Raw genomic sequence first — 72,089 nt, 5'->3', positions numbered from 1 at the left:
GTTTCAAATAATTTTCAAATCTTAGCCAAAATGACTTTAAAGTAATAACAAGTTCCTAAAACACAAATTAAGTTATTAATCCTTTAGGAGAGTAATTTCAGGGTAAAAATGGCATCTAATCACCGTCTTCCATTACCCTTGTGTGCTTGCTTCAACGCTGGTGGAATGTAACTGCCGACTAGATGAGCAGTTGGATCCAGTGAAACAGGGCTGGTGAAAATCTACTGCTTTTGCCGCTGTGTCTGCACTGAGGCGTGGAAATAATGAAAGTACCTCACACCCATGTGCTCTTCCATGTATACTCAGATCCCTGTGGATCTCTCCGGCAGCACAACAGCAATTGTGTTGTGTTCACCTGAGAATAAAATTCTGAAGGGATTGTTCTTCATTTAAATACGAGCAGCGAGGCGTGCAGCATAAATATTAATTGAACAATTTATTCAGGCACTGTTTGATAGGAGGAAGGAGAAATGAAAGTCTCACTCATGGGTTTCAAACAGCTTGGCTGTAAACTGAATTTTGTTTATTATATCACACCATTTTGCCAAGACTTTTGAAGGTGGTTGAATGTATACATACATGAGTCAAAGATGATGAAATATAAAGTTAAAAAGAAAAGTAATGAGCATCAACCCATTTTGGGGACACAGCTCCAGTAATTCTGAAGAGGACAAATAAGCACAGGTAGATGAGCTGAATAGCCAAGATGGTAAAGTCTATATACTGCTAAAGGTCTACTGGAGGCATGTTGAAATTTAATGGCATTTGGTAATAAATGAAAATTTTCTCTACCTAAAGTTGGGATCATTGGTTTGTTAATCAATAAGAGGAACAAGACTTTTATCAAAATCTCTTAAGGTTTTTGTTTTTTGTTGTTTTGTTGTTATTCATGGGGCTTGAACTCAGGGTGTGGGCCCTGCCCCTGGGTTCTTTTGCTCAATGTGAGTACCTTACTACTTTGAGCCACAGTGCTACTTTTGGTTTTCTGGTGGTTAATTGGAGAGAAGAGTCTCATGGACTTTCCTACCTGGGCTGGCTTTGAACCGTGATCCTCAAATCTCAGCTTCCTGAGTAGGGAGGATTACAGGTGTGAGCCACCAGCATCTGGCTGTTCTTGTTTCTTAAGCAACAAATGCTATGGCTAATTTAATGACAACAGGGTTTTCAGGGCCTATAAATTTCTACCAGACTGTTGACACCAGCCTTGCCCACTTTTTCTTCCTAATTATGTTGGAATCTTTGGTTCTGCAGTAATAAATTTCCAAGACAGAGTTCACAAGTCATAGTCTAGCCTTATAAAGAAACTAGTATCTCTGCCACAATCTGTAATCTACAGTGTGGCTGTGCAAATACACTCAGCCTCAAATTCAATCTGCGGTCCCAACGTTAGCCCTTCCATCTTTGTTCTGCTTCTTAAAGTCCCATCAGTTTCCACCTGTCTCCTGACACTTACTCTGTAACCAGCTCCATGATGTGATCTTTAAGTAGCCATTAAAATCTCTGACTTTAGAGCATTGATCTCCCATTGAAAGATGCCTGTAATCCTAGATACTCAGGAGCCAGAGGTCTGAGGATTGCAGTTCGAAGCCAGCCTGGACAGGAAAGTCTGTGAAACTCATCTCTAATTACTCACCAGAAAACCAGAAATGGTGCCATGGCTCAAAGTGGTAGAGTGCTAGCTAGCCTTGAGCAAGAGAGCTCAGGGACAGAGCCCAGGCCTTGAGTTCAAACCCCACAACAACCAAAAAACAAAAACATACTTTTTTCTAACAAAGAGAAATCAGTAACTGATGATTGCATTGATGAATTCCACGTTCACTGAACACAAGTAGAAGAGAGGAATATCTCCTAAGCCATTTATTGATGTTTCTAGTTGTGTAGGCCACAGAAAAGACAATTTTTTAGAGAAACATAAAGCTATAAATAAATATCCCTCATGAATACAGAAGCAAAATTTCTCTGTTAAACATTACCAAATACAGTCCATAGACAAAAAATAATATGTAATAACCAATTATGAGTTTATTTCAGGAATGCAGAGCTGGTTCAGCATATAAGACAAATGAATGTAATTTGCCACATGAAAAGACTATATCAAAACCAGAATTAGACCCCTAAAGATGCAGAAAAAGAATTATAAAAAAAATCTATGTCTATTCAGCTACAATTAGAAGAAACTCCGTCAATCCCACCAACAGCCCCACAGAAGCCTACAGATCATTGTACACAGGGAGGCCATGCAGACTCCATCCACCACGCTATTGAAAGCAAGGCAAACATGGCCTCCTCCTCAGCCTTCTTAACCGCCGTACTGGAAGTGGGACCAGCAAAATAAGCAAAAGAAAGTTAAGTGGTGGCAAGATGGACAGCAAAGGGAACAATTTTCTCTATTCACAAAATCCTACAAGATAAACTATAGATTACAGGTTTAAGACCTAACAAGTGATTTATCATTATAAAGTTTAACTTCACAAATATGCTCAAAGCACTTTATTTCTAATATAGGTACATACCACAAATTAATATATTTTTATATGCATAAATAATACATATGCACATGCATTATATACATATAAATTATAATGTATGGATAAAATATATTGTATATTATATACCTTATATGTATTATATACATATATAAAACATATATATAACATGTATATATACATGCATATACACAGAAATATATTTCTTACATATATACACTAGAAATAATACACACACACACACACACAAAAAAAAACAAAGATTGCTAATTTAAAAGGGAAAATAACACCAAAATGTAAAACAGTCCCCTAAACTACTTGGATTAAAAAGCTAGAGACAGATATATAGATTTCTATGCTAGAATCTACATAGGCATCTTGGAAAAAAGCACAAGAGTTTAAGTAAATGGAAGTGTATACAGTCTTCATGCTTTAAATACTGTAGGATGTAAATACATTTTTTTCAACTTAATGAATTCTTCTAGAAACTGACATGAGATGCAGAGGTAAGGGGATGATGCAGGAAAAGTGCTGTATGCTCTGATAAGTGATGATCAAGTTTGAAGGCTGCTGTGGAGCTCGGTGGTGGGATGATCACAGCAACCCCAATGGAACCCCCCAGAAACAAGTTGGGAAGATCTGACCCACTAAAATCCAAGACAATATAAAGCTACAGTCATCCAGGCAGTAGGTAGGTATTGAGTAAAGGACAGAAACATGAAAGAAGGAACACCATATAATTAAACAGCGATGTAGACAGACAATATATACTTGATTTTCAACATGGCACAAAGACAAAGTGTGGAATTCGGCAGGTCAGTTCCAACAACGACCTGGGCGGGCCATTTAGGACTGAATGACAAGTGTACCAGATGCTGTTTAAGTACAGGAAGATAATTACATAATTTAAGTTTTGAGAAAAATAAGGCAGTCCTAAGGTTAAGGATAGATACTGGACCAGGCCAATATCTAAACAATGAATAGAGAAAGAGAAGACAAGGAAATTAGGAAGAAATTAAAGGAGAATATTTGAAATTGTCTATAATTCCAGGAAATAGCATGCCTGGCTCTTCTCAAGCATAATTATGTACACTAAATTTTTAAAATATAAATTACCATGTAGAGGCCTTTGAAAGAGCTTCAGTGGGTTTAATTTGGACTTATGGAACAAGACCAGCTTGGAAAATTATACACGACCAAAAACATTTAAAATTCTGCCTAATTTCCTTGAAATTAAAAGGCAAAAAATATACCTTATTTAACTTTAGGCATCAGCCATGTTCTCCAGAGCTCTGTGTGTGAGGCAGAAATGGACCATTCTCCTTGGAAGGAAAATAACTACAGGAGCTGACAGAAATTTTAATTGGCATTATTACAGTGATCATTTTAACTCACACACACATCTATACTGAGACAGAGACTCAGCATGTTGTTTATTTTATATATGTCCCATTTTATTTTATAAACTACTTTGATAAACTTCATAACAGAAAAAGAAACCACAACACGAAAGATGATCTACCATGCTCATTTAGGACTCTTCAAAATATCTATCGAGAGCTGACAGTATTTCTGAAAGATAGTTATCCTAGTACCAAAGATGTGTTCCTGTGAAATGGCCTTGCTTGTCTGCTCCTCTGCTCACTTGCTGGAGGAGGGCACCCAATATAAATTTCCAGTAGGGATTAAATAAGGCAGTGCCATGTAAAATTCTTTCTAATGTCAAGCATTTACCAAAGAGGAGATTTTAGCATTGTTTGTGCTTCTGTGTTTATACAATGGAATATGTACCATACCTCAAAGGTTTGGAAAGTTCTACCTTATGATCTCTTGTGATCTTGGTATAATTATAATAGCAAGATGATTTTGTAGCTGTGCTGGCTGGCATTTATCCAACCATGAGTGTGAAAGTCAACTCTCATTCTTACTGAAGACTCTTAACCCTTCCTTAGTTACCTCCACTGGTCTCAGTGGAAACACAGTAAGCAGAGTTAATAAATGACACAGCTAGCCTTGAAGACAGAGAGACACTCCCCCCCCCAAAGAAAAAAGAAAAAAAGAAAGAGAGAAAGGAAAACACATCTTTTGAGTATTTCTTCCATGGCCCCTGACAAACCCTACGTTATCACATCATAAAATATTCCAGCAAGAGCTTTTATTGGAATTGGAGCTTGCAGATGAAGAACAAAGAAATACTGCTCTTAACTGTTAAAGTGACACTCAGAACACTGTTTTCCACTGTCTGTGATATCCACAAAGTTAAAATCAATAGCTTTGTGATACTATGCTCTCATGTAAACAATGTTGCAATTCGTGCAGCTCCTACTGTTCATTTTCAACAAAGGCAGTATATTAATCTTTCCACAGGCAGTAGTTTTCTCTAAACAAAGTAAGAATTAGGATTATAGATCCACATCACTCATCTTTTCCGTTTTCTCAGTTGTGCTGGTGTGTGATTAGCTCTATAAAAAAAGACTGGGGAGGGAGGAAACATTCTTCTAAGACATGTAGTCATAATACAGCTACCTGAATTCTCAATTCACAGATGTGTGTGTGTTTAAGAGTCTCTTGGATCTCTGCACGTTGACTGCCATATTCTTGGTGGAAATGTCCAGCTACCTGGTCGAAAAAAAGAGTATAACTGAGGAATGCCAGTGGCTCACACCTGTGATCAGGTGACTTAGGAGGCTGAAATCTGAGCACTGCAGTTCCAAGCCAGCCTGGGCCAGAAAAGTCCAGGAGACTCTTATCTCCAATTAACCATCAAAAAGCAGAGTAGAGCTTTGGTTTAAGTGGTAGAGCATTAGCTTTGAGCACAAAATCTCAGGACATTACCAGGACCTTGAGTTCAAGTCCCAGGACCAACCAGGACACAAATACACACACACACACACACACACACACACACACAAATACACACACACACACACACACACACAGCGTAACTTGTGTGTTTTGACAGCATCTTCAGAAGTATTCCTTGGCAATCAATTCTCAACTAAATAAATAAATACTCTGAATTTTATTTTCCAAGGTCTAAGGCTGTGTGGCTACTGCAATACAGAAATCCATAGATCATTGCTACTATTATAATCTAGCCTAGTTTCTTTGTTCTTCCTTAGAAGCAGCACTGGGAACATGGTAAACATTGTGCTAACTTGTGACCAAAATGATACCACACTAAAGGTATGTAAGCTAATGACATGATCAAGGGGAGGGCATTCATCAGCCCTATGTAGTATAAAGGAAATTTGGAAAACATGCTTTTAATGGCTACAGCTAGTTTTGCCAAAAGACTACAATAAAATATTTAAATCTGTTTCATTTTATGTCAGAAAATGACGCGCAATGTTATTCTTCAGGATAGTAAGTTTGTCTTTTGCTGGAAGGGCATATGAACCATTCAAGGTAAGTGTGAAAAAATTATGCAAAATTCTACAATGTAAGTATTTCCCATTCAGAAATTCAGAACTCATGACAGTATTCAACTACTTTAAACAACTCCCACTTTCTTCTGTTAAGTTATTTCTAGTAATGCACAACTAACATCCCCTAAGGGTACAGTATATGAGTCTTTGTGCCTTTTTTGGAAATAATGTATGTTAATTGAATAAATGGTATTTATCAGTTGAGGCCATTTTAAGTACTACAAGATTAATAACTGAAGAGATATGATTTGAAGGTCTTCTTTATTTTTACCTATTTCTTACGAGTACTGAAGCTTGAACTCCAGATGCGGTGCCCTCACGTGGCTGTCTTTGCTCAAGAGTTAGTGCTCTAGCACTTGAGCCAAACATTCACCTCTGGCTTTTTGCTGATTAATTGGAGAGAAATGTCTTTTGGACTTTTCTGTTTGTACTGGATTGTAACCTTGAACCTCAGATTTAACCTTCTGAGTAGCTAGGATTACAAGCATGGGCTACCAGTTCCTGGATGAAACTTGTATTTTAAACTATTTTTATTTCCATATGAATAACTGGTCTTCATGAATCTATGACTAAAATAACATAAATTGAGGGAATCTTTTGCACACGTCTCACTATCTTCTAGAGACACTAAATTCAATTTAAAATAGATAAACAAGATGTAATAATTTTGTATCAACTGTTTTTTTTATTTTTTTAAGTAGGGAATTAGCTGGGCACTGGTGGCTTATTTCTATTCATTAAAATGGGATCTGAGGATTGAGGTTTGAAGCCTGTTATCTTCAATTAACGACCAAAGAAGCAGGAAATAAAGGTGTGGCTCAACTGGTAGAAGGCTAGCCTTGAGCAAAGAAGCTCAGAGACTCAAACACCAAGAAGGGTACATAAGCATGCACACAAATGTGGGGAAATAGATCATGAATTTATGTTCTTGCTATTCAGTTGATTTTGAAAAGTTAAAATAAACATCTCAATATTGGGGATTATATATATATGCATACATATACACATACACTGAAATTTATGTGCATACATATCCATATATACACACACATATATATATATATATACACACCTAAGGATATATACACATATATGTCTATATCTAAGGATAAATATATATGTATATACTTATATATACATATATAAAATATATGTATATTTTTATACATATATATGCATGTATATACACATATATGTATATACTTATATATACATATATTAAAATATATGTATATAAATATATATACATACATATATAAAATATGTATATATAAATATATCTATATATGTATACATATATACATATTTGTATATATGTATAAATATGTACAAATAGATACATATAAATATATGTATATATACATATAAACACACACATATAAATTTATCCTTAGGTATATATTCTAACTTGTATTGTAGAAATAGAAGGTTCTCTTATAACCTCAATATTATTGGATGAAATAACTAACCTGAATAATAATAATTCCTGAGTAATTTATTAGTATAGGACACTTTATAAAAGGATGCATTTCTTAATGTATAAACTTTAAACATAAATTTAAAATAATATAAACGACTACAACATTGAAAATTTAAATTTTATATAGCATTATCATTAGACATGTGCAAGAGTAACTTTTCACTAAATTAGGTACCTAAGAAACATTGACTTATGTTTGCTATTTCTTTGAAGCATAAAAACAAAGTATGAAAATATATCATCAATGATTAGAACCTTGTTGATGGCTTTTTCATCAGTGTGATTTATTGTTATGCTTCTCAAAAAAATTTTTTACTTTAAATATACATTTTATAGTCAGTGGGACTTTGTGTCCTCACAGTATATTCACTGGAACCACAGGAGCTGGAGGTGGAGCGGTCGGCCAGCATGCCAGAGGACCCATCTTTTCTGCAATCATCTTTTCAAGTAAAATCTTTCTAGGAACCAAAGTGAGTAACCATGCAACAGGCCGTGTCTCTGGCCCTGCTGCTCTGTGTGAGGAACAGTTGGTGCTCACATTCCTGGGAAGCAACTCTGAATTCTGTGAAAACCATTGAGCTTGCTTTGTCTCTGCGCAACACCTTTGCTGGGTCAGGAACTCCTCAAAGCTAATCAGAATAAGAAGACCTCACACCCTCAGTTCAGGTAAAGAGAAGCTTTGCTCTGTATGGATGATAGAGGTAGGTACATTAAATCAAAGGTCACGGGACAAAGGTGAGAGCTGAGGAAATTAAGGAAATTAATTAATGAGAAATTAAGGAAAGAGCACTAACAGACTTTGCCTTCCCAAGGTCACATCTCTACTCACAGTGGCTAAGAGCCAAATGGATTCTGATACCATTTACATGACATATGAGTTACCTGGAAAATCTGCAACAGAAATCTGCAATACGTACATTCACTTACTGCCTATTTGAGAAGGCACCCAATTTGGAAATGATGAGATCTGGTTTCAGTTGAATAGAAAATCTAACATGGTGTTTCAAATTATCAAAAGTATTTCATGGTTTTACTCATTTACATTCATCTCAAAATATTTCATTAAATGAAAAATAACTATTTTTAAATAGTATCCCTTTCCCCTCCTTTGTGTGCTGTTTTAATGGCATAGGATAGAAACAGATCCAAGATTTGGGCAAGTGTCCAGAATAATCTGGATGCAATTTCTCATTTTTCCATTTTACAGCATGGTGACAGTCCGTGCATGTTCAGTAGAAATTCCGCATTGTGAATTTTTTTCTACAGATGGAGCCAGGCAGGACTGCAGTCCTGTCTTGCAGTGGTTCATTTGTATGGAGTGCCCACTCTCCGTCAGTAGTGAGCTCAGAACAGTGAAAAGGAAATTCTACAGTACAGTCTGGATCTGGTGTTGGTAGGTGATGTGTATTTAATGAATGTTCACTTTATGACAGATAAGACGAATCTGGATAGAGATTTTCATAGTTTTAGTCTTTGAGCTCAAGACATTGTTGTTTTTGTTTTTATAAAAGAGATTGTACTAAATGGTTCACCTCTTTCCATTGTTTTCTTTTACCTTGTCATTAAAGTTTAATTCTTGACAACAGAAAAACTATAATAACAATTAAACTCATTTGACATTTGATTCTTGCTGGGTGTCAGTGGCTCACACCTGTAATCCTAGCTACTTAGCACTCTGAGATCTAAGGACCGTAGTTAGAAGCCAGCCTGGGAAGGAAAAGCCCATGAGACTCTATTAAACTATTCAAAAAGTCAGAGTGGAGATGTGGCTCAAATGGTAGAGTGCCAGCTTTGAGCAAAAGAAACTCAGGGACTGCACCCAGGCCCTGAGTTCAAGCCTCAGGACTGGTACACACAAAAAATATTCTGACACAATCTCCGAAACTAACTATGGACAAGTTAGCATGTCCTCTGAGTATTTATCTATGTGACACAGTAGCTATTAATGAATACTGGGTATACCAACCTTGTGTAGAGCTATATTTGTGTAGAGGTAGGCTTTCTAGAACTTTTTATCATAAAATTGAGGCTTCAAAATCATTCCTCCCAAAGTATATTTGGGAACACATATACAAACAGGCAATTAAGGAAACAAACAAACAAAAAAACCTGCCACTTCCTAAGAAAAATGAGCTTACAGAAATAGTAAAATATCTTCTTGAGATATGTCAAAATTCACAGGACCAAAACTACAAAAGTCAAGAGAAAAATCACAGCGGCACTTTCACCAACCAATAAGGATATAATGGAGAACAATCTACAAGTGTATGTTTAACCTGCAGTCAATCAGAGACAAAATTGAAGCCTTGAGTAGAATAAAGTGGTGATGGCTGTAGAGCTAGGGACAGGGCAATTTCTGGGATCATCAGAAGAAAATGAAAGGTCTGCCCGCAGTATTGTGCTGGCCTACTTCTCAGAAAGGAGAAAACTCCTCGGACAGTCTCACTGGCAGTTTCTGGAAAACCTAATAGCTCTCATGCCCCAATCACCATTCTTGTTTCTCAGGGAGAGGCATGGCTTTTGTTGTGTGGTTGGGGTAAACACTGGTGAGCCTTAGGGACGAAAAGAAACTTCTACCAGAACTGCCTTTGGCGTAAAGATACTCAACTCTTGAAGTACTATAGAACCAACAAACACGTGCACACACTACGTGCCAGACCCTTGAGGTTTATTCATTTAACTTAGCATGTAATTCTCACTGTAACTTTTCTGCATTCCCATACTACATGTCAAGAACTGATCTGCCGTGGTGAGTGCGTGCTGGAGACACTGGCCATGGTAGCACGCCATCTTTTCGTGGGCTACATCAACCCATGAGGTCTCAAACAATGAATGGAAGGCAGAAGAGATGAGTGTTTAGAATTTGGATCAGAGGAAAATTAGGAAATGTAAGAAAAAGTATACTATTAAGTATCATAATATAAGTTTGGAACATTTATCAAAATATACAAAAAAGAAGTAAAAAAGTGAAATAATATATTGTTTTCCTTAGAATTTAAGGCATACATTTTCTGTAGTTATAATTGTCTAGATTCCTGTACTTTGGCGATGAAAACAAATAAACAGGTCTTAATGGAGTTCCTGAGGGAAATGGTCAACCATGAACATGTCTGAGTGCTCATAGTTCACAATTACCACTTGGTACTGTTGTTGAAATTTATATTATACTATATCATATATAAATTGTTTATATGTTGTTTGTGCTAAGCATTATGAAATGTATACACATGTTGTTCCTTGAATTTATAAAACCTATTTCTCAATGAATTATTTTAATTATGAAGAAAAGCCACTGCTTTTCATATGCACATGGTAACGTGTAAAAATGTCTTTAAAAGTAAGTGTAATGGGGTAGTACATGTCTGCAATACCAGCACTTGGGTAGCTGAGGCAGAAGGATCGTAAGTTTGAAGTCAGCCAAGGCCACACAGTGAGACCCTGTGCCAAAAATAAGAAAGGGAAGGAAGGGGAGGAAGAGAAGGAAGTAACTGAGCAAGAGGAAGATGACAAGAAAAACTAAGAGAAGAAAGGAGAGAAGAAGGATAAAGAATAAAGGAAGACAATTTCAAAGCTATAGAAAACTGTTTTGCTTTTTAGAAGAGTTCACTGTAATTCACAATCAACAGTTAGAGGCAAACTTATAATGTATTTTATTATAATAAGACACTTCTCTGAAACCAACATCTCAATACAAAAAATCCAGTTTTTTTTCTAAAAAATTATCCCCAAATTAATACTTATAAAGCAAATGTCATTATTTCCAATTTCATAGAACCTAAATAGTGTTTCCAATTTTTTTTGTTATATAGGGGTAATATTTGGAATACAAAGCATTACAATTTTGCAACATTTATCTTTTAGTACAGTTAAGCTTTTTGAAAAACGTTTATTAGCATGCAGAGAAGTTTCTTTGTGGTAGTTCCACAGATGCTCAGAGTACACACAGAAGAATTCCATTCCATCTTGTACATTGCTGAGCCTTCCTCCCTTCTCCTTCTCTTTTACTTAGACATATCTGGTGGTTCTCACTATGGAACACAGCATTTATAAAACAGGTTGCAGGAGACTCTCTCCAAACATCTTCATGATCTCAATGAATTTCTTTCCTTTCCTGTCTATCCTATCTGCACACCTCCTACTCAAGGATCAAGAAAATACACTATAGACTGGAATAAGTCATTTATTCACTGGGTTTTTAAGAGGTATGAATTACGCACTTTTTTAAACCTTCATTTCTTGAGTCATTCTTACTGCATGGTAAACTCTTCATTGATTTTTTTTTTTGCACAGTTTAATTTTTCTTAATCCAACAGCATTTCTAACAAATATTCGAATTCCTGAATTTAATTATGAAGATCAAATGAGGAAAAGATATGTATAGCAGGCTATGGTAAAGTGATTGGGGGAATTCTGCTTGAGTGCTTTCCAGATTCGAGGGGTATAGGTTGCATGAGGAGGTGTTAGAACACTTCCAGGAGATACAGTGACCGAAGCAAAGAATCTGTGTCAGTGCCAAACAAAAACGACAGTGACATTCAAGCCACAGGAAAAAAGAAAGTGTGCAAAGTTCAAGCTCAGAAATTAAGGTTGAACCAGAAACAAAAATGAACGAATTTAAGCAATGCCACAATCCATGTCACTCAGGAGAGGAGCACTGATGGGAGCTGAGAACATGCAGTCCCTAACCCGGCCTCACCTCCACCGCGTTCTGAATCCCTGCCTTCCCTTCCCCCTGCCCTCTCCTCTCTCTGAACGAGAAACATTTGGCCTTTTGGCAAAGGACTATCTCTCTGGATCTTCCTTACCTGTCCTGCACCTCCCTTTTCTTTTTCCTTTCATTGTTTTCAGTCTGGAAATAACATAACTAGATGTGTCACTGCTTGTCAAATAAAAATATCCTGATTCCGTGTTGCCTTCAAATGAACAAATCTCAGTACTCTATCTTTGAAAAACACTTCTAGCTGAGTGCTTCCATTGACTCACTATTAACTCTGTCTTTGGCTCACTCCAGTGGCCATATTTTGACCTTTCTACTACACAGGATGCGGTGACAGCAGGGGTCCCAAGCTCCACATTCCTTCCTGTGAGACTTCTTACAGTCTCGCAGATAATGGCACTAAAATGTGGTAGTTGGGAGTGCCTATGAATGAAGCAATTTAAGTTGTGTAGTATATAAGAGAAAATATCATCCTTTATGGCACAGATTGAGCAAAGTATAGGCTTATATTTAACCATCAATAATTGAGAAATTTGAAAAAAAAAACATGAAATACGTTGACCTCATTTCCAGTTACATCCATCTTTGGTGCTTGTATCTATATGCTGCCTAAACATAATTGCCAAGCTTCAGATACAGCCAAACACCTTCCTAGTATATTAAAAATATTTTTAAGGAATGAATAATAACTTTGTCTTTTCTTGTGTATCACCCGAAAGCAGGAATGAAGTGCCACAGCCAAAGGAGAATGGATGGTAAGAACTGATTACATATTTAGCATTTATTTGAAGCACGGTAGCTCATCATCAGTCATGGAAAGAGGACTGGTATTCTGTCTCACTTCACCCTGATCCCTACACAAAGCCCAGATTCGTAGCCTTTGGCTATTAACACAATGCAAATATTCCGCCCCCCCCCCTTATGCTGATGAGAATATACAACACTGTGGAAATGTTTGGTTTCCAACTCTCCTTGCCTCTGCCCATCACCTGTGGTTCTCAGGGCACTCACTGATGGGATTTCAGTATCAGGATTGCTTTAGTTTTTACACACCTAGTCCGTCGGTGAGCCGAAATGGAGTTAAATGGAGTTAATGGACCTTCTGTATTTGGATTGGCTGTTTTCTTTTGGAGCCTGGGATGTTTCCTAGAAGAGATATTTAAAAATTGGACCCATCACTATATTACTATTTGAGCTAATCAGTGTGGTGTGGGCACTGGCCTCAGCCAAGACACAAAGGGGACTGTGATTACAGATAGACTGGTCCAATGGACTTGTAGCCCTCTACGGAGTATCTTTCAACACTGTCTCCTGAGTAGCCTGCAACTTACTCAGTAAATCAATATGTGTGTATACATCTTAAATATCCGTATAGACCTTGTGTTCCACCTTGTGTTTCCTGTGAGAAAGTACCCTACAGAAACAACCTAACAAGAGAAAAGACGTACTTTGGCTCACTGTTTCAGAAGTTTAAGTCCATAGCCAGCCTGCTCCCCTGCTCTGGAGATAACATGAAGAGATAGCATGGCTGGTGAGCCGTGGAGGAGGCTGCCTACCTCCTGGCAGTCTGGAGACAGGGAGCAAGGAAGGAGCCAGAAGAAGAGACAGCTCTCAAGGACATGGCCACCATGACTCCAAATGTCCTCCAACTCGTCCCCACCTTCACAAGTCTCCACCACTTCCCAATAAGGCCATCCAATGATTAATCCACCAGGCTGGCGACCCATTGATGATCCAGCCACTTCTCAAAAGCCTACATCTCCCTCCCCCTGACACTGTTGCACAGGGAACCAACTATGTGGCAGATGAGCCTCGTGGGGTGACCCTTTCTATTAAATACAGATTCTACCAGTAAGAGCTGTCAGGAGAATCCCAGACCCATTTCTCTAGACTTGTTTTCCCATAGGTCAGGGAGCAGCAAGATGAGCTGAAGTCATTCAGGCGGAAGTGGCAACAGCATTGAGTGACACTTTCCTTAATAATGCATGTGACTCACAAGGAATACTGAGCTTTCCACACTGGGGCCTAAATGAGTTGGTGTTGGAGTGGAGATGAAGAGGCATTGATGACAGGCAGTAGCCCCCAGAGAGAAAGGAAAGTGTATTATTATGCATTGAAAGTATAACCTCAAGATTTGACAGTATTAGAAGGTTATGAGGGCTAGATGAAGTCCTGCAGGTGGAGTTTTCCTGAGAGCTGCTACCCATGACAAGGGCAGAGCACTGGGAATGAACTCTACCTGGCCACCGCCTTCATCTCAGATACCTGGCCCCTTAGGGTGGAAGATAAACTTTCACTGCGTGAGACACTCAGTGGTGTTCTGCTATGGTAACTTGAGCAAATTAGGACACTGCATGATTGTGCACTGAGGGAGTTTGGAGGCCCCAGAAAACACAGAGCAGGCCAGGAACAGAGGGAGTTTTTGGAGAAAGCATTTAGGGAATTGCTTCCAGCTGCTGGAACAGCCATCAAGAAACAGCTCCATAGGCAGCCAAAGGCAGGACCACCGAGGTAGACTAAAGCAATGCCCTGAGCAGAGACTAAGGACACGAATGAAACTGATTTGTAAATTCCACACATGGACATGAGCCCTGAAACCCTAAGAGATCTTCACAGCAGACAGGGTTCACATCACCCACCCTGGAACCGGCTGCCTTCCTGGCCCAAGGACTTCCAGCTAGATCCCAATAAGCACCTTTGGGTTGGCCCTTTCCTGAGCAACATGTACATGTCTTTTTTGAAATACTTCTGCAAATACCTATAGGAAACAATCCTCAGAAGAGCGAACCTCTAAAAATCAATGTGAAAAGTTTAAGAGAATGATTTTTGATATGATCATATTAGAAAAAAGAATGAGAGAACATCTACTAACATCATACTACAAACACACAGTAAAACAGAGCATGGGCAGGTTGGATACCCGTAACCTCGTGCAGTGCTGTGGAATTACAGATACCAGTGACATTCTTTGCAGCCATTGGTCCCAGTAGGTTTGTAAGACACCAAAAGGTATGGAGGGACAAAGGATGGACAAATGCAGCTGTGGTACTCACTAGACACTATGTTGGAAATGAACCATATAACTTAAAGGTGGGGATGGGAGGGAAAAACTAGGAGAGAATTAGGGAAGAAATGTAATCTTGACCTGACTCCTTCATGCATCACCTTTATAATAACAATTAAAAAGATATCAAAAGGTAACATATAGATACCTTGAAAATTGAGAAAAATAACTGCATAGGCAAACATACACATCTGTGCCACGGTTAACTAAAATCACTGTATTTTTAATCAAAGCTAGCACATAGTTTGCATTATGATGGCATTGGAAGGGAGTTTAAAGTTTGGTATTGTTATTCCTCCAATAATGTTCTTTCTGCTAAGGATTGTTGTTGCTACTCAGGACCTTTTGTTATTCCATATGAAGTTTTGGATTGAATTCTCTATCTCACTGAAAAATGTTGTTGGGATTTTGATGTATTTGTAAATTGCTTTGGGTAGTACTGGCATTTTCATACTGCTAATTCTTCCAATTAATAAGCATGGAAGGTTTTTCCATTTCCTTAAACCTTCTTCAATTTCTTTTTTCAGATTTTCTAAAGTTTTTAATATAGAGGTCCTTCACATCTCCGGTTAATTCCTAGATACTTTTTAAGGCTATTATAAATGCGGTTGCTTTCCTGATTTCAGTCTCTATCTTCTTGTTGGCTGTTGCTTTATATAGGCTTATTTTACACCTTGCTTCTTTGCCAAAGTTTTCAATCCACTCTAGTAGGTTGGGGGAGGAGTCTACAGGGTCCTTTAAGTACAAGATCATGTCATCTGCAAAAAGGGAAAGCTTCTGCATGGCAAAAGGCATAGCTGAAGACTAAACAGAAAGCCCACAGAATGGGAAAAGGCTTTGCAAGCAATACACCAGACAAGGGCCTAATATCCAAAATATATTTAGAGCTTGAAAAATTAAACCCTCCAAGAAACAACAGCCTGTGGGTTAGATATTTCAAGAGTGGTTCCTATTTAAAGGATGGGATCTGAGGATCATGGTTCAAAGCCAGCCCGGGCAGAAAAGTCTGTGAGACTCTCATCTCCAATAAGCCACTAGAAAACTGGAAGTGTGGCACTGTGGCTCAAGAGATAGAGCTGAAGAGCTGAGGGACAGCGCCCAGACCCAGAGTTCAAGCCCCAGGACGGATTTAAAGAAAAAAAAAGATGAGTGGTTTCTATGTTCCTCTTTCGCTCTCATCACATGACACCTCTGTGTTATAAGAGTGCCTTCACCAGATATGCCACCTCAGTCTTGAATGTCCCAGTGTCCAGAACCAGAAATAGATTCAATATATATCATATGTAATTATTTTATATATAAAATATATGACATTATGTACATACATTATGTAATCTGCATAACTACATCATATAATTACATAATATACATAATTATATAATTATATTATATATCATATATATGATACGTAATGTATATTATATATTTTATCTACTCCACATCATTCCAACAACAAACAAGTGAAATAAGACATTGTGTTCCTCTTAAGAATTTCAAGTTTCCATGTTACAAAGGCTGCTGCAGTAGACCGACTATCCTACCCCACACACGTGCTTCTCCACCACGGGATACTGCCCGCTGGCATTAACAGGAGAGCTCCATTCCATCCCTGGGCTTGGCAGCCAACAGTCTAGATTGGAATAAAGTGATCTCATTCCTGATGGGGCACTGAACTGGACTAATAATAAATAGCTTCTACCTCTTGGGCTCTGGAGAGCCGATGGGAAGCATGGGGAAAACAGGAGGATAACGAGAAAGGCAAGCTGTGGCAGCAAGGAGAGAGAGCTGTCCCAGGAGACAGGGACAGGGTCAAGACGCAGAAAGTCAACATGTGGGAAGAGATGCGCTGGCTGGCACTTGCAGAGCCGGGCCCATAAATCCAGCAGAACATTTACATTTTTGTGTTATGCACTTTTTCATTTAAAAAAAATGTATCTTTAGGTACTGTTACAAAGTTGCCATTTAACAAAGCAGTTTATGAACATAGTGCATCTCGGCCAATGTCACCCATCAGCATTCTCCCCACCCTCAGCGGCCACCCTTCCCTCCCCGTCCTAATCTTGTAGGACATACTTCGAATTCTTCACTGCATCTCCCAGCTTCTCCTCTTTATGCATCTACCCTTTCCCCTTGACTTCACTCCGCCCAGTTCAAGCACAGCTTTCTGGTGTTTTAGCTGGTGGAGCTTTGGCTTTCTTTCTTTCTGTCTCTGTCTTTCTTTCTAAATTTTTTTCAATCTAGATAAAAAGGTGCTTAGTGCCTGTTCTCTTATGCAATGGTTTTAGCTTATTTTAGGATAACACAATTTTCAAAAGCTTGATTTATCCAGCATGAAATTCTCATAAATAATAGTATAGTATATATGAATGTTTCAATGCACACAAATTGTTTTTCTACCTCTCTTCTAGTTGCCATAAAGACTATCCCTAAGCATAAGAGATCTGGTTAGGAAAAAAATATACCAACAAAACTGCAAATTATCTAACACAAGGAAGAAAAAAACAGAAAGTTTACAAATTTGACTCTCTACCTGATTTCCAAAATTATTCATTTATCTCCATAAATTCAATAGTGATATTAGTAGATGTTTAGTTGCCTTCTAAACATTTTTGTGCTTGACTACTTTAAATTCATATTGAGAAAATAAGAGAATACTAATACCACCAAAAATAAAACTATTTTCTTAAAGATCAACATTTTAATTTACTTTGCCCCACATATTGAACTTTGTTTCACTGTTAAATGATAAATAATAGGCATAAATATACTTCAGAAGAGAAATAAATGTCAAAGGCTCAAAAAAATGCACACTAATTTCTGCTACTGATTTAGACTTCACTGTCAAGTATTTACATAGTTTAAGTGAAAGTAAAAATTATGCATTTGGTATGACTGGAATGGCATGTTTCCAAATGGTAATTCAATTCAAAAGCGTGCTTGAAATCTATTATGAATGCCTTAATAAGATTTCATTATTCGAACTCTTTCTTATCCATGTTGTGTTGCTGTAAGGCATTTTTAGCTCTTGACAGATTTTTCTGCCTAAGACTTTATAAATTTATGATTCCTATATTTACTATCTGTATTTACCATTCTTCTATTTATCATTAGACTCCTATGTGGTAAAAATTTACAAATTACACATTTACTATAATAATAGTATGTATGAAATAATTAAATTATAAATTTATACTTTCTATGATGTTGAGTTCATAAAAAGCCAGTTGCATGTAAACACATAAAATTAAAAATGAACAAGTTTACTTTGTCTAGAATTCGATGATTAAAGAGTAGCATCACCAAATATGATGTAATTTTTCTTGTTATGAAGCAGATGTTTGTTCAGCCCTTATTTTTATATTTTTGCCGCCTGTTCTAATATGAATGGCAAATGTTTTGGTAATATACATATAATGCAGTGATTCCTACAGCCAGGCGGACGGGCCATCACTCCACACACTCTACCTGTGCAGACAGGAACCAACAACTACTTTCTTGGCAATGTTTTCAGCATAAAATATGTTGTAATTAACCATACTCCTCATGCTGTCAACTAGATTTGTAGACTTGTTCATTCTACATGGTAAGGTATTATCACTTGTGAATACATTAATAAGAGCTTTCCAAGTACATGTAATATATATCCTCATGTATGTGCATATGGATATGTATATACACATGTGATTAAGACCTTTGAGCTTTCCAAGTAGGAACACACACACACACACACACACACACACACACACACACACACACACACACACGGATTGGCAATGCTCGACTGCAGAGAATTGCCTCACACATGTGGGAGGTCCTGAGTTCAATCCTCAGTCTGCCAAAATAATAATAATAGTAATTTTAACAACATGTTTATGTAGATGTTTATGGTAAACATACCATTCAAAACCCACCATCCTAGGTCAATTAGGAGTGCTGTCACAGTCAATGCATCTCGTGGTATGCACAAGGATTCAAACAAAAGTCACAGTGAAAAGATAAATCACCCACATATACCTGCTGTCTGCATGCAGGTTACATGGGCACCCAAAGACTTAGTTATTAGTTGCAAACACTCTCAGACTGTAGGCAGGTGTTCAATCTCAGCACCTCCAATCTTCTGTAATGCATGGTGTCTTCAGCCTCCGGTCTACTCTGCATGTTTCCTGGTCCCTCTTATGAAGGAGGGGTCAATCCATGACTAGTCTGTAGGAGCAGATTGTGTCTCCTCTGCTCAGGCCCAGGGTCCATCCTCGGTCGCTTCACCTGGGCGATGGCATCTAGAAAGCCTGTGCTCTCTACACTGTGGCCTTTCCCTCTCTGGTCCCAAGGAGCCCTGCAGAGAAAAGCCCTCTTTAACCTGGTGTCACATGTTTGCTTCAAATACACAGACACGAGATTTCCACTACCTGCATTCTTCCATTCTTGAATGACAGTGTGACAACGATGGATTACCAGTCATCCCCCTGTAGAACTTTTCAGGATGAGAGTACCCTAATCATTTATGTGAATTATTTATCCCTTCCTGGACTAAATTCTCTAACTTCAAACAGATAGACATGACCCCAATGATAGTGCTCCAGCCTAGTAATGTAAGGCCCTGAGTTCACACCCTAGAACTACCAGGGAAGAAAGGAAAGAGGGAAAGGAGGGAGAGACAGAGGGAAGGAGGAAGGGAAGGGAAGGGAAGGGAAGAGAAGGGAAGAGAGAGGAAGGAAGGTAGGAAGGAAGGAAGGAAGGAAGGAAGGAAGGAAGGAAGGAAGGAAGGAAGGAAGGAAGGAAGGAAGGAAGAAGGAAGATGTGGTATTAATGGAAGCTGAATGCACTTCAAGAAAACTGGTTCCATGCCAAGAGTTATCTGATTTTGTTTTACTCATTAGAAAATATACAAGTATTAAGTAAACACTAAAGAGAAAAATCTAAAATAATATAGATGATATCTAGATAGAAAAGGTGGATAGAGGAATAATATGTAGATAGGTAGGTAACTGTATATACAGGTGGATATTATATATAATAACTATAATCTTTGATATAAAATAATTGTTTTAGTGATGCTGGTGTTTGCACTCAGGGTGTTATATTTGCTAGGCAGGTGCTCTTGAGCCATGCTCCGCCTCTTTAGTTTTTGGTTTTTCTTTGCTTTAGGTTGTTTGTAAGATTGGGTCTTGGTTGTGGTATTCTTACTTATGCCTTTGTACAGTTAAGATTACAAAAACTCCCAGACATTAAAATGATTTTTTTCTATGCACAAAGTAGCTGTGGAGCCTATTCAACGAATTCTCTCAATAAGCAGATAGAAAACAATTCCTGTAACACTGAAGGTCACCATTAGATATTTGCTGTAAATCAGTGAGTAACAATACTTGTGTGGCCATCCAGGGCTTTCCATTTTCTAATTACTTCGTGTGAGACAGGACAGAGATTTCACTGAAGTATCTTGAAAAATTTATGTTACTAAAATTAGTTTTCTTCAGAGGCAGAGAAGACAAAGAGGAAAAATATAATAGGCCTCTTCCTAACTAGGTCTGAGACAAGACATGTAATGTATTTTTGTTGAAAACTTCAGTGGAATCAGAGAACGTTCTATCTGGTCACTTAAACCCATCCAGAAATGTATTTTCATTCCTAGAGGATCAGCAGCTCCAGCTTCCTAAGAAAGATAAAGAGGATGAAGCCGTAGTCAACCAGTTCTCCCTTCACTCCTCAGAAGGGACTGCATACAAAAGAAGCAAAAGAGTTAAGCCCATCTCAGGCAGACTGAAGAGGAGCCATTAAGCCCTGCTGGGCACGAGGAGGTGTGAAGAAACCCATCCAGTTAAGTGGACCCTGAATCAATAACGCTAACTGGCCAGGGTAAAGAACTGGGGTTTTCTTTTACTGATTGCCTGTGTTAACAAACATCAAAATGGATTTCTATAAGAAAAAAACAAAATACATACATGGTAGAAATAGATTCAAATCTGAAACTGCTGTATCCAAGGGGCACGGAGGCTCCGAGCTCATTCTCACCATGTGCCCCGTGGGCTGGGTTGGAGCAGCACCATCAGGACAGAGTCCCAAGTCACAGCCTCCGGAGGGACAAAGGATGCAGCGGGGAATGCAGGGGCTCCCTCTTACCTGGGGATTCTCCACTTGTCAATCTGCGTCCTCACTGGAGAATACCTGCAGCCCCACACCACGGTTCATCACTGCATTTCCTTTGTGAGTATGCACAGCCCTAGAACTTGAGTCACCCAACCTTCTCTTCCCTGCTGAGGTCCAATGGGCCAGGAGGCTGCCTATCTGTTCCCACTCTGTTATTGTCATCAATTGCTCTTTTCCTAGTTGTGTGATTTCTTGGTTTGAAATGAGCCCAGTCAGACTATGAGAGAGAGTGCTCTCTCTATGAAGTTCGCAGGCCAGCGAAGAGTGTGATGTGGAGGATATATACACCAGGTAGCTCTTATCCTAGCATGCCTGCGAGTTCAAGGCTGATGAACTATTTCTGTCAGGTATCTTTCAACAGGAAGAGACTCAACACAAGTTATGCATTGATCTGTTAATGACAATGTCAACAGGAGCCTGCGGGCAATGCATTCCTCCCAGGAATGACGATGCACACATCTTAAAGCCTTCCTGAACTTCCTGAAACTGCTCTTTCTTCCACTGAACACACAACACACAAAAACTGAGACTACCCAGGAATAGTCTGCTGTATTGTAAAAAAGAAATAGCTCTACAATGTAGGCTTTGTTTCCATAACCAAAATAATAAATCAACTCTACATATACATGCTTACAAAATGACATTGATTTAGATTCCTTTTACAATACAAAATGAACATTTCAATTATGGGCAATGGAAAGTGATGGATCTTTAAAAAGGCTAATCAAAGCTTTTAATGAATAATATTTCAGCCACTCGTGGATTTCAAAGACCTAGCAAAAAGATTTGCCTCTCCTTTTGAGGTAGGGCCTTTAGCTTTAAAAATTGGGGTCACAGAAAACCAGCCAGAGCGGGATGTCTCAGCCTGCTCGTTTCAGATAAAGTAGATAAAGGAAACATTAGGCTTCATTAAGTAGTGAAACATCCTTATTAATTTAAAAACTAAAGTCTTAGATATTGAAATGAGTCACATGAACACTACACTCAATTTGGCATGTAGATTAACAGGCAGAAAAATTATTTTATTCATTAAAGGAAAGTGATTAACTTTTAAAAATGATACTTCTTCTACCACAAGGAGGACTAAAGCCTGAAAACCAGGGTCTCTCTAGTGCCTTTCCTTTCTAAATTACATTAATGCAAGTATGAATAGAGCTGACAGATGAGAAGGAATTATTTTAATTATTATGCAAGTCTCCTCTACCCGACTTACTGTGATAGGAATGGAAGCATTTCCTGTATTCCTCACGGCCGTCACAGTAGCTGAGGAAAGGCTTCTTGGTGTTGAAAGGGCTGGGAATAACAGCACTACAAGTTGCAAAGGCGGAAAGTCCTACAGGAAGTGGCTACTCTAGGTTGCTCAGACTCTATGGTAGGAAGAATGCCCATTAGTATCTGAGAAAGAGCTCTTCCATGAATGTTCTAAGACACAGACACACACACAGGGGGTGGAGGGGGAGTACTGAATCATTAAAGAAGAGCAAACCAGTAGGAAGAGAGAGAAATGTCTGCTTATTCACAATTGGTATTTGGTTTCAATTTTCATAGAGTTCCTTACCTACTAGAATAAAATTAAAAAGCAGAAAGGTTCTAGCTAGCAAAGACATACATATGCTAAGCAACCCAAAACTTGTAAAATAGACTCCATGTTCCTATGAAATAATAAGCTTTTCGGTCACTTTCAATTTAGCCAGTATATTCCTATAGGCAGTTTAGCACCAAGAATGAAGTAACTTTCTCGTCTAATCTGAAAAGAATAGTTAGCTAGCTAGCTAGCGATCCATCCATCCCTATCTACTTTCTATTTATTTGCGTTTCAAATAGAACACCTAGGTTTGAACTCAGGCTGTTGCTCTTCGTTGGCAGGCAGTCTATCAATTGAGCCTCATTCCAGCCCTTTTCTTTCTTTAGTTATTTTTAGAATAGGGACTTGTGCTTTTGTCGAGGGCCAGCATCAGATTGCAGCGTTCCTGCTTACGTAGCTGGGATTGCAGGTATACACTGCTATGCCGAGCTGTAAAACGAATGTCTTTAACGTTCTAAATTGAATGGCACATAAACATAAATTTATTTTTGCTGCAATTCTTTCCATCCACTGTGCCCTATTGAAAGTATCATGTCACATTCTATTTATAACCCAAGGCATGCCCTTTGTTCTCTGATAATTTTCAGTTGTTAAGAAGTAGGCAATAGATGAAACTCTCCATCTGCTGTTTGATTGACATTTGCCACCCTTCCCCCACCCATCCCCCCCCGCCCCTGTCTCCCCTCCAGTGTGAGCTTCAAGGGACGTGAATGACTAGGGATTGAGCAATTTCCTTTTTAATTTTTTTCAAAGACCTGGTGCACAAAGATGTGTGCTGGTTCACGATGGCTCCCAATACTATAGCAAAACTTTACTTTTCTGGAGTTGAATCTGAGGAAAGGATGCAGGGAACAAACACAGACTTATTTCCTTCTTTTACTACTCTGGAAGAAGAGAAGTTCCAAGCACTGGATGGCATCTGAGCTCTTCCCAGAGTCCTTTGGGGCTTCTCCCCTGACAGCTCCCAGACAGTCATTGTCTTACTGCCACTGTCTGAAGACAAGATGGCTTCCCAAACCAAGGTCGTACACCTGCATCATTGTCCCTCATTCACATTCCTGTCTCTTGGAAGATCCTCACCTTGACCTGAGTATGTGTCAAGTTGTAGGTCCTGACCAAGACATTTCTTAGCATACCAGTGTGTCTTTATGTGCTACAAGCAACCTGCTGTCCAGCATCAATGTGCTCACGTGGTAAGTCATCTCATCTCAAAAAGATGAGATGTATTATTACCTTTAAGAAGTTTTAATGTAAGTTCAGGTAGTTGAATTAATTATTAAAGGGACATATAAATATTTTAGATGTTTTCAGAATATTTCATGCTTGAAATGTTTTAAGAGTAGTAGAGCCCTCATTTCCATAGGATACTTTAATCAAAGATATGTAAATAATGAACAACATAAGTTCTTTCCACTATCAACTATATTCATAATTTTGACATTCATTTTGTTATTTCAAAACTTAAACACATTTTTCAAAAGTAAAATAAAACAATTTCTTTGTGGTATCATATAGTAGTTTTAGCTTTAGAAAATGTGCATGAATGTGATACCATGTTCATAAGTTATCACTAAAAATGGAAACATATCTTTGGTTTGAAAGTTATTTTCAGACAGGTTATTGCTACTATTAATTATGTTAGTTTTTCCACATCAAGCGGTATATATTTTTTGATGAATAGAAAAGTATTTGGCTATAATAATGTGTCAACAAAATAGGATGGAACACCTCATTAGTCTAGATTCTGCACAATTAAATGAGTTCTGAGTGTGCCAATTTAGTAATAACTTTTAAAACGGACCTGTTCCCTCTTGATTTGTGTCTAAATTTATTAGCGGTTCTGATAATTAAGATCAGGTCACACTGCGCACTCATGAGAGACTAGACAGATGCAAAGGGACGGCTTAATCACATTAGTGTCATCCTTCACTCGCCATCATTTATGGGATTTTAAGTATTTTTATTGAATTATAGGATATCTGTATGTAAGAGTGCTAGATACCCTTTACTCCTCTTGGGAAAAAAAAATGACAATTCTATTTTAACTAAGACCACAGTGGTAGAAGGCTCTCTGTTTTCCCCTTTTATTGCCTTTGGTGAAAAGGATGCCAAGGCTAATGAAAAAATTACTAGAAGAATGTTTTAAGTCACATCCTATGAAATTTTATTCACAAATCATTTTCCTAACAAATAGCTCATCATCAAATCCTTGAGAATATCAGTAATGACTATGTTACAGATAAACAAGTAGGAAAAATAAATTAAGGGTAACAGTTCTGTTATCTCAAACTCTGAAAACTGGACACTAGTGATCACACTTTTCAACTGGAGTTTTGGACACAGAGAGGCTCAATACCTACCTAATGAAGTGAACCATACAATTAAGGTATTGTCTTGCTTCAAGCTACCAGCCCCCCCCTGACAAACAAAGAAACATAGTGACTCACTGCTTCATTTGAAACTAAGTACAATATGACACTTTTGATCTAGGCACAACTTAAGTACCACTAAATCCACAGATGTCCAAGACCCCCACGCAGTACTCTGTCCTCCAGGCCTTGTCTCACGGCTGAGAACCTGTCACAGCGATTCTTGGAACCCTTGTATCTGACCATGAGTGCAGTCTTCACACCTGAATGTCTACAGAATCTACCAGAGATGAGTAAACTTGAATGAGATATCCCAATATTATTGTCACATCAGATAATCATGTACCTATGAGACACAATACTACACACTGTCATTACTATTCTAACTATATCTTCTGAAGTAATGCCATTTCCATGTTTTCATCTGCCTATTAAAGATAGTGCTATGGAATAAATTTAGTGGTTGAGCTTACACAATTAGGACTTCAATTAAAGTATATGTCACCTGATGGATGCCAATAATCTTTCTGTATTTGTACATAAACACAGGAACTAAATGATGGGTTGCGTTCTCAAGTACCTCCAATACGAGAGGCAGACAGTTTACACAGATCTACGAAGTTAGTGCTTTCTTCATAGACTCTTCAAATAGAAATTGATGTACTGATGTTTCTTACAGAAAAGATTGTATATTTCATATATTCAGAAAAAATTATTCCTACACATTTGGTAAAATAGCTTAAAAGATGTTTCACAGTTGACTAAATATAATCAGTAACACGAATGTCACAAAATGTTTGGTAGATGATGGGTTACTCGAATATTTTAATAGTGCTGGAGTAAAACTGAAAGATAACATGTATGTTGAGTCTTCTACAGTTAAATGGGGAAATAATTTTTTCAAATGAAAGTCAGAAAAGAATAGTCATTGCTTACTTAAAGAGCTGGTTTGACTAAAATAAACCATTTTTATGTATCTTAGTATAATGTCAGTAAAAGGCAAGCTTACTTCTTTCCAAGAAGATTCTAGGCAAAACTAGGAGATCTTAATGAAGTTTCTCAAGAAAGTGCTATAGGCAATGTTGAACAGCAGAGACAACATTGAATTTTTCTGCTCGAAAGCAAAGCTGTTTGCTGTAATACATTTTATTCTGTCTCCTCTTTTTTTATATTTCTAATGAATGTCAAAGTACTTTGTTTTGAATTACCTCCTTATTGGAAAAATTGCAGAATACCAAGTAGGAAATTGTAATCAACATGAGAACATTTCTACAAGGTACAATCTTTAATGTTTAGGTTTACTGTGATAATAGATACTAATTCTGGGTAAGATCAATGTTTTTGTTTCTCCAACTTTCCTCGGGAAAATAAGATTCAACTGTGATTCCCCCCATTTACCACAATTTCTTTTTTTTCTGTAATTGATTGAACATGTTATAAAAATACTTTTACTGTTATAATACAAAAAATAAAATGCTGAGGTACATAAATGCTACTATTTATGACTTAGAATCTCTCTTCAGAAGAGATTTACTCAGTTGTTTTTTTTTTTGTATGTTCCAATCAGTGCAAATTTGGCCAACTAGAACTCACAAGTGAAATAGCTACTAGGTTTTTCTTTGACTTGGGTACTACTATAGTATTCAAAAGTTAAACATATATAGTCTTTAATATCTGAAATGGACACTTTAGTATTTAGTAATATCACATCCTCAAATGCTACTTTTCAAGTTTTTTTTCTTGTGAATAAGCTGTAATATCTCTAGGATATTCTATCTTTTTAAGAAGTACCAGACTGCATTTGCTTTTACTTTTATTTTACCTTATTTCTAATCTTCAAATAGTTTTGTACAAAGGGGTTTCATTTTAACATATCTATTTAGTTTTATTTTTTTACCAAGTTTACTCTAGCTCTAAATACACTGTAAAATGTTGCTTTGAGAAACTTTTAAAACTACCTTCGTTATGCCATGAAAAAATATTTTCTTGCCAACAGAGTACTGAATTTCCCAAGGGAGTTGTTTATATGTTGATTTAAAAAAGTAATATTGAAAACATTTTGTTACATTCTTCAATGAACAGACCCTTAGAATGTATTAAACCATATAGAAAACTCATCCAGCAGCAAATTCAAATTGCTAGTAGGCAAATATTTCATTTAAAAGATCTAAGCACATATTTTCTGAACGCATATAGATAAAAATAATCAATTTTATTTACAGCATATTAAAATAGCCTAAAATTGCCTTTAACCAAAAATTTAGTATCAAAATTATTCAACTTTTCAAAAACTTTTCTCTTCTCCTTCAATCTTTAGGGAGCATATTACCTTTAGAATTATACACACATTATTACATGGTCTCAAAGGAAAAACTGCTGAAGGAAGAATTGGAGGTGAGCAAGAGCAGGAGAGAGGAAGGGAGAGGAGGAGAGAAAGGGAGAGAAGAGACAGAGAAAGAGGGAGGAAGAGAAAAGGGGAGAAGAAAGAGACAGTGAGCGAGGGAGGACGAAAGAGGGAAGACAGAAGGAGAGAAGGGGAAAGAGGGAGAAATGGAGGGCAGAAAGAGAAAGAAGACAGAAGAGAGAGGAAAGGAAAAATGAATAAAACACCCCTTCCTCCAGTGCACTCCCATAATGAAGGCCGTATTGACATATGGATATAAACATTATTTTGCAATAAATTTTCATTCCCTAAAATTCCTATTTCAATGAGGTTTCTCATGATATTCTGGGGTGTGTGAGTGTGTGTGTGTGTGTGTGTGTGAGTGTAAGTGTGTGAGTGTGTTTGTGTTCGCGCACACACGTGCACATGCATGTGGTATTGGGGCTTGAGCCCAGGACCTCGGTCCCTGTGCTTTCCGGTCTCTGGTCAAGGCCAGAGCTTTACCATTTGAGCCACATGTCTACTTCTGGCTTTTTTTTTTTTTTTTTGGTCGTGGGGCTTGAACTCTGGGCCTTGGCGCTGTCCCTCAGCTCTTCAGCTCAAGGCAAGCGCTCTACCACTTGAGCTACAGCGCCACTTCCAGTTTTCTGGTCGTTTATTGGAGATAGGAGTCTCACGGTCTCTCCTGCCCGGGCTGCCTTTGAACCGCGATCCTCAGATCTCAGCCTCCAGAGTAGCTAGGATTACAGGCGTGAGCCACCAGCGCCCGGCTACTTCTGGCTTTTTGATGGTTAACTGAAGACAAAGAATCTCACAAACTTCCCTATCCGCACTGGCTTCAAACCACAGTCTCATATCTCAGCCTCCTGAGTAGCTAGGGTGACAGGGTGAGCCACCAGAACCTGGTCTCATGGTACGTATTTTACTCAGGAAGAATAATACAACCAGAAAGAAAAGCACCATTGGGTCAGAAATCTAACTTTTTAGTTATGTTTTTTCCTTCTTTTGAACAGAATCTGTTAATAGCACGCAGGGGTTTTGTGGTGATTTCATATATGCATATAATGTACTGAGATCCAGTTCATCCCTTCCTGATCTCCTCCACTAAAAAGTGTCTTCCGGTTTTAGGATCCTCCTTTCACACGTGTAGAAAAAATACTTCCCTCATGTTCATCCTTTTCTCATCCTCCTTTCCTTCCATCCTCCCACTGTTTCCTGCCTGAAAGGAACTCTCCAAGTTTACCTCTGTGTCGTTCAGGGAGCTAGATTCCTCACAGAAGAGAGACTGTATGATATACATCTCTCTGAACCTGGCATATTTCATGCCATGTAATGATTTCCAGCTCTGCCCATTTTCCTGCAACTGATAACCACCATCACCACTGCATGGATGCCTACCCTGATTCTACAGTTTGACTGTTGTGAATACCCCTGCTATAAATATAAGCATTTGGGTGCCTCTATTATATGCAGTTTTTAACGTTTTTTTTTTCAGGCCCAGCAATGGTGCAACAGGATATGGTAGTTCTAATTTTAATTTCAGGAACCTCCATACTGATTTCCACAGTGGCAGCAGCACTAGTTTACTTTTCCACCAACGGTGTATAAAGGTTCTTTTTACTATGTCCCTGCTAACATTCGTTGTTGTGTCTTATCTTGGTGACTGGCATTCTAACTGCCGTGGGATATAACCTCAGTGTAGGTTTGATTTCCAGCTTCTTTATGGTTAATTGTGTTTGCCATTCATATTTGTTCTTGTAAGAATTGTCTGTTCAATTCATTAGCTCATTTATTTACTGGATTATTTGGTTTGGGGGAACTTTGAGGGGCTCTTTGCATACTAGATACTGATTCTTTTATCTGATGAATAGCTAGCAATGATTTTTCTCCCTTTCTATAGGTAGTCTCTTGGTTCTAGTGATAATTTCCTTTAAAAACATTCATTTTAGAGCCAAGGGAAGAACACCAAACCTTCATTAGAAGCTAGATGAAGGTAAACATTAGGATGATTGCTACCCACAAGGGCTGCTGCTTCTTCTGCTGTGATGAATGGATGGAGAGAGAAAGGGAGAGAAAATGGAGAGCAGGAGGTCTCAGATGTTTGTGATCTTCATTTTCCTAATGCATTATTGAGGCTAAACTTCCAGTTTGTGGTGACAGGAAAGCCCATATAGATGGATGGAAGCTAAACTCAAGGGAATGTCTCATGCTTTCTCCCTAGTGGGTTTCACAACAAGATATATGAGTCAGAGCAATTTTACATAGCTCCATAGACTGTTTAGGTAGAGAAATGACATGCAGCATTGATTCCCTTTTTTTTTCTGTTTTATGAGACAAATCCCAAATCTATGCATATCATCCACTGAAGACAGTGGGGTTGCCAGGAGGCCATGCATTGAGAAGCTCATCATTCGCAGAGCATAGATTTCATGGTGGGTAGAAGGATGGAGCCCGGTGCAAAATACAGCAGGAGTTTTCAACAGCTGGGGAAGGTAGGAGAATGTGAATAAATAAGGACTATCGAGTCTTGAATAAGACAGGAGTCATTCTAGTTTCCAGGATATACCAGCAAACATAATTTCATTGTTGTAATTATGGAAATTAATTTGATATATGCAGCACAATTTTATTTAGCCTTTTGAGTTTTAACTAAAATCATCTTATAAGTAGGCTATAATTAGAGTTACCAGATGGAACAAATACACATGCAAATCTTATATTCAACACAGTTTAGGGAAATTCATTGATTCTCTCAAATTAAAATGCAAGCTTATCCTATATTCTATATGACTAGTATATTTATAATAATGTGGCAAGTTCTAACTTTATTCGCTCATTTTTAAGAAGTAAGATGAAGATGAAGTGAGGGAAGATGAAGAATATTAATTTTTCCAAAGTAGATTTGTAATCATTACACATTTCACTATGCAATATGACAGAAGCGCAAAATACGTTCTTCCCTCCGAGTTGTATATTAATATCACCATGGGACAGAAGAAGCAAATGTTTGCAATTGTTTTTGAGAGGAGAGCACTAGCAATCCCTTCCAAGCAGAAAGAAACAGGGCATAAGACAATATGGTGCGATTAACCTGTGCTTGCAATTCTATGTTTCTTATAAAAAGAGTTCCTTAATTCAATAATTTCCCTCTGGGTTGTGACAAAGGACAATGACGGGGAAAAATAAAAAGAAGTGTTTCTTAAGAAGAAATAATAGGACCAGATGTGCCCAGAAGCACGTGTGTGCATACGCATGTTCAAATAATTATCTTGAGAAAAACAAGGAAGATGAAGAAATCAAAGGTTCTAGCCGCGGCGGAAGGCCCAGCTTTCTTGCAGGACTGAGAGCAAAGATGTCAGACGTGAGTCCGGGTGAGCAACTACAGGGGCCTAGCACAGGGCAGCAGAGTTCAAGGCTGGGTTCAAGGCCGTCTACCAATAACCCAAAGCCCCAAGCAGAGGCGTTTTCCACAGAAACTTTAGACCAAAGGACGTAAGTCCTATGCGCATCATTTGTTTAAAGGACAGAGAGTCCCCGGAGCTCCGCTCACTGTGGAGAGCCGCTGCCCCGTGCCAGCAAGTGGGAGCTTCACTCTGTGCACAGCGTGCACCTGGTTGAGCCCCTGAAATAATTAGGCAGGTCCATCTGCTGCCGCCATCACGCTTTAGCCTCCAGGGAGCAGGTATTTTAAGTTGTTTTCTGACATTGATTCCTAACTTCTCCTAATTAAGAATAGCTCATTTCCTAAGTGAGGCTACACGGTGGTTGTCTTAAACGTAAAACAGAGTTTTTTCTGCACATGGTATCCACCTAACAGAAGGGTTGGTAATGGGGTTGAGGAGAGCAATGCATTAAAAACTGATTCTAGTATCTATTGATAAAGTCTCCCTCATCAACATTCTAAATGAAGTTAAACACCATAGAATGGAGGCAGCTAGGGAATAAGAAACATGGTTCTTTGAAAACTTGTCATGGGAAATACAGGAAACAGGGGCGAGGCAAGGCAGCTGCAGTTTGCTCCTCACCCACAAGCTACTCTGTGTTTGAACAGAGCAGAACAAAGACAATCCTTGTGTTCACGCATTCATATGCACCAATACCTCAAAAGGTCCCCCAATTCCTTTCTCTTCTATCCCTGCAACCCTCTTTCCAGCAGCCAGAGAGAGATCTCTAGGAAAACACAAATCAGATAGGAACAACGCCTTCCTTACAACTGTCCAGTGTCTTCCCAGAGCACTTCACATCTAAATATTGTGTTCATTATTTTACAGTACCTATAAACTTCCCATTGACCTTTCCCACTTCCTGACCAGACTGGCTTCATTTTGTTCCTAAAACAAAACAACAACAAGAAAAGCACATCATACCTAAGCTCAGGACGCCCTTCCAGGGTGTCTGAGCTCCCCGCTGGCTGGGAACGGAGAGGCAGCTTCCTTGGAAGAGCTGTTGTGTCTACACACTCCACAGGAAGTAGCTCCTAACCCCACTAAAGTACACGCCTGAAAATCCTCACGCCACCTCTACCTTCGTCCATTCCTTTCTTTGTGTGCCAGGTACTCGACCTCTGGGTTGCTCCAAAGTCACTGCCAATAGCTGCTGGTTAAATAAACAAATCCGAGTTCTAGAAATTGCTTTCTACCTTGGTACAAGCATTGTTTCCAGCATTCTAGAATAATTCATACATGTGTCTTCAGGTAGATTCCAAAGGGGAAAAAATGGAACATCTTTATCAATTTTTAAATTTTCTTATCTTATAGACTCCTGAAATTAAAATGACTTGATTTTTATAACAATGTATTATTTCAAGAAGAGAATAAAAAGCTTACTTATACTTGTGTAACTCTGATACATCAAATAATAAGAAATCTTATCTACCCTGTGGAATAATCAATACTTAGCAGACATTAGAGTTATAACTCTGTATGTCTAGTACTGGTCCAGGAGGGTTTTCCATATACTTTCTTGCTGTCTTCTGTTGTATGTTTCTTTTTGCTGTTATTTAGACAATTTGAACAATATAAAATTTTTTCACATCCTACCCAAAACCTAGCCTTTTAATTATAAACATCTGACCTATTATAGGTAGAAGACATCTTCAAACGAATGTACCTACTTTCTCTACACAATTCCAAGTAATTATAAAATTCCAGGGCAGCTAGCTCTGAGTGTGCCCTAGGGGTGTGTGTGTGTGTGTGTGTACTTCTAACTTGCCACTTTTATTCAGAAGAGTGAGTCTGAATAGTATTCAAGCTGATGTCTTTATATTTCGATTTCTTTTCCACACGAGTCCAGCTTGCATGCAAGAAGGCCATCATTTAGACCTGTGATTATTATCATACCATTATCTGAATTTGAAACCACAAATGGCTCTGCATCTTACTGCATATCACATAAACTATGAAATCCTTGGGGCCTTTTTATTTCTAAATCTCTGCTCAATTACCTCCTACTTTCTGAATAGCACAAAGTGGAAGACCGACATGTGGGAATGCAGATATCAAATACCCTCACACCACCACCGACATGCATGCTCTCTCACACAGGACCAGTGCCTCACCAGCAATTAGGTGTATTACACGTGGCTTCAAAGTATGGGGTTTATGGTCATAAGTTCTGAGTGTTTCAAATGCTATGTGGAGCAGAATTGAATGGAAGTTCCTGCTCTGCCATATGATTCTCTCTGATTAAATAGAAATTCGTAAGCTTTCCTAGTGAAAGTCTAGAAATATTTACAGCCTACAAAGAAAGCAATTCCGCTGTAATAGGAACTATCAAATTGCTATCACCAGACATGACAACTGGTGTCAAGGCCGAAAGACAGAGGATGGTACGCGGATGGTGGTTCTAACGGGATACATGGAGGATGGATGAGGGGTACAGTGCAAAAGGAAAGGACTTTCATTCTGTTTGTAAATGTAATACATTGAAATGTAGACAATCTAGCGTAGCACAGTGACTCACAGCACACACAGGAAGATGCTCTGGTCCACCTTGTCTTTCCCGCCCCTTGCTCATTCCTTCTAACACAGATATGAACCATACTGTCCAAGATTAGGTGTACAGTCACCTCATGAGAAAACCTAACACCAATGAAACAGAAACCTGGAGATTCACACCTACTGCTGGGGTAACTCTGCTGATCTAGTTCATGCAGGATTTTTATTTTTCATTAAAAGATAACAAGAAATCACATAATATGATGACATCTATATCATCATCCACAAACATGCTAAGTTATTTAATTTATTCAACATTGTGAGCCCTGTACAAGTCAAGGACAAGTTAGGGAAGAATATTATATTTCCTTGGGATAATGAGTTGGAAATTACTTCCTTATATTTTACTTTGTGTAAAGGAGAACTATCACACACATTCCTTCTAAAAAATATTCCGACTTAGCTGTTAAGAGCATTAATTCATGTTACTCATTCTGCTTTTCTCTCTAATTTTGTCTTTGTCTTTGTCTGGGTGTGCATATGTGTGTGTGTGTGTGTGTGTGTGTGCGTGCACGCATGCGTGCAACACCAGTCCTAGGGCTTGAGCTTGAGCTTCTCCCTGTTCTTTTTGCTCAGCCACAGCTCCACTTCTGGGTTTTTGGTGGCTGAAGATGGAGGTGGTCTCACAGTTTTTCCTGTCTGGCTTTGAACTGCAATCCTCAGATTTCAGTCTCCAGGATTGGCCGGATTACCAGTATGAGCCACCAGCTCACAGCTCCATTTTGTCTTTCAAAAATGGTCCTGTGGACTGTCAAAACTTTAGGAATTATTGTGAAATCCATTTACTGGCTAAAGCTGTGTCACAAAATTTTTTAAAAAATCATTTTCTCTTTATTTAAATGAAGAACGCATTGTTCAATTTCTGCTGTTACTTTATATTCCAAGAAAGTTAAATTTTCTCTTATCCGAGATAGAAATAAACATACCACATACGCACAAGCACACACACACACACACACACACACAAATCAATGGACAAATTTTTACTTGTGTTTACTTGTGTGCATATGTTTGTGTAAACTTGTTTCAGGTAACTGGGTTCAACGAATTTTTTACTTTAAGGACATATACCTGAATTGAAAGAGCTAAGTGTTAGCTCCAACTGGCTTAACAGCCAACTAATTTAGATAAGGGAGCTGGTGGGAAATGTAAATTATTCCAAATAAAAGTTTATTAAAAGTACCTATGAAAAGTATTTTAAAATTGTGATCTAAAATTTTAAAATAAAGGGTTTTTTCTATTCTTTTTGTCTCCGAAACAGATCCATCAACTATTCCCTTATTTGCAATAACTAGTATATGTCTAGGACAAGCAGAAAAGTTGAAAAGGTATGTACATATGACCATATAAGATGATGTTAAGCAAAATGAACCACGAGATAGGGACACAAGTGTTTTTTTTTCTTGCTTGCTATTGTTTTTAATGTATTTATAATGTACAATGTGATTTTTTTTTGTTTCTTTGTATGTTCATCTCCCACGGTATAACCCCTGTTTTCACTCTATTTGATTCTGGTGTCCTGCATCTTGTATATACACTTTTCTAATTTGGGGAGGAGAAGGGAAATAACAAAATGTTTAAATAAGGATACAGGTTGACCCATTGTAACAATGAGATGTACAAGACACTATGTTGAAAATGAACTTTACAACTTCAGGCTTGGGGGGGAGCAAAGGGGAGGAGAAGTTGGGGAGGTGGGGAAGGAAGGATGGGGAAAAACAAAGGAGGGGGAACAGTGTTCGACAGGAAATGGACTCATTACCTTACCCCTCTGTACAGCATCTTTACAACAAAAACTATATATATATATATATATATATATATATATATATATATATATATATAAAACTATTTCAACTGTCAGTACTTTCCAGGGCTAATTTTAAGTACCCAGCTTAATTTTATGCAATAATGTTACACTTTGAGCGCTCTCTGTAGCTGGTACCAGTCATTAATTATCTCAAGTTGCAATCATTTTATCAACTAATATGAGAACATCCAAAGAATCTTTGGTACAGAATTCTATAGATGAAATATGTCAACTATGTCATAGATGGTTTTCCTTTATTCAGTGGTTCATGTAAAAATCTTCACTGAATATCTCTTAAACTGGAGAGAAGCATTTTTATATATCAGCTTTCTCATATCGTAAACAAACATAAAGTCCTATTGAAAAATCATATTGCTGTCAATAGATTGTCAGCATGTCTGTGGATAAAGATGTGGACAGCAGCAGGCATCTATACACCTTCAAGACCAGGAAGTAGGCCATGGTAATAGAAACAGAAAAATAAACAGGCCCCCTCTGCACGCACGCATGCGTGTGTGCATGCGCGCGCGCGCACACACACACACACATTCACTGAGCTACAGGTCTTATTCACAGTCTCCTGAGATAAAGCTTTCATGGGTTTAGAAAATGTCAATTTCACATCCAGCTTGGTGACAAATTACTGGAATTCACATTGATTAGATGCTTTCTTCCCGTGATTCTGTCATTAGGTGAAAACAACACTTGTGCTTTTGTCACTATCATATTAATTGTGCTATAATTTACAAGAATATTTCAAGTCCAGGACAAACTATGCCCTTCAGAAATGGTCACGTGTGTAGATCGTCTCTACCCTTTCTCTATTAGGCTCCAGATTTCCAATGCTAGAAACGCATAAGGGAGGTACTTAGGAAACAAAATATTGACAAGGTCTATAGTAAATACTATTTTTCAAAATAAAGGGGCACTAATTACAACATCCATTATTTAGGGTTTATTGAGTATCAGTAGGATGCTAAGGACTATCCTGACAAAATTGACACAAAGGCCTCACATCTTAGTAAGAGAGAAAATACAGCTGAAGTTAGCACACATTGACACATTCAGCTATGTACACATTCAAACATATTCACTCTCAAACACCAACGTTCACAGCATATACACACAAATACACACATTCACACATAAAAGCCAACTCAAATACAAACATTCACACTCACATACAAAACTTACCATGTGCACACATTTTCATACATTTAGACTTATGGACTCAAACAGATATTAACAAATACAGAAACACACAGCATTCACATACACAGACACATTCAGACACATGAGCACATGCCCTCACAAGTAAGCATGGACGTATTCACCGACACAGAAGCGCAGACTCAGATACACATGCTCACACACAGCAACACGTAAAAGCATGCAGACACAGACACATGGACAGAAGTGCATGCACATGGACACACTAACACTTTCTCACACAACACACACACACACACACACACACACACACACACACACACACACACACGAGGAGATAATTTCCCGGTGCTGGATAAGAACCAGAAATTGTGCAGTGGACTTCTTTTTCAAGTACCTCATTTGGTAAGAGGTAACCTTAATGCTTCAGTTAGTTTAATGACAAACTTCAGTGTTTCCACTAAGAGAACACATTCCTAAGAGGGAAGGGACAGGAAAGGGGATACTTGCGGGGGGGGGGGGGGCAATAGGACTAACACATCTCTTGGGTCTAAGAGCTCAGGAGGAGCTCTCAGGAGGAGAGAGGTGAGAGCTAGGTGGTGGGGTGTTGCTAAGCTCTGAGGGTCGGCTCTCCCTAGGAGGCTGTGTTGACCCCTTGTTTCCATGGTGATGGCTCTGGGAAGTAACTAAGTATGCGGAGGCAGGGCCTTCATGATTGGGATCCAGAGGTATACATCTGGATTGTTTAGAAGCCACATCACAATGTAGGATACTCTGCTATAGAAGTTACAATGGACTAAAACAGCAGCTCCACCCAGAATGCTTTGCCATAGTCTAAACTCCAAGAAATTATTTTGAAGTCACTGCTGAAGGTCCTCACAAACACGCAGACACCTCATCCCTCCCAGCACAAAGGATTTTAATGGTCAGACTCTTCTTGATGACTTGAGTCACTTGGGCATGCAGGGAAAATAATTGTTCTGACTCCCTAGAGAAGCTACCTTTCCAGCGCTTAAATGCTATTAATCTGGATTTGCTGAGTTCTGCACAGATTTGAGGGCTTCACAATCCTCTAGCCGAAGGATTAATCAGTTAATACCATATACCAATGGTATATAAAAACATTGTTATAGCCAAATCAATTCATTGAAGCTTTTTACATAAAAACAAAGAATAAAAATCTAGCACAAACAGGACAGGGGCTCTCTATCATTGACAAGAATGCACTGAATAAATAGACCTGTAAATCCTTGTGATATTTGGAATTGTAATACCAAGCCAGACAAGGGCAATAATATAATCAAAATATTCATGGAAAGCTGATGTTTTGAGATACAGTTTGTAAATACTCTTAACCTTCATAGCACAAGTGGAAGTTTAAGACCACACACACACACACACACACACACACACACAGAGAGAGAGAATAGGATGGTTTATGCAAGAAATAACCAGCCTTTCATGTGGTTTGTGAATAATTTCTATCTGATAAGATTCCTTGTAGATTTGGACAATCCACAAACAACCTTCTTATAAACCTTATATATAAATCTTCTTATAAACCTCATCATAGTGAGCCATAGGGAAGAATAAATAGCTTGGGGAGTACAGAGGCACACGGGAAGTCGCAGCTCCCTTGAGAAGGCCGAGTAAGAGCTCCCAGTCCGAAGGGATGCCCGACTCACATGAAAAGAGCCACCAGCAACGGACCAGACAAGGTTCATGGAAAAATATTCCAGGCAGAAGTAAGTGGCTAGAGTCGAGGAAGGGTCAGAGAGATGCTATGTGATGCTCTCTCTCTGGGGCTTAAAGGGCTATGCAGGAGAGGCCCTGGGGGGTGAGTCTCTGTGCTGTTCCTGATGGTACTTGTGGTATCAGATGCCTGATGGTCATCAAGTATAAGAAAAGGAGAACAGGCTCATGCCTGTAATCCTAGCTACTCAGGAGGGTGAGATCTGAGAAGCCTGGTTCCTAGACCTTTCCGGGCCGGAAAAAAAAATCCTTGAGATTCTTATCTCCAACGAACCACCAGCAAGCCAGAAGTGATGCTGTGGCTTAAAGTGGTAAAGTGCTGGCCTTGAGCAAAAGAGTTCAGGGACAGATCCCAGGCCCTGAGTTCAAGCCCCATGAATGACAAAAAGCAAAATTTTGAGAAGACACACTTTAAATATCCAACAAAGATTAGCTGTTGATTACTATTGTATTATTAGTTAGATAATACAAGGTCCAAAGAGATTAAGAAAAAAGACCCTATGAAATATATTTAAAACAACAAGTAGAAACCATTCAGAACAACTGATGAGCTGCAGCAAATATAAAAGGTGAATTTTACGTGAAAATGAAGTTTAATATGCTGAGTTTGGAATCCATTAACAGACATGGTAACTTAATAAAAAATTATTGTTGAAATGTACAACTAGAATTAAAAATGTTTCATTATCAAAAGTGGATAAAACTATATTTTGCCCTGGTGGTTGTTAACTACAATAGTTGAATAATAAGCTTATTTTTATACAGTAGAAATAAAATTTGAAAACCTGTAGCTCCTGTATTTCTGATTTACAATCCTTAAAACCTACTCTAACTCCTGGCTTTTAATTCTGATACACTAGAGTCAATGTAGAAAGCTCCTTGGAGAACTGACATTTCCAACTAGTTTGCTCATGCTTTTCTTTTGAGGAAAAAAGGTACATGTTGTCATTATGTGCATGGATATAAAAAGATAAATGAGTTCAAATTTCCCATAATTTAGCTTTCTGAATATAAATCAGAAGTCATTTGCCAATACAGCTGCAGGTAATTTTACTGACAGGGAAAGTTGCCAATATTTTACATTTTACGCTGTGGCATTTACCCCAAAGCACTTGATGCTCTTCATGGGCTGTCAAATAAAATACTGCGTATCTATGGACCTTACCTCATAGCCCCATGCAAAACCTTCCACACTGATTCAGTGTCTGTCACTGTAAATGTGTGTCACCAGAGTTCTGTGTCCTGCACAATTCCAAACAGGGAGAAGAGTAGGAAGGAGACTGAGTCAGAAAATGATCTCATTCAGATATTTTACAGAATGGCTTATTCACATGCATTCATATTCATATTTATGTCTGGTTGCATTTTATTTTTTTAACATATGCACAGAATGAATTTACAGACTCAGTGTAGCAAAGGTTTTGCTTTGATATAAGAAATAAAATGGATCTTTTTTTTAAAACACAGCAAGCATATCGCCCAGGAACGTATTGCAGTCCCAGAATACACTGCAAAGATTGACAAAGGCATACTGATTAGTTCCTGTTCTTTCTTCCATGGTATTATGGATCCTTACACAATAGTGAATATCAGTTTGGATTTGTTTTCATCACAAGTACTTAAAGCTCAATGTTGAATGCATTCTGCAATAGAGGCAGACGCATACAAGTACCAGGCAAAACCTAATAAATCTAAATGGATAGGGATGGCCAGGATGTCGGCTGGCAAGTTTTCTAGTGCTGATTGCCAGCACAAAAGAATCTGGTGCTATTATCAAAGAGCTGTGGTTGTAGGCCTTTTGAGTGTGTGGTTCTTGTGATTGAACTCACAGTCTAATGTTTGCCAGGCCACTGCTCTACCATTTGGGCCATAACCCATCCCATTTTTACCTTAGTTTTTGTTTTTTGTGTAGTTGGGGTTTTTTGTTTTTTTTAGATTTCTGGATATTGTCTCTTGCCTTCATCCAGGCCAGCCTTGTGACAAAGATCCCCTTACCTCTGCCTCCTGAGCATCTGGGATTATAGACAGGCACTACCAGATCTATATGGCCTGTTGAGAGAGGATTTCTCTAGCTTTGGGGGCTAGATGCACTGGAACTGCAATCTTCTTATCTCTGCCTCCCAGCAGCTGAGATTAAAGATGTGTGTGCTTTGCTCGGTCTGACAGCTTCCTGAATGAGGATTTGGATTCCATTCATCTGAATCACAACGTTCTTAGGGTTAAGATAACCTTTGCCAAAAGCACTGAAAAGGCCACAGAAGCTTGTAGCCAAGGAGAGTTGCAACAAGGGAGAAAAACTGTATCTTGGGAGAAAGACACTGAAAGTAAAAGAATGTGGGGAAAGAAGGGATTTATAAGTCGGTTTGTTCTGGAGAACCAGGAAGGGGAGGCACACATTCAGGGCTGTACATGTGTTCTAGAAAGGGCAGGGAATAACCCCAGCTTTCCCCAGGGCCTCAGTCTGGAGATGCAAGTAGGAAGTGAGGGAAGCACGGAAGCAGTCAAAAGAAAGCAATCTAGGAAAAGTAGGATGGTCATCAATGAAGGAAAGCACACAAAAGCACTGGAAAGAATCCCTAAAACTTAAGTTGGTTCTTTGGGGGGAAAAATGACTGAAATTAAAAACAAATTTATAGAAAAACTAGGAAAGAGCAGAGATGTATGATTAAAAATCACAAACATCCATAGCAATCTTAAAGAAAGATGATGACACGCTATTAATACTTGAACATTAAAAGTTAAAGAATCTAGACAAATTGGACAAATTCTTGTAAGCATATATAATACTAAAACTGACCCAAGAGATTGGGTCAGCACTTTTCATCAAAGAAGAGCCCATACTCAGAGGACTTACCTAGTATAGTTCACAAAGCTTTCTAAGTAAGGAACACCGAGTTTTTAAAATTCTTCTAAATAATAGAAATGCAGGAGGAAATATGCCTGACATGTTTTTATATCCTTGAATATCCTCAAAACCAAAGTCAAATAAAGACATAAGAAATAAAATCAGACATCAGTATCCATTACAGAAGCAGGTAGCAAAATCCTCCAAACAAAAAAATGAGCAATTGACTCAAACAGAGGGCCATGCTCAAGTGAGATGTGCAAATTCACCAACAAGAAGTGGTCAAAGCACATACATCATAGGAGGTGAGAAAAAAAACTACATATCCCCCCGCCCAGCATATACAGAAAATGCATTTGATGGCATCTTAGTCCTTTTCATGTTAAAAATATCTCCTGACCTGGGAGTGGAAGGAACTTTCCTCAACTGGACAGAAGACATCTATGTAAAACACCTACAGCCACTGCGATGTTCAATGATAAAAGATTGGAAGCCTCTCTTTGAAATCAGGACCCAAGATGATTCTAAACAAAATACTGGGCAAGAAAAACAAATGAAAGACACTTATATAGGAATAAAAATGATCTCTATTTGCTGTAGACCTAACTATAAATATGCATATTGATATATGTGTGTATATATATTTATATCTGTGTGTGGCTATATATAATGTTTAAAACTTCACATACTATCAAAACATGCCAATTCAAAGAAGTGGCAGAATAATAACACAAAATTGTTTATATTTTTATATACTAATAATCATCAGAAAGTAAGTCTATTTGTGGTAGAGTCAAAAAGAGTATCACGCACAGGAATTAGTTTAAGACTTAAGAGGTTTAAGACTTCATTATGTTGTATAGGAAATGTACTCATTACCTTACTCGTGTAACTGTCACCAATCTGTATACTATTTTTTACAATAAAAAAACATAAAAAGACAAGAGCCTCCAAAGCCCTGCCCAAATAAATCAAAGCAGACCCAAACAAATCACCCTTGACATGATTATAAATACAATGCAAGTTCTTATTAAAATCACAAATGCTTTTTGAAAAAGCAATGGAATGCCTAACCCGAATTTCACATGGACTTGCAAATAACCCCAAATGCTGAAGAAAGTAAAGAACAGATGGGCAGAGTCAGGCCTCCAATGTTTAAAACTTACTACAAAGCTACAAGAATAAATATAAGGTAGTGGAATAAAACATAGTATATCTCAATATACATCCAGTTATTCATGTTCAGTTGATTTCTCATGAGACTGCCACCTTTCAAGGAACAAAGAGCAGTCTCTTCAACCAAGGATGCTAAAACAACTGGAAATCTACTGCAAAGGAATGAAGTTGTAATCTAGCTCATGCTACATGTAAAAATCTAACTCAAAATCGATCAAAGACTTCCATGTAAGAACTGAAATCACGAAACTACTGGAGAAAAACAGAGGGATACATCGACATGACATCAGATTTGTCAGTGGATTCTTAGATATAATACCAAAAGAAAAAGCAACAAATGAAAGCATAAAGAAAAGCAAGTGTTCATCCATGGACATTATCATGATACAAAAGAAAAACAAGGTATTCTGATGTCATCCAAAGATTTCTTGCAGTATTCAAAAGAATTTTAAAAGCAACATTTAAAACTTCCACAGCAACATTCATAGAAGCCCTATACACTATCACCAAAACAAACGTCCATGATAAATGCGATATATCCATACAATGTGATATGATTTCACAAGTGTTCATGCATGATGAAACATAACTGAACCTCAAGAACATGTCAGGTGAAAGGATAGACACTAAAGACCACACATTGTGTAGCTCCATTTATGAGTCATATTCCGAACAGAAAGTCATGAGGACAGAGGTGGCTGGACAGGAAGCGGGGGATGATGGCAATTGTGGAGATGGAATTTTTCTTTGGGATGAGAATGGTTCAAAAATAAAACATGTCAGTCCAACCCCCTTTGCACCCATTCTAAATGTCATTGAATAGTAGGCCTTAACATGGTTAACTTAACAGGGTTATCATGTGGAGTTTGCCTCAATAAAGATAAAAGTACATAAATTTAAAAGGACGTAAGGGAGCAACAGGCTATTTTTCACTGTAGATAAAGCAGTAAAATGAATAAATGACCCCATCTGAGTTTGTTCAACTCAGTAAACATCACAGAAACACTGCAACATAGACACGGCTTGTTCACGGTTTCTGTGGTTTTTTGGAAATGCATTCTTAGGAAATGGCCACAAACTGAACCAACTCCATAAAGTGATGCCCTTTCCGCTTAGTCACTAAAGCGAAGAGTCCTTGGCACCAAGCGCCCACAACTGCTCTTTGGTTCTCTGCCAGTATCTCCTCCTCATGAGCTCCACCCGCAGTCGTTTCTCTAGTTACTCTTTGTCCACTGCAAGTGGACTGGCCTGGACTGAAGGAGTGAGGGCTGTGCCTTCCAAAATACAAAAGGGCTTTGAAATCCGCAAGTCCTCTGCACAATTTGATTCTCTGGTAGGACATCCATTTCCCTGAAGTCTTCAGAAGTGATCTTAAAACTCACATTAAAAAAAAAAAAAAAAAAAAAAAAAAACCTTGCCGGAGAGGCTTCCCTGATTGCTTTCTGAGTAGAAATAACTTTTTATTTACTTTTTGGTGCCCATCCTTGGACTTGAACTCAGGGCCTGGATGCTTGTCCCTGAGATTCTCATGGCTAGTGTTCTACTACTTGAGCCATAGTTCAACTACTGGCTTTCTGGTGGTTAACTGAAGATAAGAATCTTACAATCTTTCTTGCCCAGGCTGGCTTCGAACTGTAGTCTTCAACTCTCAGCTCCTGAGTAGCTGGGATTGTTGTTTACATTGGATATGCATGCATGCATCTCTACGTGCAGTGTACCTGTTCACATGTGTGTGTGTGTGTGCGTGCACATGCGTGCTGTGTAGGTATAAAATGTAGAGAGGGAGCTTCAACCATAGGTATTCTCAGTGCACTAGTGATGCTACTGTACATTCTCACAGAGTCTCTTAGATTCAGTGTCCTGAACCTGCATCCTAATTTCCTGCGTTCAGGTAATCAAATCTCATTTCAAAACCAAAGTCTTCCAACAGAAGGATCTTTCCAAATCAATAACATGACAATAAAAAAAATCACATTCAGAAATTTATAGGTTCTACAAAACATAACTCTTAACTTTGAATTCTATCATCTTGACTCCGATCCAATTAATACCTTTGTTGCAGCTTTGGCTGTACTGTTAATATCCTGTTGGTGCCAACCTTTTAAGTACTGAATGATCTTCGCTACTTATATATGAAGTAATCTTTATCTTAACTTGTTTATGCATTCATTCAACAAATGCCGGCTATGCCCCTGCCACAGAGCACCTCTGCACTCTGAAAATGTACCAAAGAAAAAGGAAGCAAAATGGTCCCTACCTTCATGGGGCTCACAATTAATCAGATAAAGAGACATGGTCCCTAACTTTATGAAATCACAATTACTCAGGCAGAGAGACACAAGCACAATCAGCGGCGTGCACAGATTGGGATGCCTCTTATGCAAAGAATACACAGGCACCCTTAACATATTAAGCAGCATGTAAGAATAAACAAATTAAATTTAAATCTCTGAAAAATAACTTAATTACACGGCACACTAAAAGCCCTTAGAGATCTTTAAAATAAAAAGAACATAACAATAATTTCAAAGAATATTATTAGTTTTCTTTAGATGTGCCAATTATCCCTAACAGTGCTTCATTATTCAAATAACTAAGAAGAGGGGTGGGGAGAAGCCAAGTCAAAAACGATATTCATAGTGCAGTTCTCAAAGTGGAGAAAACAGGGAAAAGAAAGACTTACTAATTATGCAGGATTTGTGCACCATGTCGGTTACCCAAATCCTCCCCCTGCTTTATGTTATTCTCTCACCCCTTCTCTGCATGTTCCAGGAAGACTGAATTTTAATCCCCAGCTTAAATGTTATCTCTTTGCTCAAGTATTTTCCTGAACTCTGCCCTCCTTCCAGCCAGAACAGTTTGCTCTTTTCCCTCCGTATCCAAGTCCTTCCTCGCATCTTCCTGGAGGCGCTCATGATATCTGTGCGACAGGGCCAGTGTTTAGGGGCCATTGCTTTACATCACGGGACGCCCGTGGTGCTGTCCATGAGCCATGGGTAATTATTCTGGACGTACCCCTGTGGCTGACATTCCCATCATAAAAAAAAGAAAGAACACTTTTCTAAAGTCTACACTCATTACTATAGTGTCCAGAGCATATTCTGGTGAGCCGGAGATTACAGTTATCCTATCCAGAAATACCTTCTGAGGTGACATATCTACGTGGCCCTGCTGGAATGAGCCACCGGGGCAAGACTGTACAGCTTTCAAATATTCCCTCTGAGAGAGAACAGAGTTCAAAGCAGGCAATTCATGTGATGCTGAACAAAAACAGATGTTCTACACACAAAAGTCCTCCTGAAATGATACTCTCTTATCTTCCAGTAGCTTCCATTACAAAAATGTTCAATACCTACTGCCAAAAGCTCACACCTGTCATTCTAGCTACTCAGGAGGCTGAGATTTGAGAAACACAGGTTCAAAGCCAGCTTGGCAGGAAAGTCCATGAGACTCTTATCTCAAATAAGCAACTTAAAAAGAAAACAAACAAACTAGAAGTGGACTTATGGCATGGATGATAGAGCACTAGCTTTGAGCACAAAAAGCTCCGGGACAGCACCCAGACCCTGAGTTCAAGCCCCAAAACTGGTTCAAAAAAAGAAAAAAAAGTTGAAGAAAATAGAAAAAAAGCTGAGATCCTTAAAGAAAGAGCTTTAGTAACAATCTTCAATAATTTTGAAGAAGGTGGATAGAAGAGCAACTACCAGGTGATACACTGTAATCACTAAACACTACTAAATAGAATAATTACTATACTTTTATATTTTGAGAGTATTATTTTAGCAATGACAGTATATTAATAATAACTAATGAAATATTACTTTGCTTCTTTAGGTGTTGACATCCAGGGTGGAGCTTTGTCAGTCACAGGAATGAGTTAGCACAAGTGAAAAATAAAGCACATACACACAAATTTTAACAGAAGGCAGTACAGGGAATTGGTTTGAAAAATTCAATTATAACATCTTTCTTCTCATGATTTAACATTTTTCGAGTATGCAACTCATTTTTCATTGGCCTACTAAGAATCTGACATGCTTCCAGAAGCTGCTCAGCTTCACTCCCCACTCAGGTCAAGTGCTAAGGCTTTAGCCAGACAACATACAGTTGTTCTCCTCTAAGGATCTGAAAATCTACCTAAAGAGTGGGTTTATTTCTTGCTTCATATTCTGCAAGTCTCACAGTTAGGGTAAAATACACTGTGAATAAAGACGAACAGAAGTCCTAGAAGAAGCAGCACTTGTTGTAGCAAAGTAAGGTAACATAAAGACTAAGCTCCTCTTCAAACACAATCAAAGCTAGAAGATACCTTGGCGGGAAAGGCTGCAAACCAAGGAAAGTGCAATTACTCCTGCAGGGACCCGAAAGGCTCAGGGCACATATTCCCAGTGGACAGTAACTCAGAGAACTTGAGGACTACTCTTAATATATTCTTATTACTATTTAATAATGAAATCCAGAAAAACATCAAAGAACTGAAGATTCAGAAATAGAAGTCACAGATAACCAGAATTTAAAACTATCCTCCCTAGTTATCTTTACAAATATTGTGCCAACTACAAATAAATACAATGCAGGAAGTAAGGTTTTGAAAAGTATGAGACTTGTAATTATAATGTACAGTCTGTGGTGGTAATAACAAAGCTTGGGTTAGGACAGTTCACAAAAATGAAGAAGGGAAAGCAAATTTTAAAACATGACTATGTTATTCGTTTTCAGACCTTAAACACTGCCCTACATATCTGAAGAATAGCACATATAGACATACTGAATTGAAACCCATTTTATGCCTATTGGAAGTTAATAAAATTTAACAAAAAAGAATGGCATATATAAACCAAGAAAGTAAATATACCTTAGTGAAATAGAACTGCAAAAATATTCACTGAAAAATATACTTATGTGAGACGTTTCTTTGTATTGAACACAGAATAATGAAGCCCATGAGACATTTCTTGAAAGAGAGAATAGGACAAGAATAATAGAATACGGTAAAGAGATCTGTTCAAAGGGCCTAGTGTACACATGTTTACATGCACACATACATGCACACATATACATGCATACCTGATAGCACAATGAAACCATCTTGCATTACCAACTTGTTAACACTTTTTAAAAAATTACAGAAAATTCTTTATAGAAAGTCAGTTTACGTGGTTTTCTTTATGTGCAAATATTGTCCATTATCTTGGGAAAAAATCAAAAATTGAAAATAGTTTCGTTAAAATATTAAGCAAAGTGAAGATTTGCTAGAGTACATTCTCTTAAGCAGAAAGCAAATACATAATGGTAGACTAAAACATGACTTGCATATGATTTCATCATCTCTCCAGATACTGTTGAATACAGTCCTTGGGAACATAGGATATTTTGGTATCGACTGCTAGACTGTACATATAATATGGCCCCCAAACCTTACGACATCTAGTAGTCTCGTGTCTTTCATTGTGGCAAGACACATAAATCGCCACACGCTGACACTGCCTAACAACCACTTTCTCTTCCAACCATATCCCATAGTTAAGTATTGCATGACTACACAATTCCATTTCAATATCTACACCCTAAAAGAATGTTTATGAAATCCCTTCACAATCAGAGTTCAGAATCCAGTGGAAATGTTCTTTCCTGTGCACCCAAAACAAATAAAAAAAGCACAGACCGTGGCCCCAACTGTTGTGAGAGCTATGAGATTCTAGAAACCTGTTCTCCTACTCAGCCAGCCCACCAGTTCAACGCATTCAGGGAAAGGAAAGGCTCATGTCTGTGCCTCGTTCCATCTTGGTGTGGTGCCAGGCTTCGTTGGACATTTGCAAATGGGTGGATGGTTACCCTGCCTTGAAGCTCAATCGTCCAAAGAGGGTAGGGTGCACTCTCAAGCTAGTGACTGGACGACGCAGAAATGTGAGGACTGGCTCCGTGCTGACGATTCTCACCAGCACCCTGGCTCCAGGGCTCACGCAGTGGCTGCAGCTACAGCTGCAGTCCCAGCATGGGAGGGGCCCCTTCCTCAGCAGCTCCTTTGCCTCCAAGGGCAGCTGATACACCCCCCTCGACCTGGTCACCTACAGCGGCCCACCGGACATGGCCTCCTTTGTCACTGGAACCTCAACCTCGCCTAAAGAGGAAGAATTGTTTGTTTGCCTTTTTGGTCCAATGACTTCTTTAAAATGCAAGTGTTTTCGGTTGTTTGTCCCAGATCATTTAGGGAACACTGGCAAGAAAGAGCCAGCCAAGCGGAACACAAGCGGGGCCAGAGGACAACAGACACCTGGGAACTGAGGGCAACACTGGAGACTGTTTGGAGATACGTGTCTGACTGGCTAGGAACTCTGTTTCCGCTCATCCTCACAGGTCTGGCCCATCCTACTGATGATACTCCTCATCCAACCAGACACAATCTTACCTACTGATGATCCTACTGATGATACTCCTCATCCAACCAGACAGTCTTACCTTCTGGTGCTTCTTACAAAATCAGAAACTACCTTACATGTTGGTGCTTTTCATCCAATCAGAGACAACTGGAAAGATTATGTGTGGACAGAAAAAACAAATCACTGTCGCTGGTCTAGAAAATCAGCGTATACAGTATTGTTATATTGGTCATGCTTTGGCAAAGATTTTCATACAGTTTTACTAGATCTGAAGTGCTAAAGTACATAGAACTATAGAGGACAAGATTGTAAATGTGAAATTCATATTGTTCTTTCTACATTTATACTCTCCAGTGAGTTTAGGCTATTAAAGTGCTATATACTTAGACACTTCCTGAGAGGAAACACCATATTTCTTTCCAAACTACTAACATGAAATCTAAAGGAAAAGCGTATCTGAGCTTTCTCCTTCTTTGCCATCAAGACAACAGAGCCAGGCAAAGCCTGCAATCTCAGGCCACGTTGAGTCCTAATCTGTCCTACGGGAAGGAAAATCCACCCCGCATGCTCTCGCGGCTGGCATGTTTTCCAGATAAGATGAGCATTAGAGGATGAGTTCCATCTCCCTTCATGGGTAAATTTTTGGCTGTTATTTTGGTTAAAATATTTTTATTGCATTACAATTAGCTGACATGATTGGATATAATAAAAATAACATGGATCATTTAAAAGACAAACCTGCTCTCCTCTGCCATTTCATCCCAACTCGCCTGTGATTCTTCATAAGACATCTGAAAATGCTTTTAGCATAGGAAACCATGCTATTTTTTGCCACTCAGCAAACAATCAAAGATGTTCACGTGTTTCGCTAAATCTCAGAAAATAAATTCAGGGGAAAAGTCAACTTTCCTTTTGAAGACTATTCCACTACCTCAGCCTCAGGCAAAGCATGGGGCAGTTAGTATCATCAAATGCGGCGCTAGCAGAGCTTCCGGAGACCGCAGCACATCTGATTTCAACTGAAAAATTAATTCAGATTCTATTCATCTGTAGACTTAAACTGGGTGCAAACCCAGGAGAGCACTTTTCTAAGAGCATTTAGAAAAAATAAGGTACAGAGTAGATTCTATGCTCAGCTGTACCAAGCATTCCACCAGCGCCTCTTCCCCGTGTTAGCAAAAATCACAATTAAAGCCAGCAAACCACCGTGCTTTAAGGTTGAGATGCTTTGGACAGAGTGATAAATAAAGCCAGCTGGCTAAGGCTGAGCTTACCAGAAAACATAAGGGGCCTTCACTTCACTGTTAATTATGAAGTCTCAGGCCAACGCATCACCTCAATTTAACCAGCATATGAATTCCAAGCACAATAAAATTAGTGTTTCTTAATAGAATGTTTTTCACATTGTTACTTTAATGAAGAAGTTACTAAAATTTGACCAGTTACATAGTAAGCACAGGTGAGAATAGTACATTTGGTGCTTTGATAATGAGAAATTAATGTTTAAAGCTCATAAGCTTAACGTATGCTTTCCAAAGCCAAATCCAAATTTTTCAAATGAAAATGAATAGTTATCTGCTACTTTTAAATACTGCAACCTTGTAAAATATATATATATATGTTTGGTCCCTCTCACTTCTGTTTATCTTTTTTTTTTTTTTTGCCATTCCTGGGGTTTGGACTCAGGGTCTGGGCGCTGTTCCTGAGCTTCTTTTGCTCAAAGCTAGCACTCTACCCCTTGAGCCACTGCGCCACTTCCGGCTTTTTCTGTTTTTGTGGTACTGAGGAATCACACCCAGGGCTTCGTGCATGCTAGGCAAGCGCTCTACCACTAAGCCACATTCCCAGCAGCTCCCTCTCACTTTTCAAAGCAGAATTATATGGACAATAACACTGACAAGCTGTCCCCTACTACTCAATTCATAATTGAGTTGGCTACCTTTTTAAGCCGTTGTGGAAAAATTATGATAATGATAAGCTTGTTACACACATTTTGAAAGTAAAGTTCATCAAGTATAAACTAAAATTATAAAACTATAAACTAAATTATGAAACATCTTAGTGTTTCCTTTCTTTTGTTTTACTTAGTTATTTCACACAGATTCACGTAATTGTTATTGTTTTGCCTTAAAACAATTGTCCCTCCCTTCCTTCCTTCCTCCCTTCTCCCTCCCTTTCTTTCCTTCCTTCCTCCCTTCCTTCCTTCCTCCCTCCCTTCTCTCTCTCTCTCTCTTTCTTTTTTGTTGGTTGTGGGGCTTGAACTCAGGGCTGGGCACTGTCCCTGAGTCCTTTTTGCTCAAGGCTAGCACTCTACCACTTTAGCCATGATGCCACCTATAGTTTTCTGGTGGTTAATTGGAGAAAGATCTCAGGAATTTTTAGCCTGAGCTGTCTTTGAACTGTGATCCTCAGATCTCAGCTGAGGAGCTAGGATTACAGGGGTGAGCCACCAGCCTACAGGCACAATTATATTTCTTTAATATAGTATTTATATGTAGGATGCTAACATTGCAATACATGTAATAAAATGGAAGAATTAAGATAATGATTTCATGTTTGGGTAAAAGTTGCAGATATTGCATCTTTGGTGTGATAGAAGGGGGGGAGATCATGGGTTCTACTGACCAGGTATACACACACACACACACACACACACACACACACACACACACACACATTTGGAAATAGGCAATTATTGTCTATTCATATGGATTTTATTATTCCTGGTTTTCTCTCCAAGAAGTCAGCAGAGACCTATTTTTCATCTACTTCACTTTCTCTTTGACCTATTTAGCTCAATATTTTTTGCATGAGGATGATACAGTTATAGACTTCGTTCTTATAGATTTGACCCATTATTTAAAATCAATTATTTAATTTATGTTCGAAACACAAATTCAGGTTATAGATGATGTCTTTCTTGAAGCAGTCAGAAAGATTAATTTGGGTAAGAATTTAATCTTTGAGAAGAATTAACATCTCTGAGAAGAGATTAGAATCATACCTGACACAAAGTAAATGCTTAATCGATACTGTAGAATGAATGAATGAACACATGAAATATGAGACTCAAAATGCATTTCTTGCAGTTTATCAAAGTTCTACACAGTGTCAATGGCATGTAGGAATTGATCAGGCCAGTTCAGTGTGAAGAAAATATATGCATTTTGCATTTTTTAATCTGTGTGCAACCCATTCGTAGAACACAAATCATGTGAAATAAAAACCGTTAGCAAGTAAGTCTAAACAAAATAAAAAAACCTCAAAATTAGGGTAAAGGCATTAAACTTAGAGACTGGATTTTTTAAAAAGTAATGAAGTAGCCAGAATGCAGTGTATTTGATACTCTTCAAAAATGAAAATAAATTGCGATAAATGTTTGGTAACATGGTATCTTTGATGCTGTTTTTAAACAATGCACTGTACTGCTTGAACTGTTTTCATGGAATGTTCTCCTCAGTATTACATTTTATTACTCTTACCAATATATACATTAACTATTTAATAAAATGATCCAACCTTGGTCCCGTCTATCTTGCCCTGGACAAAATGGAATACAAACTCTGTGTGTGTGTGTGTGTGTGAGAGAGAGAGAGAGAGAGAGAGAGAGAGAGAGAGAAGAGAGCAAGGGGGGGGAGACTAGGTTTGAACACAGAACCTTGCTCTTGCTAGGCACATTCTCTACCCCATGGGCACACTTCCAGCCTCTTTTGCTTTGAGTACTTTTGATACAAGGGCTTCATTTATGCTCAGACTGGTCTGGACTGCAGTCCTCTTATTGTGTGTACAGGATGAATACCACCACTCCTAGCTCATTATTGGTTAAGATAAGCTCTCACTATTTTTTTTTTTTTTTGCCTGAGCTGGCCTCCAACCAAGATCACTATCTTTCTACCTCCTGAATTGCTAGGATTATAAATGTATGCTACCATGTCTGGCACAAGTAATTTTTTAATAGGTGTTCTGGATCTATTTGATTGTGCTTCTATTTCCATCTTTACAAGTTATAGAGTTAAATCCTATAATGTGTAAATTTCCCTTGAATTCTTAAAGAAAGATGTTACATGAAAAAATAGGCAATCATTTTCGATAATTCAACAATTAGGAAAATCAACTGATAGACCAATATGAAAATATTCAATATACAAAAACAGGAAATGATAAATGGCCACATACACGAGGAGCAAAAACCTCATACCATCAGCATTTGTGAACAGCAAAGCAAAGGAGATTCACGTTTTGTTAAGAATGCATCTGGGAAACACCCACTAGCAAGCTAACAATATCTAGCAGGTACTCCGCTAAGTTATGCCTGTGAAAGCCATTGTTTTGTATTATTCTTTTACATTTGGACTAAGATATACAGAAATAGTAGTGCTGATGTGTTAGTACAAAGGTTCTAAGAAACAAATGAGATAGAATTGTACATGTCAAGGCAGTTCAATCTCAGCACCAAAACCTTGAACTGAAATAGGAAGTCCAGTTACATATAGACAAACTGCAAGAAAATGGCCCATATCATTTGAAAGAAACACAGAAATGTTACCAATTTAGGAAAATTTTGCCTTGATTCATAAACCTGAGTTTCTTTCTGAAGCCCCTATGTCAAAATATCCTATAAGCTTCCATCTTTTTTTTATTGTGAAAATACTGTATAAAGGGGTTACAATTACATGGGCAAGATAATGAGCACATTTCTTATCAAGCATTGTAGCCTCCTCCTTTGTTTCCCCTTCCCATCGCTTCCCATCTAAGCCCCGCCCCCACCCAATCCTCCTCCCTCCCCACCAAAGTTGTAAAGTTCGTTTTCAACATAACGACTTGTACATCTCTTTGTTGCAATGAGTCCACCTGAATCCCTATTTAAATGATTTGTTTTTTCCCTTCCCCTCCACAAATTATACTGATATCAAATACAGTGAAAGCAGGGGTTATACCATGGCGGAGGGACATACAAAGCAACAAAGAAATAATTTTATAAATGTGTTAGAAACAATCGCATGAAAAAAAAACATTTGAATACATATCTTAGGGTTCATTTCCCTAAACATCAACTTATCTGACCTTTTCTGCTTGACTCAGACATATACTAGTTATTGTAAATAAGGATGTTTCTTTGGACCTGGCTTACTTCACTTAATATAATTTTTTCCAAACCTTTCCATTTTCTAACAAATGGGGCAATGTCATTCTTTCTGATGGAGGCATAGAATTCCATTGTGTATATATACCACATTTTCTTGATCCATTCATCTATTGAGGGGCATCTGGGTTGGTTCCTTATCTTAACTATGGTAAATAATGCTGCAATAAACATAGTTGTGCTGGTAGCTTTAGTGTGGTCTTGTTTGTGATCATTTGGGTAAATGCCCAAAAGTGGGATTGCTGGGTCATAGGGGAGCTCTATGTGGAGTCTTTTGAGGAACCTCCATACTGCTTTCCAAAGTGGTTGAACAAGTTTACACTCCCACCAACAATGAAGTAAAGATCCTTTCTGTCCACATTCCCTCCAGCATCTGTTGTTATTAGAGTTCTTGATTTTAGCCATTCTAACTGGAGTGAGGTGGTATCTCAATGTTGTTTTGATTTGCATTTCTTTTATGGCTAGAGAGATTGAGCATTTCTTCATGTGTCTATTGGCCATCCTTCTTTTCTCTTCAGAGAAGTTTCTCTTTAAGTCTTTAGCCCACTTATTTATTGAGCAGTTGTTTCTTTGAAGATTTGTTGTTGGGGGATTTAATTTTTGAGTTCCAGATATATTTTAGATATGAGACCCTTCCATCTTATTTATTTGTTTCTTTCCAATCATTTGAAATAAATGCAACAAATTATCTTTGAAGAAGCATGTATTATGCACTTTGTGAGAAATATTTCACAACTTGATGAAACCTGAGAAGAGCAATTTTCCTTTGTGGATGTGATGGTTTCTCTCATTTCAATGTCCACATAACTTATCCATTTCTCTCCCCGAGTGTCCTTCTTGTGTTCTATCCTAGAGAAATGTGTATACATTTCAGTGGGTTGTGTTCATGTGGTTTCATTTCTGAAATGATGTGAACTGAATTCAGGTTTACACACTGCCAGACAAAGTGCAGTACAGGGAACTACACCCTCAATCCAAGATTGATTTGTTTGGTGTTTGTTTTTGCAGCAAAGTGTATAATGGCAAAGACAGTGAATATTCATAATATCCAAAATAGAGAAATGGTTGTGTATTTATTCACTGCAATGATTGCTTCGGGGACAGCATTATCTATCCATGTAACATAGATAAATACTGAACACATCTCTTGTAATAAATTACAGCAAGAGGTTCATATGGTATTCAACACACTTTGCTGTATTAAAAAGTTAAAGAAGGGTAAAGTACTGGGTAGTTTGGTAAAATGGGTCATTTGTGCAGGACAGTTTACAATTGTAATTGCCAGGAGATTTCAAATATTACATTAAAAAGCAATGGAAGGTATTGTGGTTAGCTTTGAATCACTGGTTTAAGTTTAATTATTACTCTAGGTAATGAGAAACTGTGGGAAATGTTGAGAGAGAATTACAGGTTTCAAAATGAAATTTAGAAAAATTAATCTAGCAAGATTACGGGGATAATTGAACCAGCAGTTTAAAAAAAAGGAACTTTACCCAGGCACAGCAGCCCTGAGCCTTAAGTTAGAGGGATGGTAGGGGGTTCAACCTAAAGGGGAAGACAAGGCAGAGGAACTGAAAAGCTGCTCCAGCAAGATACAACTTTTGATTGGATGCAGTAAATGAGTGGGAAGAACCTGCTGCCTATGAGGTCCAATCCTGAATGATTTTTGGGAAGAGTGATAATGCTGAAAAAGTATCTACTTAACTTTCCTGTGTGACCCAGTACATGACTCAGGAGGGAGATTAACATTGGTTCAAGGTAATAACAGACATCAAGCAGGAAATAGGAGAAATTTGGACACATGATCTGAAGACTAAAATGAAATTAAAGTTTAAAATACCTACTTCAGAGAAGTCTTGTTAAAGAGTGAACTAAAACTACAGTAGGGCCTAGGATGAAAGGATTTTAAGAGGAAGAGAATAAGATATTGGGAAATAATAAGATATTGGGAAAATGCATATTGTGGAGGGGCCAGGAAAGAGCTGTGCTGGAGAGGAAAAAAACCACAGGGCAGCAGAGCAGAGAGGAGAGTGGAGCTGTGGGGGAGTTGGGGGGGGGTGGTAAGGTACACACAGTGGAATGTCCCCAATGGAGGGCTTCCTAGATGATTCCTACTTCGGGTGGCTGACACATACATACACATACAGGTGACAAAACAGCACACTCCAGTCAGGCAAATGCCAGGACACTCAGCACTCAGCCGATAAAGCCTGGAATTTGGGAGGTAGGCAACAGTGAAGACGCTTCCTTTCCTTACTCTGCCAGCCCCCAGCTTGGCTCCTGGGTTTTTACATGCACAAATTTATGTGCATAATTTTGCCAGGCTAACATGTCTGAATTAATTAAAACACCATCGTGTCTTTCCCCATCATGATCATTGTAAATGCCAGGCAAAAGGGGAAGAATGTCCCAAAGAGATCAAATTAAATATAAAACATTACAAAAGCAAATATAAAATATTCCTTCTTCAGTGTCAAGTCAAATCTCTTTTTGTTACTTGGACGCTCCAATACTAACAGTTAAAAGGAGCAAGGTTTGCCACGTGCCCAGCATGAGGCCTATTTTCTAAGTTATATATTATTGGAAGCTTATGTAAGACTTGGCCATTGTACAGATAAAACATGGCGATCATTAGCCAACACATATGACATAAGTTTTCTGTCTCTGAAAGTTTTGTTTTTCAGTTCATTGATAACATTCAGTAGGTAGTGTATTAGACCAGATGGATTAACTGGTTTCAAACTGCATTGAGAAAGTAAATAGCAGGCAGTTTCACTATATGTACAGCTTATTAATAAGGAAAAAGTGGGCCATATTCAAGTCTAAGGAGGTATCCTCAGAGATATCTCCAGCTTTACAGCACATTTACATAATCATTTAATCAACTGTCCAGGGTGTATCAAGGATTCAAAATCAGCCATGTCACTGCAATTCTTTTTAAAAATAATTTTATTTGTTTCTCTTCTCGTTTTACTCAGGTACTGAGATGAACTACATTTTATTCAGAAACAGAGAACATTACTGAAACGTCTTAGACGCTTCACTGGGAGTTTGCTTACTTGGTATTGTGGCCTTTGGGTTAGCATTCCTAAGGGAGCTGTGTTGATGTGCCCCCTTGAGCGTGGAGGTGGCCCATGGCACTGTGGGCATGGATGTGTCCCTAAAGTCATCCTTCGCTAGAGGGATGGGACGTGGAATTTCACTGGAATGAGGCTGCTGATTCGCTTTGATCTGGTATATCACCGAGTGTTTGCTGGAGAGGAGGCTGGCACTCAGCATCTGTAACAACCAAGTTTTGTACATCTGTTCATTTCTGTGGGAATGGAGTGCACAAACCTCAGGGCTCCTAGTAATTAAGGTATTCTTTTGGCAAAATAATGCTGCTTACATAAACCTCATGGCACAAAGAGCAGTGTCTTACCACCGCAAAAGGAGTAACGTGTATATTTCCCCAATTCAGAGGGCAGCAGGGGTAAGAACAAGCCATGAAAAGGGTTCAGCCAAAGAGGGGAAGCATACCTACGTTGCGAGGAAAAGATTCACTCCAGTGGCCTTTGGTTTACTATTATTTCCATACCATGTTTGAGAAGCTGCCATTTATCAACTGTAGTTAAAAAAAACTATCCCTATAATGTTCAATTGAAAGCTCTTTAATATTAAATTCAGGGGCTACTTCCTATGTCTCTGAGAACTCGCTGAGAACAGCTGTCATCACCCATCAGCCTGAGATAACAAATGTAGGAATTTTATCACACATTATAATGAGCATCCATTTACCTTAAACATAAAATGAACTAAAGAGTCCCAGAGGAACATAAATAAACACAAAAAAGCATCTAGATACACAGAAAATATGGGCAGTGTTTTAAATAAAAGTTGTTCATGTAACTATTGTCAATACATATCTGTTGCTATACTTCCCTCCTTGGGGATAAACTAGCATAATTACCTTAAAATGGCAAAAACCTAAAATAGTTTATGAACCTCAAAGGTGATAGAACATTTAGATATTTAGATAACAGGGCTGCCTGAAGACAGACTGAGTTTGAGCCTTAGTATGGCCCAAACAACAACAAACCAGCCACCACAAAACTCCCTGGTAGAGACTAGAAAGTCTTAAATTAGGAGGAAAAATTCTCTCATCTCTAAAAGAAGACAAGGAGGATTTTTGGTACTGGTGATGAAAGCCAGGGTCTTGCATTTCCTAAGGAACAGCATGCTGTACCACTGAGTTCTATCCTGGGGCTCAAGAACCATTTTTATGTCTCATTTTTAGATATGGCAATGTGTTACATTCAAATATACCTGCCTACTCAAACATTTCTCCAGATACTTAAAGTCCACAGAAAACCATAATTCACTTTTCATTGCCACTGTGACTTGGTTTTCAGAATAATTATTGTTATTGAGATTAACCAGTAAAGTCACATCCATTTACTGTGAGAACTTCTCTCCCTCCTTCCTTTTCTCCCTCCATCCTTCCTTTCCTCCTTCCCTCCCTCCATCTTTCCTTCCTTCCTTCTTTCTTCTTCCTTTCTTCCTTCCTTCCTTCTTCCCTTGCTCTGTCCTTCTCTCCTTCTCTTATATACTCCCTCCCTCTACCCTTCTTTAATTAAGAAAAACTGGTCTAAAGATCTAGAGAGCAGAAATAAATGGAGTAGCTACAGGAGAGGGCACTGTGAAATGTGATTAATTAATTAAAAGTGATTATGTGTTAATTAAATTAACTACAGGATAAATTCAGTAGATTATGTGTACATTCATTGGAAATGTTTGTATGAATATATAACTAATGCCAAATCTACCCTTGCCATTTCTAAATCTTTAGTCTTTTCCACATTTTCTTAGCTTTGGCTTTTATATATAAGTTATATACTTGTAAATAATTTTGACCCAGCTTGTGCAACCCTGAAAATACAGATTTTATTTTTAAATGCATCTTTGTTTTTCTAAAATCATGATTTTCATTGGAGATACTTTGAACTTTAGGTATGGAAAATGAAATGATTCATGTTTCCATGGATGTGCTTAGAAAAGTAACATAAAATATTACCCAATGTGTCAGCATGGCTGTGTGTAGAAATCCTTTGTATCAGAGGTGAGTTCAGCCATTGGCTCTATGATGTGGTGAAATGCATACTGGAAGCCAACCTTCGTGGCACTGATAAACCAGGAAGCTGTACCCTATGGTACACTGCCCACTCTATCCAAATCATCACTGAAGGGCACCCTTCCCCCAACCATCTTCTCAGTGATGTGTCCAGGTTGACAATCTATCGAGAGTCAGCCTGAGCTAGGGGAGAGAATTAAGACTCACAGAAAAATCTTCATTTTTACTCTCATTTATTTTCTCCCAAATATTGTTCATATGCTAGTTATTTTCTATATATAAGAAAAGTGAGCTCGCTGCATCTATTGGAAGCTTCAAGTCATGGGGCTTTGTTCTCCCATAGACCCTCAGCTCAGAACAACTCTACCAAAATAATAAAAACAGATGGATTTCAAAATGATAAACACAAAGCAAGGAGCCAGTGTTCTTGCCTATAATCCTAGTTACGCAGGAAGCTGGGATCTGAGAACCAATGTTTAAAGCCAGACTTGGAAGACCGACCTGAGAGATTCTTATTCCAAATACCCAGCAAAAAGCCAGAACTGAAGGAAAGGTTCAAGTGATAAAGGAGCAGCATTAAACAGAAAATAAAAGAGCCATTCAGAGTATGAGATGCTGAATTCAAGTTCCAAGACCCGGCATAGGTTCAAAATCATCATAATAATTTTATTATTATTTTAAATTTTTAAGGAGACAAATAAAGGAGGGGGTAATAATGCTCGATAGGAAATGGACTCATTACCTTGCTCATGTAACTGAAACCCCTCTGTACAGGATCTTAACAATAAAAAATATAAATAAGAACAAAAAATTAGCAAAAGTTGCAGTACACAAAACCAACATACAACCATTAGTAGTGCTTCTATGCATTTACAATGAACTATTTAAAGGCATTGCAGAAGAAATTTACAGTAGTTATAATACAACAAAATAGCATCATTTAGGAGTGAATTTAAGCATGGAGGTAAAGATCTAAAAAATGAAAACTCAAAACTCTGGTGAACACAGCCAAGGAAGACACACAAATGAATGGAAAAAGTATCCTGGATTTGTGCAATGAAGGAATTAGTTGTGTCAAACTGACCATATAAAGAAATCGATAGGGTTACTTTGGTGCCCATTAAAATCCTAACAACCTTTTTCACAGATGTAGAAAACTAAAATTTGCGCAGAATCACAAAACAGTACAAATAGCTAAACAACCTTCAGAAAAGAGCAAACACTTGAGGAACCATGCTACTTGGCTTTAAAATAGACAGCGAAGCTACAGTAAACAAGATGCACTTGCATTAACACATACAGAGGTGGGCAGTGGAGACAAAGCTCACATTTGCAATTCTACTCAGGAGGCTGATATCCGAGATCGCAGGTCAAAGCCAGGCCAGGCAGGAAAGTCTGTGAGACTCTTGTGTCCAATTAACTACCAAAACAAAAACAAACAACACCCAGGAAGTGGAGTTGTGGCTCAAGTGGTAGCAATCTAGCCTGGACAGCATACACAGTCTCTCTCTCTCTCTCTCTCTCTCTGTGTGTGTGTGTGTGTGTGTGTGTGTCTGTCTGTCTGTCTGTCTGTCTCTCTCTCTCTCTTTCTCTTTCCCTCTCTCTCTTTCCCACTCTCTGTCTGTCTCTCTCTTTCCCTCTCCCCTCTCTCTCTTTCCTGCTCTCTCTCTCTCTCTCTCTCTTTCACACACACACACACACACACACACACACACACACACACACTACAGTTTAGTGAAACAAGAATGGATGGTCAAGTATTCAATGTCAGTTGATTTTTGACAAGGGGACAATAATAGTCCATGGATAAAGTGTCTTCAATGAGTAATTCTGGAAAACTGGGTCTAAACCAATAGAAGAATAAAATTAGACTGTTATCATATATAATTTAGCAAAGTAAACTCAAAATGAATTAGAGATTTAAACCTAAGACCAAAAACTAAACTTTATTAAATTTAATTGTTAAGTTGGCTATTGCCAACGACCTCCCCTAATACAGTGATCTGGCAGTGATTTTTTAAAATATGACCTCAGAGTGCAGGCTTCCCAAACAAAAACCGTCACATAAGATTACATCAAACCCAACACCTTGTGCAAAACCAAGGAAAATGATCAACTCAGTAAAGAAACAATGTAGAGAACAGAAGAAAATATTTGCAAGCCATATGTCTGGGTAAGGTTAATACCCAAGTATATAATTTACTCAAATAACTTAATAGGAAATAGAAAACAAATAGCCCAGATAAAAATAAGCAAGGGCCTGAACAATAGAAGAATACTGGTCAGAAAGTATGGGCCAGGAATAAATACAAGTCACCTCATCACAACAACAAAGGAACAAACATTCTCCCAAACACCCACAAATGGCCAACAGAAATGTTCAATTAAAGCTACAATAAGGAGATATTACCTTACACCTGATAGACAGCTAACATCAAAAAAGACCGAGGACAGCAAGTGCCATGAGACTGCGGAGAAGAACCATCATTGTGCACCTCTGGTAGAAATGTAATTTAGTACAACCATTATGGAAAACAGTATTTTCCTTAAAACCTTAAGAAGACAACGGCCAGGAGCTGCTGCAAACTCCCCTGCTGGAGACACATCCCAGGGCATCAGCGATGTAGCTGCAGTCCCACACTTACTGCAGCAAGGTTCAGGACACCAGGACACTGAGCGGTAGACAGAGGTACGGCTAACAGAATGGATGCATGGTGGGGTCCTATTCACTTCCAAAGGAAAGAGGAAATTTGCTAAAACCCCATGCACCTGGAAAAGGTAATGATAGGGCAACGATGACCTGATCTAACTTATGTCAATCAAAGTCACAGAATTAGAATAAGGGCTGCCCATGGCCTGTGAGGGCTGCCCATGGCCTGTGAGGGCTGCCCATGGCCTGTGAGGGCTGCCCATGGCCTGTGAGGGGAGTGTAGGCCAAAGTTTCAGTTATTCAGAAAACAAGCTACAGAGACATAACTAATTTGCAGCAGTGCGACTATATCTAATCATCTATACCTAATAAAACTGATTGTGTATTTAAATCCTTCTATTAGTAGATCTTAAAGGTTTTCCATACACAAAAAAGCATATTAAGTATATGATGGAAATACTAAATAGCTTTATGGAGGTAATCGTTTCAACAATGTATTTCCATATGAAAACATACACACACACATCCAGTGGTATTCTGTCAACTGTAACTCAATCATGCTGGGAAAAGATTTTGGGAAAAAAATCCAAATTCTTTTTTCAGAGCGATATCTGGACAATTTCAAATTCCCACGAGCCACATGTAGGTAATTCGGTTCTGTATATATTTTTTGGCCAACCTTTGAATTTAATACCATTTTTATTATACCTTTTTCTAAAAAAGGGTGAAGTGCCATATGACACTGATTTGAACTTGTATCGTTCTTAGTAATTAATAATAACAAGTGTCATTGTATGGGCAAAGAAACATTCTTACAAAGAAATGTTTGCCTAATGAAGGTCCAGGTTCAGTTTCCATCATAAAAAAAAATGTAACAGTTGTGTCACATTCTTATTTGTTACACGTACATGAACTTGTCTGCTTTTGACCTGTCTTTAGGTTATTTTCTGTTTTGAATTTTTTTCTGCAGAACTTGGAGAGTTTTGGTTAGTTCTTTTTCAGATATATGACATTTTCTCCCCTCCTCTGCCTGCTACCAATAGCTTGTCTCTTCATTTTCTTTCTTTTTTTTTGTTGGTCCTGGGACTTCAACTCTGGGCCTAGGCACTATCCCTCAGCTCTTCATCTCAAGGCTAGTGCTCTACCACATGAGGCACAGTGTCACTTTTGGTTTTCTGATGGTTAATTGGAGATTAGAGTCTCATGGACTTTTCTGGCGGGCTGGCTTTGAACTGCGATCCTCAAAAATATGCTCAATGTGTTTCTATGAGCCTCCAACAATCTTGTTTTATCTTATGCTGTTTGGGATAAAAACTAGTGATCAAAACACTCTTCTTGATCTAATAGGAATCTGTGTTATACCAAAACTCCCACAAATCTCCATAAATGAACAGAATACTTTAATAGTTATATTCTAATGTCCAAGATAGGAGTGGCATCTATATATTGCTAGGACAAATCATAAATATTTATTCCTCAATAACAGTTGTTTCAACATATTCCTTTGAAAATTAATTGATAGGGTAGAATGATGAAGGAGGTGACAATGAGCAAGTGCCTTTTACCCACAAACAGACATGAAGAAATGAACCCCATTTGTGCAACTACTTACAGATCATTTCTGAAAGAGAAAAAGAAAAATGAAATCTAATTGTGTCACTTCTAATGCTGCTATTTTATCAGTCACATGTGTGAGTTTGGAAGCAATAGAAGCTGACATTGGAAAATGTAGACAGAAAGGAATTTATTGAATTTTTCATTATTTCAAATTAGGAACAGAAGCGTGGAGATCCAGACTTAAAGCAAACAGGAATAATCGCTCAAATTGTTAGCGGTTTGCTGTTGATACTGCCTTTGAAAGAAGCTGCAAAGATCTGTATGGCTTCTACTACATTTGTATCAGTAAAGTAACCCAGGAGAATGACTGTTTCTTTGTCAACTCTGAAGATGCTTCCACAGAGCAGTTTCTTGTCACTCACTCTATGTCTGTCCTGGGTCCACATAACAGGTGAAACCTACCTCATGCTCTCATAACGTGGCCGCAAGGTTGTCTCAGCCTAGCTAAGGGTTCCATAGCGGCAAGTCCGTGGGAGAGGACGCAGGAATATTTCTGCCATTTTATCTTTTACACTGGAAGCTATTATTTGCTACATGCAAAATGGGAGTGGTGTTAATCACCCATTAGAAGAAGGAAATTGAGAAAAAATAGACTGTACAATTACAGGGGCAAAGCAAGGCTGATGCAGGTACCTGATGGTCTGGCTTAGAGGCATTCCATGATCCTTTATGGTGATGGACAATTCGCTTTAAAAATTAGAATTACTCCAGTGTGGCTAGGAATAGGCAAACATCACAACGCTTTTCTGTGCAACGAAAACTAGGAACCACAGACTCTAGAGAAACTACCTGATGTTTTTCACTAAGTTCAGTAGTAGAGCAGACATAGAGCTGCTTCAAGTTCCATGTCTCACCATAAACACACACTCACACACATACACACACTCAAACACACAACACAAATACACATATGCAAACACACCTATATACATATTCACACTCAAACACATACACATACACACACTACCTGGAAGCGTTAAGGTTTTTCCTATCATTCAACTGTCTTCATTTTCTGTCAGTTCACTAGCCTGGCTCTGTGTGTTCTAAATCAACACCACAGTGAGGAGAGAGTCCTCCAAGAAGGAAGGACCCTCAAAGCTGTTCTGGGGGGAACCAAAGGCCTCCACCTTCACACTAAGAAATCATGAAAATCAATTGGCTGGAGACAAAAAAGAGGAAGATGGTTTCCAAGAGTGTGCATATTGCCGCTGAAGTCACAGCTAGATGCAAAGAGAGTTCACAGAAGACAAGAGCCAGAGGCCTCAGGAAAACGGACTTCACATCATTATATGGAACTGGGTGGAATTTCTGTACCTCAAAGAAATGTTCAGCGTTTCCTTTTTGTGTCCACACCATAAAGTTACTATCAGCAAATGAGCTCATCATGACTGATTCCTTCAGAAATTTATTTTGTATTTCAGAAATGACAACTCAAAGTCTTAGCAATAATGATAGTACCTTTAGTATTTGTAGAAGTCTAACATGACACATGATCTCTTTCCTTCAAACAATATTCATATGACTTAACAAATTCCAACTCTGGCACCACATCAAAAACACCTTACAGTCTCCCCATAATCAGATGCAGCCAGATTAGCTCAAGGAATGATGAAACATTCAAAGAAAGCTGGGCGTATGTCCCTAATATGCAACCGTTTCTTTTTACTTAAAAAGAATTAAGCAAAGTATTGATTAATAGCAAGAAGTGTGCTGTATCACCTGCAGAGTCCTATAGTCTTCATGTACAGCAAAGTGCGTTTAATGTTATAACTGAACTTAATCTTTTAGCAGGATACTCAGAACCACGATTAGCCACCAGATCTGCAGTAGCTTAGAATTTTTTTTAGCTAATACTTAGAAATTGCAAAATGAGAAACGTATGCCATGTGAGTAAAATGCCATAGAGATCTATAGCACCGCTCCACAGTCTTGAAAGCATCCTGGAACCTGTATTTGTGTTTGCTAGGAAGTGAAACAAAAAAAAATTGGTATTTGTGAAAATAAGTTCAAATGCGTATAAAGCGCACTTTTGTTCATGTTCTCAGATAGTATGTAATCAACTGGGCTATGGTTACATAAAGATGCATACGGATCCTCACAGATGGCTCCAAGTTTTCTATTTTAGACTAATATTACATCTAGTTGCTCAGAAAAAAAGAACAGTATAATCACATAACTACTTATACAACAAAATCCTAGTAACCCGTGGAGGCGTTTTATAAGTATTTTCTTTTCCTGGTGCAGAAGGGAGGAGGCTGGCGTTCGTAGTTGGTATGCCAGGTGCTAAGAAACCACTTAGAAATACATGCATGGAACACATGCACACGTGCGCTTTACATGTACCTGTATATACACACGCATGCAGATGTATATACTGGAAAGGATTCTGAGTGGTCAGATAAAGCAATTTTATTTGTACAAAAAATGAGAAGAAACATTATACAAAATATATCAAGTTATTCATGTAAGAGTGTCGTTGACACAATTTCAAAGTAGGGGGATTCTTACGGAAAATGATCGTTGAAATAATCAAGGTCAACCCCTTCTCCTTAGAAGTTGAAAGAAAAACAAACAAAGCCCAGCCACAAAATGCAAATCCTGGCCCAGGACAGACAGCCCTCCCTCTGCTCACACCTCCAGTGACCCTGGACCCTCGACCTGTCTGCTGCATGGCGGTGCCACACACCCCTTTCTGCTGCTAGCCCCCGGAAACTTGTTCTACTTGAAACACATTTTTCTTTGACTGCACTCACTTTGCACTAAGTTTACAGAAGCATCTGAAAATAAGCTGTCTTATCCATAAAGGTAATGCAAGGTTGATTTAACTATTTTCTGATGTGTCGTGTTCTATCTAGACAGTAGGTGCATCCTGGACCTCATGTTATGATTTAGAAAGGAGAGACTCACTGAGTTGATGCTCATGATCAATGACACTGAGACTGTCTTCACGGAGAGCTGGTTGGACAGATGTGTGTGCAGTGCAGCATGGGGTGGGGTAGCTCTGACACTAGGTAGTACCTTCACGGCCATCTGATGCTGAGACAGTCAGTGACGAAATGGCCTCGTCACCAAGTTACCAGTGAAAGAAAACACCAGGACGCTGAGGAGGATGCACAGCGTGGCCGTGTCTGCTAGCGGAGTCAAGGGGCAGCAAGGCCGATAGCAGATGATTCACTGTGGGTGAACTTGACACCTAGTTTTAAGTGCAGCAAGTACACAAAGCTAACCAGTGTTGCTAACTCTGGTTGATACATTTGGCTTTGGGGGAGAGCAGCATTAATTATATGTGAATTTGAGAATACAAATTAAATATTCTTCCAAAAACCTGTAGGAAGAATTATATATAATATCGTGTAAAGCTACTTTAAAGCAATTTTTATCAAATGAATTTCTATTTTCCATTTGTGAAATAAAAAAAAAAAACATGTCTTCTCTTATTCCATCCATGTGACGTACTGGAACAATATTTTGACTGAGAAAATAGTATCACAATATAAAACCGAATTGCTTAGAGGGCAGTCTTTCCCATGGTGTGTCTTAAAAATAAAAGTAATGAGGATTTGTGAACATCGGCTCTTTCTAGAATTGCTGGATAAAATTTTGAGAAGTTGAAGGAAAAAAAGAAACTCCATGAGTTAAAAGGAGGTGAAAATAATAGAAAATAGCTGAAATGACAATACGCTCACAATGTGAAACCAACAGACCATATGAAAATGTGGTGAAATAAAAGCACCTTTTCAATGTGTTTGTATTGCTGTTCATTTGTGTTTTACAGTTTCTCAAAAGCAGATGATGTAAATATTAACAGTCCAAAGATGCAAACATGAGTCCTATTTACAGTCTTCATGAGTTAATGTGCTTCACACTGAACACTTACCAAATAAATTATTTTCAAAAAGATGATACTATGAACCAAACACAGGCTTCCAGACAAACAAGGGGGGAAAAAAAAACTATTTTGAGCTACTCTATAATGGTCCAAAATACCAACCACTGTCGTGCACATTGAAAATCATTTAAGGAAACTGGGAATGTAGATCTTGAAAAGGTGTTTGACCACTCTAACTATCCCACTCACAATTTAATAATTGCAGTTACTTGAAAGATTCTCCAAACACGGAGTATAATCTGTTACCTGAGAAAACACCATCTACAAAGTTCACTTAAACAATGATCTGTGTGTCTATCAGGATGCAAATTGAGAGCAAATTCTTCTAAAATCACCTCATTTCTCGCTTTCCCAGGTTGCAAATGTATTTTTAAAAATCCAGCCACATATCTAGCTTTGGATCTTACAGAGTTAGGCTAAGTTTTACTTTTGGGTTGTTGCTGCTGTTTTTGGCCTTAGGTTTTTAAAATTCAAAGAGGCCAATATTCATACACAGCATTGGATATGTAAAAATAAATGTAACCAATGTAAGAAGCTCAGACTCTAAGGACCCCTGAAATTCCTACACAGGGGCACACAGCTGCAAACAGTGTAGTGTGTATGGACTGCAAGTGTGCATGTTATTTTTTGTTGTAAATTATAAGAACCTATACAACTTGCAGGCATTTATATAAATGCAGAAGTGAGAGCATGAGCCCATAACCTGTTAAGACTATATATACATATGTATAGATGTATATATGACTGTCAATATGACAATGTGAAAAAGTTTCTATGTTATAAACCCATAATTTAAAAGAGATTAATTATAAATAAAGCTGGGTCTCATGAATCAATTTCTGAGTGCAATGCTCAGGACCACCCCACTCCTGAATGGGCATGGACAAGCAGACTCAGCCACCAGACCTCAGATCCACAAGATGGCAATTCTTGTCTGAGGTTCTGATCCTACAAGTGATTTTAGGCTCTTCTTGGCCAAATACATCATACCTTAAATATACTGCATCTACTTCTTTTTTAATGTTTTTTATTGTAAAAACATTGTACAGAGGGCTTACAGTTACATGAGTAAGGTAATGAGTACATTTCATATCGAGCATTGTTACCTCCTCCTTTGTTTTTCCTCTACCATCCCTTCCCTCCCCACTACCCCAAGTCCTCCCCCCCAGTTATAAAGTTTGTTTTTAATGTAGTGTCTTGTACATCTCATTGTTACAATGGGTCAGCCTGTATCCCTACTGCATCTAATTCCTGACATACAGATAACGCATTCTAAACAAGATATAGTCTCTTTTCCCAAAATATGTTTTAGAGTTGTGGAAGAGAAATGGACACAAAATGAAAATGGACACATATGTTTCTACTGACACTGAGTTAAATTCCATGAAACTGTGAACTGTCATAAACATTTCTGAAGGACAGCTGAGTTGGTTCAACTATTATAGTCAGAGGAAAGGAAACTCCAAGCATCAGTAGATTAGAATGTAAGATCCAGAGAGAGGTGTCTTGAGGTTCATTAAGGTGGCGGGAGAATGAGATACAGAGAGAGAGGAGGAGGAGGAGGAAGAAGAAAAGGAGGAGTTATAGATGAATTGCCAATGCATTGTAAAAATCAAATGGAGTATGTGGACAAAAGGAAATTATGAACAGATGTCAAGCACCATATCAGCACTCATCATAAACTACAAATATGTACTTCCAATTTCCCTACTTTCTCTATGACCAAATGGAGCAAAAGCGAGTATAATGGCCCCTATGGGCAGAATAATAAGGAGTTTATAAGTAGCCCTAGCTTAATACAACAGAACTGCCTAACCATACAGCCCAACACACACTAGTATTTCTAAGTTTGCACATACACAAAAATATTTCTGAGAATTTCCTTTGGCATCCCTAAATACCAACAACATCATCTCACCAGACTTTAAGTCACCGAGAAAGAGACTGCATAAAATAACTCTTTTGCAGGGATACCTGTGAATATTCACATTGGTGTGCAGACTGACTCTTTTTTACCCAAAATGCTTAGGATCACAAGTGTTTTGAGTTATTTTGTCTGAGTTTTAATATTTGCACATGTCTAATGGGGCATCCTGGAGATAACCTCATTTAAACTTAAAAAATTCATTTGTGTCTCCCACGCACCTTCTACCTACAGCTTGAAAATAAGTTTGCACAATATTAGTAATGTGCTCACATTCTGAAGATTACTGTCAAATTCCACCCATAGTAGAGATTTCTTCTGTGCCTGCCACGTTGGTGCTCAAAATGGTTTGACTCTTCGATAATTTCTGATTTGGGATGCTCAACTTATATTTAAATGAATGTCCTTAAAAATGAAGTGAAGTTTGGGTTCAGGCTTAATCAAGTCATTTGGAAGTTTCGTTAGCGTTGCTAATGAGGATGACAACATCCCAAAGTGATGGGTTTCTTTTTTATAAATTTATATAGCCAATCAGGAAGATTTCTGGTGGTAGTTGGTTTCAGTGATGGGTTTCTTAACGTGGCAGCAAATAAAGAACCAATTATTTCCTTAGAAAAGAAAAATCAAAGTTCATCGAAATAAAGCACTGGGAAGCAAGTACTGGAAAGGGATGGGGTGGGGTCAAAGGGAAAGGAGGAGAGAAATAAAGAGGAGAAGAGAGGAGAGGTGAGCGCAGCCAAGAATCCAATGTCTATCCTATAAAATTACAAGGAGTGAGGGAAGGGGGGTAGGGAGGGGTGGGTGAGAATGTGGAAAGGGGTGATGTTGACCAAGATGCACTGTAATCATAAACTGCTTTCTTACAACTTTTGTACAATGAAGATGTTAATAAAAGGAAAAAAAACATTTTAGATCTTTTGTAATAGATGGCTTGCATACGATTAAATGTAACCCTCTTGAAGTTGAAAGAAATATGTATATGAAGGCTTATAGTGAAACAAGTTTAAGAAGAATTATTTCAATGATATTAGTTTATTTCAATGATATTAATCTTCAAATTCTTCAAAAACAAACATCTGGCTTCCATGATGCAGTTCTAAGTGCTTGTGAATCTCTCTCTCTCTGACTCACACATATAGTATGTGTATACATATATATCCATCTATGCATTTACATATACATTTACTGACAGAAACAGTGCTATAGTAAAAGTTTATTGTAAAAAGAAATGACTATAAAGCCGTATCATTATGCTTTTAAAACTTAATACGTGTAAAATTTTACTGATAAAAGTTTGATGATGTAGTTAGACATTTTAAAGAGCAGTAGGAAAATCTGGGGGAAATGATTCTACTTTTTCCTCAACAGTATTTTCCTGGATGAGTGAAAAAGTGATCAATGAGTCTAGAAAAAGTTCACGACTGGCTGTTAAATTTTCCTCAGAACCGCTATGCACCAATGGCCAGCTTCACGGGGTGTATTCTCCAGCGGGGCACACAGTGCTCATTCACCTGGGCGGGCCTCTCTGCCTAAAGGACAAGAAACGCTGTAGGACCCTCTTGCAGTGTGAGGCCCAACACAGCGGTGGAGAAGGCACATGAGAACAACGCATCACCAGACACACTTCAACAACTCTCCCCTCACCAGTATCTCCGACCTCCTAGTCTATTAGAATATTATGAAATGTGGTGTTTTGAAGCATAAGTTCTATTCATCATAATTCATCCATCCTGACATAGTCAATCAGAATCACTTATGAACTGAAGTTCAGCCCTGGCTATAAACTGCATTGTCATGGATCCTTTGATGGGAAAGCGTGTAGTGTTGAGCCCACAAAATGAGGGCTGTGCTAATAATCAATCATGAACATAAACATTTTCACTGGCACGCTTTGGGGTGTGTGGACTCTGTGTGTACACCCGCATATGCTAAGTATTTGCTTGGAGTTTCATTGTCTTTAGGGAACCCATTTCACTGGTCCAGCCTCTCACTTGTCAAAACTCACCAAGTTTTGCCATTGGAATGGACTCTTCTTAATGCTGGAATGTGTTCAATCTGGGGAGGGGAGGGGCAAACCTCTAAAGGTTTTGGTGAATAATGTTCTCCGCCATTGTGAAAGACAGTTCATAGTACAATAAAAGAGAACGGCTTCAATATGACACTCTGGAGCTCCTATTTTCAAGCCGACATGGAAGGCGAATCTCGTCCTCTGCGTGGAGACTCTGAACTGTTTCCGATACAAAGGCATGAATCTCAACAGTGGGGGGGGGGGCTTTGTTGTGGACACACGGCTGTACACATGGTGGGGAACAGTCTTCCAAGAGGCCAGCTCCAAGGCCCCGGTTAACCCAGCAGCCCGGGCGGCGCTTCCAGAGGGCTTGTCTTCCATCACACACCGGGTATTTGCCGGACGAAGCCCGGGACGAAGCCCGGGACAGCGCGCACCGGCGGGGGCGAGGCTTCGGGTTCCTGTGCGGGCGCTGGGTGAGTGCGCGCAGCATCGCCGTCCTTCCCGCCGCCAAGGCGGCGGCTTCTCACTCACCTGGGATTTCCCGAAGACCCAGGGGTCGAGGGCGCGCAGCGAGCGCCCCGCCCGAGAGCCCAGGGCGCCCAAGGTCAAGTTCAGACGCTTGACACCCGCCCCCCGCCCAACCCCTTTCGGGGTGCCCCGCGCCGTGCTGGGAGCGCTCAGCCTCGGGCGCGGCCGCGGGTCTTCACCTGCGCGCGGGCGGCGGGCGGCTGGGGCGGCGGGCTGCGGGGATGACGCGAGTGGCGGGCGCGGGCCGGGCCGGGGTAGAACGCAGCAGGCCTGGGCGCTGGGACCACCAAGCCGAGGGAGGGGCTCTGCCGGGCTCGGGGTGTTTCCGTGCCCCGTTTTCCGCAGGTTTGCCCGAGTGAGAAGGCGGGGCGCCCTCTGTATCCTTGGGGTGCAAGCTGAGGGCTCCCACGCGAACCCCTCTGTCCCCAGCGC

The sequence above is a fragment of the Dipodomys ordii genome, unplaced genomic scaffold (assembly GCF_000151885.1).
Source record: "Dipodomys ordii isolate 6190 unplaced genomic scaffold, Dord_2.0 Scaffold43, whole genome shotgun sequence".
Lineage (NCBI taxonomy): Eukaryota > Metazoa > Chordata > Mammalia > Rodentia > Heteromyidae > Dipodomys > Dipodomys ordii.
The sequence above is the reverse complement of the archived record's forward strand: the minus strand, read 5'-3'. Positions refer to the sequence as shown.